Here is a 72,089-nt window from a genome sequence, read left to right on the forward strand (position 1 = left end):
GATAGAGGATTTGGAAGAGATCTGGGAGAGGCCGGGGTTTGGCACACTGTGCTGAAAGTGCCGGGGCACAGACGGCACACTGGCACTGCATTGTGTGGGTCTGCAGATGAGAAGAGGGGCCTGGATTGTTCCAAAGCCTGAGATCCTACAGGTACAGCACAATGATTAAGGACAAGGCTTTGGAGTCAGGTAGCTTGGATTCGAAGCCCAGCTCCACAGCTTACAGTGCAAACTTGGGCAAATTACCTTACCTTCCTGTGTCTGTATCCTTTTTTTAGGTAATAAAGGGAGCATATGTGAGGGTATTTCAAAAAGTTTCTCAAAAGTGGAATTAAAATATAAGTTTTGTTTGGAGGCAAAACATTTTGAAATCCATGCACACGAGGCATCTTCAAAAAGTTCATGGAAATGTGTATTATGAAAACATTATGCTTAAATAAATTTCAAATTGTTTTATCTCCCCCCCAAGAAATTTTTTTTTTAAAAAAAGATTTATTTTATTTATTTGAAAGGCAGAGTTACAAAGGGGTGGGGCAGAGAGAGACAGAGAATCTTCCGTCTGCTTGTTCATACCCCAGATGGCTGCAATGACCAAGACAGGGCCAGACTGAAACCAGCAGACAGGAGTTTCTTCCTGGTCTCTCACACGGGTGCAGGAGCCCAAGCCCTGGAGTCATCTTTCATTGCGTTTCCCAGGCTCATTAGCAGGAAGCTGGGTAGGAAGTGGAGTAAACCCACTGGGACCTGATGACTGCATAGAGGTTCCACCTCTTAGATTTGTTGCATGGCAATTGTGTTTCCAACTCCTGAACTTTGGGGGACACATTCGGTCCACCTAGGGTGAAAATCCAAGGTGTGAGGCAGTGGGAAAATTAAATGAGCAGTCTCAGCCAAACGAGGAACACACACCCAGAAACGCATTACGATTCCAGTTAGATTCAATTTCCATCTTTGCTTACTTGAGCTGATTTCAGCTCTTCAGGGCTGGCCTGGGAAAGTACTGGTGAGGTTCTCCAGGTTTGAGATGTTCTTGGTTGAGTACAGCGAAAGAATAGAGGCACAGGGGCAGGGGTTGGCGCATGCACGGGTTGCTGAAATGATGGTCCATGCACTCCTGAGCTGTGGCCAAGTAGTGAAGGTGGAGGAAGTGTTTTGAGAACAGATAGAGAGAGGATGGGAGTGTATTTACTATTGGACCATGTTGCAGAGGGCACAGTGGAAATATTTGGGAGGAAATGAAGTGTGGGATTTTAAGAAAGAGGAGATCCAGCTCAGGGCAGGGTAGGGAGGAAGGTGGTGGAGAGATCTACATGAGGTTAATACCCTTTGAAGTGTCGCACGCATTTGGCCATGAGATTGTGTTGGTTTATTGGACATGGAAACCAGGATACTTTCAGAGACTGTAGGTGAAGTCAGAGCTGAGTTTGTAGGTAAAGAAGTAGGCACAGAGTAGAGCACAGGATGAGATGGGCTCATGCTCTCAACCCAAAATATTCGGTAGCATGGATGCTTCTCACGTTAGGAAGAAAACTCATCCATTTCCATGAGGACAGGAGGCTGCCCCTGGACCATGAACTAGAACAGGTGCATTACCTGGCTCCTGCAGGTGCTCCGACAGTTAATACAAATACATGCAACAGAGCCCTGTTGTCACCACAGCCCTTACATACTGCTGCCTCCAATTTACTCTCCAGGTTGCACAGCCTTGGGGCTAGACTGGGTTGAGACCCTGAGCGTTGCTGGGTGAGGCTGGGGTGTCTTCTATAGCTCCGCCTATACAAAAGCCCAGGTAACTTTTCTTCCACAAATTATTCTCTGAGGAATGATTCCAAGGTGTCACACAGATAGGACAGAAGAGCAAGAAAACTGCCCATCTCGTCTCCTTAGACACCTGCTGCACTCTTCTCCGGATCCCAGTGCAAACCACTGTCATTCCCAACACACTCTTCTGTTCATGGGCTGTCTCTGCCTTGAACACAGGCACTCATTCACTATTTTTTTTTTTTTGACAGGCAGAGTGGACAGTGAGAGAGACAGAGAGAAAGGTCTTCCTTTTGCTGTTGGTTCACCCTCCAATGGCCACCGCGGCCGGCGCGCTGCAGCCGGCGCACCACGCTGATCCGATGGCAGGAGCCAGGTGCTTCTCCTAGTCTCCCATGGGGTGCAGGGCCCAAGCACTTGGGCCATCCTCCACTGCACTCCCTGGCCACAGCAGAGAGCTGGCCTGGAAGAGGGGCAACCGGGACAGAATCCGGCGCCCCGACCGGGACTAGAACCCGGTGTGCCGGCGCCGCTAGGTGGAGGATTAGCCTAGTGAGCCGCGGCGCCGGCCCTCATTCACTTATTTGCCTGATCCAAGCTGAAGAAGAAACAGGTAAGGCCCATCCAGGTTGTTAGAAGTTTGGTGGAGGTTGCGTCTCCCCCAGTCTCTAAGTACTTTAGAAGATCGGTGTTCCCCTGACACAAAATCAGACGTTCTTGCATTACATGGTTTTTCCGGTGCACAATCCCCTCCGTTGCCAACTACAGCAGCCGTGGCTCTGCCAGGAACCTTCCTAAATGAGGCACAGGGGTATGAGCATACTTCGGAAAGTTCTTGGAAAAGAAATGGAGTTAAAGATAAGTTTATTTTCGTTCCAAAAACTTGGAAATCCATGCATGTGAAGGATCTTCCAAAAGCAAATGAAAAAAATTCATAGTATAAAATTCTTATTCATGGATGTTAAAAAATTTTGCACCACAACAAGCTTATATCTTAATTTCATTTTTCCACACTCTTTTAACATTATTTATTTATTTATTAAGAGGAGAGAGAGAGAGAGAGAGAGCGCGCGCATTCCCATCCCCCACTGGTTGGGTCCTCAAATGGCTACAACAGTTGGGCCAAAGCCAGGAACTGGGAACTCAGTATGGGTCTCTGGAGCCCTGCCCACTGCCTCCCACGGGCTGCATCAGCAGGAAGTTGGAGTCAGGAGCCAGAACTGGAAAGCAAGCACAGGCAGGCCAGTGTGGAATGCAGGAATCATTGTAGCCAGCATTGCAATTGCAACGCTAAATACCCACTTCCCATGGCCTTCCCCTCAAGGTACTAACTATTCACAGAGCCTGAACACTTTCCGAGGTACCACATCAGCACTTTGTAGGCATTGCTTCGTTGACCACAACCCTGGAGAGCTTGAGCACTTGTTCAAGGTCAAGGTCACATACAGAGAAGTTGATCACCTAGGATTCTGAGCCAAGGCGTCTAACTGCAAAGTCCACCCCACCTACTGGAGTGGGCCCCTTGCAGCAGTCACCGTGGTCACCGTACATATAGTTTGCAATCAGATACCTGCTGTGAGGAGATCTTTGGAATAAAAGTCCTTAACACCAAATTCTTCGGAGCTTTAGGAATTGCCCCATGGCTATACTTTATTCTGAACATGATCATACTCCTCCATTTCCTCGTGAGCCTATATTGTACTTCAAAGTATCCCTTGGGGCCAGCGCCCCAGCGCACTAGGTTAATCCTCCGCCTGTGGTACCGACATCCCATATGGGCGCCCGGTTCTGGTCCCGGTTGCTCCTCTTCCACTCCAGCTCTCTGCTGTGGTCCGGGAAGGCAGTGGAAGATGGTACAACTGCTTGGGCCCTGCACCTGCATGGGAGACCAGGAAGACCTGGCTTTGGATCAGCGTAGCTCCTGCCGTTGCAACCATTTAGGGGCTTTAGGAAGAAACCATTGGATGGAAGACCTTTCTCTCTGTCTCTCTTTCTCACTGTCTGTAACTCTACCTGTCAAATAAAAAAAATCCTTTAATTAAAAAAAAGTATCCCTTATTTATGCACATCGTGATGTCTCCTCCCACTTTTCCCTGTTACCGTTTTTTTGCAAAGAACATTCTTGTACATATATTTGTATGACTGTACAAGTCTTCAATAAGACAAACCTCAACAAGCACGGTGGGTGACTCAAAGGATATACGTTTGGTAAGTAGCCAAAGCATCGTCCAAAAATATCTACTCTGGTCATAACGATAAGAACATGCCGGTTTCCTTACATCTTTGATAACTTGCTATCAGCAAGTTCACGCATTTGTGCCTAATAGGAGAAATATGGTACCCCATTGTTTCCTATTACACCTACTCAATGGAGTTCCAGAAACTTTTCATTGGCCATTCTTTTCCCTACGTGCAGGCTGCTAATTATTTTTCTTGCCCATTCTTCCTTTTTCAACTATTCCTTGGCTTATTGACTTACAAGAGTTCTTTGTACGTGAAAGAAATGAGTACCCCATAACATATATTTTGCTGGCTTGCTGTTTGTCTCGAGGAAATCAACCTGCAGAACAGTGTGACATTGGCAACTGTCCTTTTGCAAGGCGGTCACGTGCTTCTATATGCTTGGACAGTTTCTTGAAGCCTAATATGCTAAATTTAATGTTAGTTATTGAGGATCGGGGCGAGCCGGAAATCAACCTTTCACTGCTCTGTATGGTTTTAAAATACGTGAATGGTATTGCTAAAGATCTCGCCCCTTTCTCTCCTCTCTGGTTGCTTTAAATCAATGAACAGAGACTGCACGGTTTCCAAACAGGGCTGGACAGGGGACATCTCTACTTCTTCCCTACTCGTCTCTTCTTGTTTTTTGTTTTTTGTTTTTTTGTTTTTGTTTTTTTTTTCAGCTGGTTATTGGGAGCTCTTTGGAGACCTGAGAACCACAGTGAAACTCTCCTGTGGCCCCCGCTGATGTTCACGGGTAGCATCTGGGGCAGAGGTCTCCGGCGTGTCCACATCTGCAGCTTTGTAGGGGCCTCACCTCCAAAAGGCCTGAAAGTGTGAAGCCAGCCAGGGCTTAATGTGTATTAGCAAGACAAAGCGCCCACGAGGGCTGCAGTGGGGATGAGCTTTAGTTTACTGAAGATTTATTAGACCTCATGAAATCGGCCCAAACCACCCTTTTTTCTTTTTCTTTTTTAATCTCCTCGGCCCACGTTTAAAAAGGAAGGCTTTGTTAGGAGGCGATGGTCATTTGAACAAAACTCACGAGGACAAGTTGCTGGAGAGAATGCACCCTCCGAAAGGGGAACCCCAAATCTGAAAAGGTAAGAATGTTTCTAAGAGTCCTGCCCTTGACTTCTGTGCTTGAGCAAGCTCAATAAGCCTTGAGGGCTGGACAGGCTAGGGTGCTTTCCCACAACTCTCTGGATTCCTCCAGGGCGAGTCCCAGAGAAATGTGTTGAATGTTCTGATTCGGGGGTAAATGCTTTCCAAACCTTCCGACTCAATGAAGCATGTCCAGTAATGCTTAAGCGCTTAACTCATGAGCCCGCGATGTCTGCGGTTGCTCGAATGTTAAAATAGCATCTGCTTCGTTTGAGCGAAAGGTAGAAGTTCCTGAGGCTTGAGTTTTCACTTACCCTTAGGCTCACAGCTCATTAATAGAGTGTTAGAAAATTCTCCCGGATTTTATTGCTAGAAACTTTCCCTTGAGTCACCTTCAATTACAAGTCTCACAAGTCTCCATTTGCCCGTCTATGCAATGGGTAGATGTTGAAAACAAAGTAAGACGTCTGGAAAAAAAAAAGGAAGGCTGACTGATTTCTCCCTGGGGAAAATGATCTCACTCTACCCAAGTCAGCCTCGCAACTTTAAGGAAGGTGAGGGAGTGCTTCGTTTGCCTTTATGAAATATTCATCTGTGCTCACTGCTGACGTAATGTGAAAAAAAAAAAAAACCCACAATTGTTAAGTTTAACGAGAGGAGGGATGAATTCCTCCTTCTGCTGGTCCTAAAAGTAGTAAGCAGTGGGGCTGGCGCTGTGGTGTAGTAGGCTAAGCCTCCTCGGCCTGCAGTGCCGGCATCCCATGTGGGTGCGCGTTCGAGTCCTGGCTGCTCCACTTCTGATCCAGCTCTCTGCTATGGCCTGGGAAAGTAATAGAAGATGGCCCAAGTCTTTGGGTCCCTGCACCTGCATGGGAGACCCAGAGGAAGCTCCTGGCTTCAGATCAACCCAACTCTAGCTTTTGTGGCCATTTGGAGAGTAAACCAGAGGGTGGAAAATCTCTCTCTCTCTCTCTCTCTCTCGCTCTCGCTCTCGCTCTCTCTTTCTCTCTCTGTCTGCAGCTCTTCCTCTTAAATAAAGAAATATATAAATTTTTTTAAAGTAGTAAGCAGGACAGAGGAACATAGTTGAACAGGGGAGAGTGGACGTAACAGAGACATCCGCAGTGGAGTCTTTGACAGCAACACCAGGGCAGTGACTGCAGAACAATGCATGTGCAGACCATAATGCATCCTGCCACAGGCACTACATTCTTGGCCTTTGATAATGAATTTGGAGAGAAAAAAGGAAGATACGCAAAGATTCTGCTTTAAGGCACACTTGGTGATTCGGGTGCACTTTTAGGGCCAAAAGCCAATAGTTTTTTTCAAAAACAACATTTCGGCTATTTTGTGTCTCATCAATTGTAATCATCCTCTGTTTGACTGTGGGTTATAGACTACATCAGTCTTAATCTGTCAGTGCCCAAGTCTCCTTCTACACAATGGGATCGTCCTCAATTAATGCAAATTAAACCACAGTTGTCTTGTGTGTAATTGTCCAAACTAGCAGAGTGCCTTTCTTTGCTGAAAAGAGCTATCCCCAACTCCTTGCTCTGTGTACCCCTAAGGGCTCAGTACTGGTTCCATGCTTTATCTCTTTCTTGTGGCTTTTATCCACACAACATTAAAGGGACTCTCTTTCCTTTATGCAGGCAAATAAAAAGTAGATTTAGCGAGCAAAGATGAAAAGAGTGCATTCCACTGATGGCGCATGTCAGGATCCAGTGGCCTGGTTTCTCAGACGTTGGCAAAGTTGAAAGTTGCGCTGTCTCCTTTTACATCAGAAATTCTGATGGCAAAAAAAAAATCCCGAAATCAAGTGTGTGCCGGTAAGGACTTGCAGTACGCTGAGATGGAGTTGTGTCATTGGCAGCTCTTGACATGGGATTTCCAGGCCTGCCTTGTAGCCCTGGTTCTTGGGAAAGAAGAGCTCAGGGCTTGCAAGTTTGCCATTTGCCCTCTCAATCTGTTTCCATTTAAAGAATGTTTTCTGAACACGGCGAGCAGGTGAGAGAGAGCAAGCCTGAAAGGCATTATTATGTCGCAAAGGCCAAGCTCACCATCAGGTGAGCTGTTCTCACTGGTACATTCCAGGGCCTGTGCAATTTCCCCCAGCAGATACTCACTCAGCAAACACAGCAAGAATTCAAGGGCGGAATTCGATTTACTGAACACACTGCAAGGAGCGGCAGGCTGGCCACTCAGGTAGCGGCTGACAAATGCTTCAATACCCACCTAAACTGAGGGGGTAGAACTGTAGCATCGATCCCTTTTCAGTTAGGGTGACTGTGACCATAGGCTTCAACGGGGGCACCCGGCATGACAGCCACAGGCTGTCTGTAAAAGCATGAATGACAAGCCAAGAAAAAAAAATACCTGCAACTGCAATATTTTCTCAGTTAAAATGAGTTTTCTATGATGCAGGAGGTTATCTGCAATAGGTGATTTGCATCTCAGGGTGGAGCTGGGAAGCTGTTATTACTCTTAGTCTACAGGGCTCTATCAGATTCCACAGGGACACCCTTTGTAGAACAAACCTAAGTTCAGAACAGGGCTGTACTGGAAGAGGGGTTATGGGTCTGGGACAAGATTGTTCCATGCAAGGAGCTAGACTCCTCCAGGCGTAACCACTGTGCACTGTGTTACCCTCTGTGGCATGGGAATTACCCTTTTGTTGTTCCCAGGTGAGTTGATATACTTGACTTCAGGTGATTTCCCTAGCCCAGCCCCACTGGTGTGTTACACACACTTTGATTAATGCTAACTTGCTTATTCCCACCACATACCCTCCTTGACAGGTTGCACTTGCCCAATCTGAAAATGCAAACTCTGAAAGGCTCCCAAATCTGAAACATTTTGATCTCCAATGTGATGCCACAAGGCAAAAAATCTCCACCTGACCTCATGTAATGGGTCACAATCAAAACTTAAGTGAAGAACCATGAATAAAGTGGCCCTCCAGCTACACGTATAAGGTGTGTGTATGTGAAGCATAAATGAATTTTTTTGTTTAGATTTGGGTCCCAGTCTCAAGAAATCTCATTCAGTATATTCAAATATTCTAAAATTCTAAAATGTTATCTGAAACCAGAAATACTTCTGGTCCCAAGAATCTTGTCTATGAGATATTCAACCTGTGCTTCCATAATCACAAGCCCTACAACCTCTTAAAGTGACCACCACCCAAAGTGGGCCACTCTGTTCTCTATTACAACACACTTACTCTTTTCCAACCAATCTGTCCCAATCATTCAAACTGCAGTTCATTCCAGAGCCAGTCTGCTTAGCCAGTGTCTTTTTGCCCTCTCAAGCCACAAATGGAACTTAACTGGTTTTATTGTAACCCTGTAGGGATTCAGACATTCCATAACCATGCAGAACAAAGCTACATGGGGACTACCACTGCCCAAGATGTTCTCCCAATGTTGCACCTGATGTAAAGCCAGCTACCTTGCCTGAAGCTCTCTGTGCAGTGGGCACAGTATGGACTTTGGTGCCAGTTGGTCTGGAGTTTAAATCCTATATCTGTCACTTGCCAGTTTCTGTGCTTTCTTTTTATTTATTTCACCACAAAGCAGGTGAGTGTAGAAAGAAATCACACAGAGGATCTGGTGTATTTGGGTAGTCAGCCTCTCAGGTACCCTCCAGGTATCTTCACCAGCTGATCTTCAGGGTCACATGCTGTATCTTCCTATGCTGAATCAGAGCTGGTCTTATGTGACCAAGGAGCATGGAAGATGTCAAGAGGGTGGGTCACAAAGGTGACCTACCTTTTCTGCCTTGTTCTCTTGGATCAACATTGTGACATGAAGACTTGGAATCAACCATGTACAATAACTTTCCCCCCTACCTGCGACTTTGAGGAGCAGATCTAATCAATGGACAGGTGCACCTGGACACAGGTTACTCACTATGAATGGTCAGCAGAATCCAGATGGCAGTTTGTACAAAGATGAAGGAAGGGAAAAGAGCTCCCCTGGAAGGAAATGGAATGGCATCTCTGAGTTTTAACTCAAGAGTATGCCTATGAAGATGATGTGAAAATATAAGAAGCTTTGGCCCCTATGAAATACGAATTGAGAATCGTGAACAGAGAAAAGGCTGACACACAAAGGGCAACCAGTTACAACATTTAGATGAGAAAAGCATTGATCCCACATGGCAAGGGGCTAATAACTCTTATAAGAATCTAAACAGAGCCATTGCCAAGATGGAAATTGAATCAGTAATAAAGACCCTCCCAACAACAACAAAAAAAGCCCAGGATTGGATGGTTTCACTCCTGAATTTTACTAGACATTTAAAGAAGAAATAACTCCAGTACTTCTCAATTTATTCAAAACCATTGAAAGGGAGGGACTCCTCCCAAATTCTTTCTATGAAGCCAGCATCACCTTAATTCCTAAACCCAGAAAAGATGCAACAGAGAAAGAGAACTACAGACCAATTTCCCTGATGAACATAGACACAAAAATCCTCAATAAAATTCTAACCAATCAAATCCAACAATACATCAGAAAGATCATTCACCTGGACCAAGTGGGATTTATCCCTGGTATGCAGGATGGTTCAACATTCACAGGTCAATCAATGTGATACATCACACTAACAAACTGAAGAACAAAAACCATATGATTAACTCAATAGATGCAGAGAAAGCATTTGATAAAATAAAGCACCCTTTCATGATGAAAACTCTAAGCAAATTGGGTTTAAAAGGATCATTTCTCAACACAATCAAGGCAATTGATGATAAATTCATGGCCAGCATCCTATTAAATGGGGAAAAGTTGGAAGCATTCCCACTGAGATCAGGAAACAGACAAGGATACCCACTCTTACATTGCTATTCAATATAGACCTGAAGTTTTAGCCAGAGCTTTAGGCAAGAAAAAGAAATCAAAGAGATACCAATTGAGAAAGAGGAAATCAAACTGTCCCTATTTGCAGATTATATGATTCTATATATAGGGGATCCAAAAGATTCCACCAAGAGACTATTTGAACTCATAGAAGATTTTGGTAAAGTAGCAGGACATAAAATCAATACACAAAAATCAACAGCCTTTGTATACACAATCAATGCCACAGCTGAGAAAGAACTTCTAAGATCAAGCACATTCACAGTAGCTACAAAAAAAAATCAAATATCTTGGAGTAAATTTAATAAAGGATGTCAAAGATCTCTACAATGAGAATTGTAAAACATTAAATAATGAAAAAGAAGAAGGTACAAAAAATGAAAAAAATCTTCCTTGTTAATGAATTGGAAGAATCAATACCATCAAAATGTCCATTCTTCTGAAAATAATTTACATATTCAATGTGATACCAGTCAAAATATCACAGACATTCTTCTCAGATACAGCAAAAAGATGCTGAAATTCATATGGAAGCATAGGAGACCTCAAATAGCTAAAGCAATCTTTATCAACAGAAACAAAGCCAGAAGCATCACAATACCAGAGTTCAAGACATACTACAAGGCAGTTATAATCAAAACAATCTGGTACTAGTACAAAATCAGATGCATAAATCAATGGAACATAATAGAAAGACTAGGAATCAATCAAAGCATCTACAACCTTTGACAAAAGAACTAAAATAAATCCCTAGAGCAAGGACAGTCTTCAATCAATAAATGGTGCTGGGAAAACTGGATTTCCACATGCAGAAGTATGAAGCTGGACCCTTCCCTTACACCTTACACAAAAATTCATTCAAAGTGGATTAAAGACCTAAATCTGTGACTTGATACCATGAAATTATTAGAGAAGATTGGGGAAACCCTACAAAGCAGTAATAGATAGAATAATAAAAAAGGAGAGAATGTTCCAACATGGGAAGCAGTCCACACAGCAGACTCATAGAATGTTAATCGCTTTAGATAGTAGTCTGATCTCAGAATCAGCCCTTAAGGTATTCTGGTCTGGCTAAAAAGCCATGAGCGCATTTCAGGCATGGGAAGTCAAGACACTGTCACAAAAAAATGTCCTACATGAAGGATCTCTGTGAGTGAGACCCCAGTGGAAAGACGGAACCATCAGAGAAAGATGTACTTTTCTCGGAAGGGAGGAGAGAACTTCCACTTTGCTTATGGCCTTTCTAAATACGGACAGAGATTGTGAATTCAAAAGCTTGCATAGCCTAGGCAACTCATGTCAAGAGCCTCAGATAATCACTGACATCATACATAAGAGTGTTAATTGTTAAATTAATAACAGGAGTCACTGTGCACTTACTTCCCATGCAGGACTTCTGTCCTCAGTGAGTTGTATTATGAGAGTTAACTGTAACAGGAGCCCAGAACTGAATCCACGTCTCCTACATGGGTGGCAGGGACCCAAGTGCTTCAGCCATCATCTGCTGCCTGTCAAGGTGTGTATTATCAGGAAGCTGGATCGGAAGCAGTGGAGCTGAATCTCAAATCAGGCACTCCAATACTAGACGTTGGCATCCCAAGTGACAACTTTGCCACTGCACACACATCTTCCCCTCATGTTAGTGACTCTGGATACTTCATACTTATATCCATTCATTTAGTGGGATTTCAAAATGTTGATACTCTAAAACTATCATCTTTTGTTTATTTCTTAGCTGGGACACTTGTAAACAGGCACTACCCTGACATCTTGAATGACAGCTTGTATAGAAACAAATATATATAAGCACTAGATTCTTTTTTTCTTTGTTCCCAATTTCCAAGTAATTCATTCCATACTCACCTCCACAGATGATTTATTGTGTTATTAAAATATATTATTATTGGGGCTAGCACTGTGGCACAGTGGGTTAACATCCTGGCCTGAAGCGCCAGCATCCTATATCATGCCAATTCGAGTCCCAGCTGCTCCACTTCCGATCCAGCTCTCTGCTGTGGCCTGGGAAAGCAGTAGAAGATGGCCTAAGTCCTTGGGACGCTGCACCCACCCATGAGGGAGACCCGGCGGAAGTTTTTGGCTCCTGGCTTCAGATCAGCGCATCTCCAGCCATTGCGGCCATTTGGGGAGTGAACCAGTGGATGGAAGACTTCTATACCTGCCTCTCTGCTTCTGCTTCTATAACTCTGCCTTTCCAATAAATATATAAATCTTTAAAAAAAAACTACCTACATATAATCTCACCATTCTTCCTTCATTTTAAAAATAATTCATTGAATTTTGAAACAACATATAAATATGTAATACATTAGAAGCTTATAATAAAAACAATTTGTGAACGCTTTACCAGCTTTCCTTTTCCTATTGTAACCCCGTTTGCTCTTGGTTCTATTACTGACTACGTATTCAGTCTTCACCCCCATATTGACGCTGAAGTTTGCCTTGAGCTGCTATGAACGTTTGTTGTCTGGTTACTCGCATACTCCTCAGAAAGAACTCACGGGAACATGGTTTCTTGAGTTCTGGCATTTTGACAACCAATTTTCTATGTTCTTTTCATTTGAAAGGCGGATTTGCTGCATGTAAAATCTTTGCCTCACATTCTTTCCTTTGAGTTCCTTGTGTATATCTTTCTGTTTTATTCTAGCATAAATTGTTGTTCTTTCCTTTATACATCTTAGCTTTTTTTTTTCTTCCTTCTTGTTCTTGTTCTCGGGGCTCCCACAGACAGTAGGGTAATTCTGTGTATAATTTTTTTTTTGAAGAAAAGTGACTATTGTTCAAATTGCAGTCATTTCTCAGAACATGTCTTCATTTTGGTTGTTGTGGGTCAATATTCACAAACAGACAGTGTGTTTATGCAGCTGTATCTTCACTTTTGATTTCCTGAAAGTTTGCTTGATTTACACTTTTTAGTATTTGTTCTGCATTCTGGCTTTGATTCTTTTTTTTTTCCTTTGAGGACTCTATTATCTGCATATCAGATCCTCCTTATCCATCTTCATGATTTTCCCTTCCAGTTAGAAGTCAAGAGCTTGGAACTCCTTCTGGGTCTCCCACATGGGTGATGGGGATCCAAGACCTGAGCTATCATCTGTTGCCTCCCCGGGTGCATTAGCAGGAAGCTGGACTGGAAATGGAATTGCCAGGATTTGAACCAGCACTCCGATATGGGATGTAGGCATCTCATAGCCCATTCTTTGCTTTCTAAACTGGAGTTGCCTCATTCACAAAGGTAGAAATGATAATCCTACAGGTGTACCAACTTACTGAAGTGAGAGCTTACATAGAAATACAGTGCAGTGGAAACCATAGAATTTCTAGAATGCTAGATCATAAATAAAGTTAACCCATTTTTAAGGCCATTGTTTCTTCTCCTTTATAATCTGTGTCTTATTAGCCAGTGATAACTCCCAGGGTGCAGATATGACCTTTATCCCATGGGTATTCTTGTCTGGATTGCTCAATATGCACACTTTTCTGAGGACAATGTAGTCAAAACATCATTTTCTGTTGTCCTGAAGGTGCAGGTAAGGACCAGGAACATGGTCTCCTGAGAAACTAACTTACAAAAAAATAGTTGCCAGCAGGAAGCCCAGGGGGTTCTGATATTAGACACTGAGTGTTGTGGATGTGAGACTCAAGGATGCTCTTCATTTGGTTCACAGACAATTCTGTAGACTACGGCTCATGTCCCTGCCTCAGAGCTATCACTGCCAGGATGTGGAAGACTTCTGGACTAAAACCTAACAGCACCTCTTAACACCTTGCTACCTGCCTCATCTTTTGTTTAAGGCACAACAGACTACAGAGTTGAAGATTATGCAAAGAAAGAAATCCATGGGTCCTACAGCCAGGTAACCCAACCCCAAAGTATCCTATGTGTGTCTCTGAACTGACAAGACTACAAAGAGTCTACTTTCGGCCATTAAACTCTCCAGACCTTTAAAAGATTCAGCCAACTCTTTAACTGCCCTGTTGTAAAATCTGATGTTAAACCACCAAGAAAAAGTTTGGATTATGCAAGTTTCCATAAAAGCATTTTTCTCACCAAACATTCATTTTACTATCCTTTTTATTGGAGGACTGAAATAGTCAGATCTCAGGTCCTGCCTGCCATTTGGCCAGAGGAGCCAGAAGCCTAGGTCAAGGTTTATGCTGACAATGAAACAGACTTTTTTCTCTTCTCTGAGAGTTTACCTTAGGGTGATGTGTTTTTTAAAACTAAATGTTAATATTTGATGTAGGGATGATTGATGAGAATGTATTATTGCACCAAGAATGCATCCAGTGGGTACAATGAGAGGAAGGAATGTACGTAGTAACGTGAATTAAGAGAAAGGTCAGAATATGGTGAGGGATGAAGACATAAATCCTGGGAAGGAATCCAGCTGTAACTCCATGTAGGAGCTGAATGTGCTCCAACTCCCAACCCCAATCACGTAAAGAAGTGAATGAACAAACCCAGGAGCCAACTAGGTGCACCTGCTGTCACATGCAAATACTCCCGTTCTCTCCCAGATGCTCACAATGCTCCCTAGGCCTGGCCAGAACTTGAAGCCTCTGTATCTTCCAGGTGGATGGCAGAAACCCAACTACTTGAGCCATCACCACTGCCTCCCAGGGTCTGCTTTAGCAGGAAGCTGGAGTCAGGAGCCAGAGCCAGGTTCTCCAATGTAGGTCATGGGCATCCCAAGCAGTGCCTTAAACACTGGGCCAAATGTCCACCCCTAGGTTGGCTCAACACATATTTGAGGGCCTACTATGAGTCGGGAATCTTTGTAAGTCTTTGGGACACAGAATCAAATGTCGTCTTTTCCTTCAGTGAAGCTTAAAACCTGTTTGTGGAGATGATGATAGTTAAGCAATCATAAAATAAGAACTTTTGATCCTAATAAGTAACTTGAAAGAGCAAGTGAAATGTTGTAATAGCTGTAAGAAGGGAGTGGACCCTAGACAGGCAGGAGATGGTATGACAGTGTACCACTTTTTCTTTGGCAAAAGATTTATTTTTGTTTATTTATTTGAAAGGCATGGTTAGAGAGAGAGAGACAGAGAGAGAGAGAGAGAGAGGGAGAGACAGAGAAAAAGAGATCTTCCATCTGCTGGTTCACTCCCCAAATGGCTGTAACATCTGGGGCTGGGCCAGACTGAAGCCAGGAACCAGGGGCTTTATCTGGGTCTCCCATGTGGGAGCAAGGATCCAAGCACTTGGGCCATCCTCTGCTGCTTTCCCAGGCACATTTGCAGGGGGCTGGGAAGGAAGTGGAGCAGCCAGGACTTGAACAGGTACCCATATGGGATGCTGGCATCGCAGGCAGCCCCAGAGACGATGCCACTTGAACAAGAGTTCTCATGGAAGATGACTTAGTAAGAGAAAAGCCAGGAGAGAGGGCAACGGAGGTCCTGACAGAGGGACGGGTGAGTACACATCTTGAGCTCAGATAGAACACAGCACGGTGCTAACTAAAAGAAGACCCTGTGGTGAGGCTGCAGAGATAGCCAAGTGTGGGGTCAGATAAGGCAGGAGAGGGGAGTTCAACATGGAGGGCTTTGTGGACAACATTACTTTTTTTTTCTTTTTGCCTTTGTCCAAAGTCTAGGAGATGCTTAAATATGTTTAGAGAGGTTTCATGGAAAAATTTTCCAGTTGTAAAGTTAATTTTAAATTTCCCCAATTCAAAACAGCATAGGCCTTCCTTAACCCTAAAACATTTATTAAATTCACTCTAGGTTTTACGAATTCCAGTTGGTAAGATAGCAAAGGGAAAATTATTTCAAAGTACATTACATAAGCTATGAGTCATTGTTCTCCTAATGGACACATCACCACAATTGCTATTTCACAGATTTCTTATTTGGAATGGTCCCAATCCTTCCTAGTGGTCAGTATTTTGGTCCTGGATTTCAGTACCGGTGGACAAACCTCCATAGAGTTCTGTACGTTTTGTGGAATTGTTAGGTCCCTGATTGTCTAGAGCTGTGACAAAAATCTGTAGAAAAGGAAAGAGGAGGAGAAGGTGAGGAAGATTGAGAAGAAGAAAGGAGGAAGAAGAGGAGGAAGGAGAAGAAGAGAGGAGGGAAGGAGAAAAGGGAAGAAAAGCTGAGAGGGACAGGAAAGAGAGAGAGAAAGCATTCTAGGCAAATCTTCATTGTGTCCTTAGTTCACGGGAAAGGAGACGAGGATCCAGCTTTGTCACTGTACCTGATAGGACTAAGAGGCTGGGTAAGGGGAATAAGGATGGGGAAGGGGAGATGAAGAAGGAAAGGAAAGAATTATGGAAACTCGGGTAATGGTTATGTTGAAAAAGCCTATTGGCAAGTGCTATTGATTTGAATCAAATGGAAAATGTGTGGAGTCTTAAAAACTCATAGAAAAATGGGTATTATGCAAAACTATGAATGGCTTTCAAAATTTTTGCAGCAAAACCAAGCGTATCTTTTTTTAAATTTATTTCTTTTAACTTTCATTTAACAAATATAAATTTCCAAAGTACAGCTTATGGATTACAATGGCCTTTTCCCCCCATAACTTCCCTCCCACCCACAACCTTCCCATCTCCCACTCCCTCTCCCATTCCATTCACATCACAATTCATTTTCAATTATCTCTATATACAGAAGATAAATTTAGTATATATTAAGTAAAGATTTCAACAGTTTGCACCCACACAGAAACACAAAGTGTAAAGTACTGTTTGAGTACTAGTTATAGCATTAATTCACATTGTACAACACATTAAGGACAGAGATCCTACATGAGGAGTAAGTGCACAGTGATTCCTGTTGTTGACTTAACAATTTGACACTCTTGTTTATGGCGTCAGTAATCTCCCTAGGCTCTTGTCATGAGTTGCCAAGGCTATGGAAGCCTTTTGAGTTTGCTGACTCTGATCTTATTCCGACAGGGTCATAGTCAAAGTGGAAGTTCTCTCCTCCCTTCAGAGAAAGGTACCTCATTCTTTAATGGCCCCGTTCTTTCCACTGGGATCTCACTCGCAGAGATCTTTCATTTAGGTCCTCTTTTTTTTTTTTTTTTTCCACCAGAGTGTCTTGGCTTTCCATGCCTGAAATACTCTCATGGGCTCTTCAGCCAGATCCGCATGCCTTAAGGGCTGATTCTGAGGCCAGAGTGCTGTTTAGGACATCTACCATTCTATGAGTCTGCTGTGTATCCTGCTTCCCATGTTGGATCGTTCTCTCCTTTTTTATTCTATAAGTTAGTATTTGCAGACACTAGTCTTGTTTGTGTGATCCCTTTGACTCTTAGACCTATCAGTGTGATCAATTGTGAACTGAAATTGATCACTTGGACTAGTGAGATGGCATTGGTACATGCCACCTTGATGGGATTGAATTGGAATCCCCTTGCCTGTTTCTAGCTCTACTATTAGGGGTAAGTCCTTGTGAGCAAGTGCCAAACTGTACATCTCCTCCCTCTCTTATTCCCACTCTTATATTTAACAGGGATCACTTTTCAGTTAAATTTAAACACCTAAGAATAATTGTGTGTTGATTAAACAGTTCAACTAATAGTATTAAGTAGAACAACAACAAAAAAAAAACTAAAAGGGATAAAGTATTAAGTTGTTCATCAACAGTCAGGACAAGGGCTGATCAAGTCACTGTTTCTCATAGTGTCCATTTCACTTCAACAGGTTTCCTTTTTGGTGCTTGGTTAGTTGTCACCGATCAGGGAGAACATAGGATATTTGTCCCTTTGGGACTGGCTTATTTCACTCAGCATGATGTTTTCCAGATTCCTCCATTTTGTTGCAAATGACTGGATTTCATTGTTTTTTTTTTTTTTTTTTTTTTTTTTTTTTTTTTTTTTTTTTTTTTTTTACTGCTCTATAGTATTCTAAAGAGTACATGTCCCATAATTTCTTTATCCAGTCTACTGTTGATGGGCATTTAGGTTGATTCCAGGTCTTAGCTATTGTGAATTGAGCTGCAATAAACATTAAGGTGCAGACAGCTTTTGTGTTTGCCAATTTAATTTCCTTTGGGTAAACTCCAAGGAGTGGGATGGCTGGGTTGTACGGTAGGGTTATATTCAGGTTTATGAGGAATCTCCAAACTGATTTCCATAGTGGCTTTACCAGTTTGCATTCCCATCGACAGTGGGTTAGTGTCCCTTTTTCCCCACATCCTCAAGCGTATCTTTTTCATGATTTTTTAAATATATTTATTTAAACAGCAGAGCAGCACACACATACAGAGCAAGAGAGGGAGAAAGAGAATCTTCCACCCGCTGGTTAGGTCCCAACATGACTTCAACAGCCAGGTCTCGGCCAGGACAAAACCAGGAGCCAGGAACTCCATTCAGCTCCCCCACAAAGGTGGCGGGGAGTCAAGTACTTGGGCTATCATCTGCTGCTTCCCAGGTGTTTCAGCAGGGAATTGGATCGGATGCAAAGCAGCCAGGACTCGAACTGGCACTGATACAGGATGCAAACATCCCAAGTGGCAACTTAACCATCTGGACAATGACATCTACCCCTAAACTGATCTTTTACTTTCATTTCTCCCACAACATTTTCAAAGTTCTCTTGTATATTGAGTGAGCTTCAAAAGAGAGTGGCATTGCCAAAGAGATTGGCTTTAAATGAGCTTGGGATGCCAACTGTCTGTGGATCAAGACGCGGCCCCCAGGAGAGCACGTGTTCAGACTGGCATCTCGTTCAGTGTTTCCTCTGTAGGATCAGAGAGAGGTGCCAGACGTCCTGAGGACTCCAAGTCAGTGGAAAGTTCAAGACCAAAACCAGATGTCTTCTATAACCCCTGGGGAGGTTCTACACAGTGTCTGTCTGGGGGCTGGGACAGGGTTCAGCATTGCCATAGACTGGTCATTACTTCTCCCGGTTTTAGACTGAGTGCATGTACAGGAACGAATAACTTGTCCTACTATCCAGGGCTCTGGACCAGCAGGTGTCTCCTCCTGTGCAAATAAGGAGGTGGAGGATTCACATAGTGTTGCCAGGCACCAGGCATGAGGCTGTGAGTTCTGTTTCATTGGAGAAGAGGGTGTGTTTCGCTTGTGTAAGACTACTCACCGGAAGAAGCAGAGTGTGGAGGGTATTAGTGCGGTCCACTAAGTATTTCTGAGTTTTCTTCCTTGTGCATGCCCTTCCTGGCCACTTGAAAACAGAGTTTAGCTATGTGACATGCGTTAGCCAGAAAAACAACCAGAGGTGATCTAATCTCTCTTGAGGGTGACTATAGCTACAAGTGGAGTTCTTGGGTCATGTAGAAATTTATGTTGACCCTTTTTAAAAATTTAACATTGGGGCCAGTGCTGTGGTGTAGCAGGTGAGGCCACCACCTGCAGTGTGGACATCCCATGTGAGTGCCAGTTCGAGTCCCTGCTGCTCCTCTTCTTTTTATTTTTTTTTTAATTTTATTCATTTATTTTGACAGGCAGAGTTAGACAGTGAGAGAGAGAGAGACAGAGAGAAAGGTCTTCCTTCTGTTGGTTCACCACCCAAATGGCTGCCATGGCAGGCGCTGATCCGAAGCTAGGAGCCAGGTGCTTCCTCCTGGTCTCCCAAGGGGTGCAGGGCCCAAGGACTTGGGCCATCCTCCACTGCACTCCCTGGCCACAGCAGAGAGCTGGACTGGAAGAGGAGCAACCAGGACAGAATCGGGTGCCCCGATCGGGACTAGAACCCGGTGTGCCGGCGCTGGCTGCTGCTCCTCTTCTGATCTGGCTCTCTGCTATGGCCTGGGAAGGCGGTAGAAGATGGGCCAAGTCTTTGGGCCCCTGCACCCACGTGGAAGACCCAGGGGAAACTCCTAGTTCCTGGGTTCGGATCAACACAGCTCCGGCCACTGCAGCCATCTGGGGAGTAGGCCAGTGGATGGAGGATGGACCTCTCTCTCTCTCTGCCTCTGCCTCTCTGCAAGTCTGCTTTTCAAATAAATAAATAAATCTAAAAAACACCTTCACATTTTGTGTATTTTTTGAGATAGCACAGTTTAATTTACATTATGGTCAAAGGTTTAATGGTGCCACTAACTAAAGAGTTCAACAAATAAATAGTAAGTAGACCCTAGGACAGTAGGCAAGGGTGATAAAAAATAATCAAATGAAAAGACTTTCTCTTTCGCTCATCTACAGTAAATTTTGACATAATCAAAAAATTCATCAAAACTGAACTCTTTTATAAAGCATCTATACCATTTCCCATTCCCCTGAGTGATGTCTGAAGATTCGCATTTCTCCAAATCCTCACCAGCACTTCCTATTGGCCGATTCCATTGTAGCCATCTTAGTGGGTGTGTCACTGTGATTTTCATTCGCATTTCCCTGAAGACTCACGACGGGCTTCTCAACTTGTTGTATACCCTTGTTGGACAAACACCTACTCAGGGCCTCTCCCAGTTTTAAATTAGGTTGTCTTTATTACTCAGTTGTAGGAACTGTTCATACTTTCTAGCTACAAGTCTCTTATCAGTGATACAATTTGCAAAGATTTTTACCCTCTCTGTGGGTGATCTTTTCACTTATTGATGGTGCCTTTTGAAGTAGACAAGTTTCTAATTCTGATGAAGTCCAGTTTACTTTGTTGCTGCTGTTGTTGTTGTTGTCATTGCTTGCACTTTTTGGCTTCTTACCTTAAAAAAAAAATTCCAATCCAGGACAAATCCTATAAATCCTAATCTCAGGATATAATGATCACACCCACTTCTACTTGTTTCAGATCTTTCACATTAGGGATCGTTGATCCATTTTAAGTTAATTTCTGTATATGGAGAGAAGCAAGGGTCCAGATGTATACTTCATCGTTGCGTGGTCCAGCTGTCTCCAAGCACTGGTTATAAAGGCTCTTCTTGACCTGCAGAATTGCCTGGCATGCTTCTCACCATCAATTGACCACAAAATGTGGGCTTTAGTTTCTGGAATCTCAATTCTATTCTATTGATCACAGCTTTATTCCAGTACCACACTGTCGTGAGTACAGTAACTTTCTAGCAAGCAATGGAGTTGGGAAGTCTGAGTGCTTCAGTTTTGTTCCTGTTTAAAGAGAATTTGGCTGTTCTGGGTCTCTGGAATTCCCAAACAAGTTTTAGGATGAGTTTGTCAATTTTTTTTTAAGAAGCTGACTGATATTCTGATAGGAACTGCATTGAATTTGTAGATCAATTATGGAAATATTGCCATTGTAATAATGTTATACCCTTTGGTATATAGTGTGGGATATACTTCTGTTTATTTAGACCAGCTTTAGTTTTTTCCCAAAAATTTATATAGTTTTGAGCATATAATTTCACTTCTGTCGTTGAATTTATTCCCAAGTATTTCATTCTTTTTGACACTATTGCAAATTGAATTTTTATGAATTTCACTTTCAGTTTCTTCAGTTACTGCACAGAAATACAATCGATTTTTTTAAAAAAATTCATTTATTTAAAGGTGAAAGAGAGAGAGAGAGCACACCACCATCCATTCATTCACTGCCCAAATTCATAAAATGGCTGACAGCCAGGAATATAAATAATCCAGGTCTCCCACATGGGTGTCAGAAATCCAATCAGTAGAGCCACCATCTGCTGCTTCCCAGGGTCTACATCAGCAGGAAGCTAGAATCAGGAGCCAGAGTTAGGATTCAAATCTGGGCACTCTAACATTGGACACTGGTGAATGAAACAGTTCTTAACCACTAGTTTAAATCACCTTCCCCTACCATAGCTTTTTTTTTTTAAGATTTATTTATTTATTTATTTGAAAGTCAGAGTTACAGAGAGGACACAGAGAGAGAGAGAGAGAGAGAGAGAGAGAGAAAGAGAGAGAGAGAAAGGGTAGCATCCATCTGTTGGTTCACTCCCTGAAAGATCTCAATGTTTGGGGCTGGGCCAGGCTGAAACCATGGTCCAGGAACTCCATCTGAGTCTCTGATGTGGGTTGTAGGGGCCTAAACACTTGGGCCATCTTTTGCTGCTTTCCCAGGCCATTAGCAGAGAGCTGGATCAGAAGTGGAGCAACCAGGACTTGAACCAGCGCTCATATGGGATGCCGGCACTGCAGACTTCAGCTTAACCTGCTAAACCACAGCGCCGGCCCCAGCACTGCTTTTTCTACGTTGATCTTGTATCATGACGCCTTGCTAAGCTCACTTATTAGTTGTAATAGTTTGTTTAGTGGATTCCTTAGGATTTTCTATATGTGGTATCATTCCATCTACAAATAAAGATAGCTGTATTTCTTCCTTTCCAGTCTGGATGCTGTTTATTACTTTTTTCTTGTCCAATTGTTCTGATATGCAGCCCATTGTTAAGCAGGAATGGTACGAGTGTGTTCTTTTCTTGATCCTACAGAAAAGCACTCAGACTTTTACTATACACCAGGGTATCAGAGGCTGGCATTGTGATGCAACAAGTTAAGCCGCCACTTACAAGTTAAGCCGCCACTTGCGACATGGGCATACCATATCAGAGCGCCTGTTTGAGTCCCAGTTGCTCCGCTTCTGATCCAGCTCCCTGCTAATGTGCCTGGGAAGCAGCAGAGGATGGCTCAAGTGCCTGGACCCCTGCCACCCATGAGACAGAGTTCCTGAATTCTGGCTTCAGCATAGCCCAGACCTGGCTGTTGCAGCCATTGGGGCAGTCAACCAGAAAATCCTCTGTCTTTCTCTTTCAAATAAACAGCCAAATAAATAATTGTTTTAAGGTTTGATGTTAGCTGTGGGCTTTTGATAGATTCTCCTTATCAAGTTGAAGAAGTCTGTTTCCATTCCAAGTTTGGGGCGTATGTTTGTCACTAAGGAGCACTGTGTTCAATGTTTGCACTATGCTGGATGAGATATGAAGGTATCTTGTCACTGGGTTCCTTCAAACTCAGTTCCGAAGATTCACTTAAATGACATGATGATCTCAATCCAGAGTTATGCATGCTGATGGTGGGATGCATATTGGAGGGTGCATAAAACATACAACATTGAAATTTGCATGTGGCACAGCATGAAAGCTATCCACAGAACAGCTGGAACATCAGATACGGTTCTACTTTAGAAGACAAATGGTACGTTGTGACTAGGAAAGCTTGGAGCGCACAACATGAGAAAGTCTACTTTTGTAATCAGTCAAAGAGGAAGTCTGCAGACTTCTGGCCATCTGTTGAGGAAAAGGAGTTCTTTGGTGACATTTCCACTGACAGTAATTAAACACCTTGCAATAAAGCATTACTGGCCATTGCACATGAATATCAGAAACCTCCCCTCCCCCCACCGGAGAGCCAACACCAAAAATATAAGACAAGCTTTTGATGCAGCCTTAGAGTGATCACCATAGAAATTTGGGTGCTCATTGTCTCCCCTATTATAGCCATTATTCATTGTTGTTAAAATCTCAACAAACACAATTACACATGACAGCAAAAAATATGGGAAAAAGAGACAAAATCCTATTTTCAAATGCTTTCCTTGTCTACCCAGGCAATCCAGAGACCAACAGGGAGTGTGGTAGAATAAGACTGTGGTAAGATTGCCTGTGAAAAATAAAATGACAGGTCTGTTACAAATATATCAGCCATACAAGAGTACTTCCAGAAGGCTATGGAACATGGATTGAAATGATGTTTATTTTGGTAGGAGATTTCTGAAATTCACGCCTATGAGGCGTCTTCAGAAAAGGTTATAGAAATATCAACTATGAAAAAAACTATACTGGGCACCGACACCTTGCATAATATTAAGCTTATTTTTTATTCCATTTTTTCCACAAGCCTTTTGAAATACCCTCATACAAACAAAGGAGAAAATAGACAGAAAAACGCACTGACCATGTTAACACAAAATGCAAAATAATGTTCTGGAAAAGATGGGGGCACGAGACCAGGTACTCACACCTGTGTGAAATGGTCCAGCTTAAGTCACCTCACGCAGAGCCTGAATCGGCACTAAAACTAGAGGGGACCTGTCACAGGCATGCCTCTGACATTGAAGGATTTCCCAGAAACCACAGGGCAGATAAGAGCAGATTTAATGAACGCACGAAAGCTGTGCAATAATTCTTCTTCATGAGAAGGAAGTAGAGCACCTAGGGAAATAAGCAGAGCAAACCCTGGCAGGAGGCCACGGACACCTTCTAATTCGAAGGCGCCAGTCCTGGCAGCCGGCGCGAGAGTAGGGCTAACTCCGGCTTGAGGCGCCTTCCTGCCGCAGATCAATATGTTTGGATACAGCTGCACTGCAGAGGTGAGAGCAAAGGCCACAGACACGGTGGGACACTCCCCAAGTGGCCAGCCCCTTCCCTGAGCTTTTGGCACTTTGTACGTAACAAGGTCTCCAGCCTTCAGCCAACAGATCTCCTAAGGAAAAACACTGCTCCTCTGACCACAGTAAAACAATAACAACCAAGTGTGGGCTCCAAGCGATCCAAAATGGCACATGGGAGTCATTTGCAGCACAATCAGATGCAGAAATCCTATCATGAAAGTGCAAGGACCCTTACGAATGAATTAAAAGGTCACTCAGTAAAAATAGGTCAAATATACACGCAGTGAACTCTCGCCACCCATACACAAAGAGCCCCAATCTGTGAAAAGATGCTCCCTTTCTCTCAAAGATCAAAGGCATTTTAACGTCAACATGGAGAATGCCTTTTAGCCAACCGTTTGCCATGTATTTTGTATCCTATCACGCAGCGGAGAGCACAGTTATGGCTGGTGGGGTGCAAATTGGAAGAATTTTTTTTTTCTAGCAGGCAGCTTGACAGATATGTCAAAAGTCTTTAAGATGTCTTTCTCCTATCCTAGTAATTGCACTTCGGGAAATTTAACTGTAAGGATCCAAGCATCGAATTGGTTGTAAGAATGCTGGCTGCAGTGTAGTGTGGTTCGGGCAGTGGAAATTTGGAAAACACTCACATTCCTGATGATATGAAGCTGCTATAAGAGCTCTCCCTAAGAGTTCCCGCAGAAATACCAAGGATTCACGAATACATGGGAGATGCACATCGGGTGTTCAAAGAAGCGTCCTGTGATATATTTATAATCTATCGTAAAACACCCTTCTATACGTACACATGTAGGAGGTTATGTAGTTCATAGGCAAATGGAATTAAAAATACATTTCTTGGATGCCTCCAAAACTTGGAAATTCATCCATAGTTTTTTTTTTTTTTTTCATAAGGCTCATTTCCCATGACACATTTTGAAGATCGCTCATATATGCTCACACATAAGAAAGAGGAGTGTTGCTACATTAATTTTTCTCTTGGTGATGTGGTTTTATTTTCTGACTTGCTTTTAAGAGCCACAGGAATAAAAGTTTGTAAATCAACAAAAGGGAATGAAATGTCATTTTAGGGGGAAAAAAAGAAAACCAGGGATGTTTTCTGAGGATACTTAATTATGTCCTCATCAAAGAAAAAGTACGAGTCTTCAGGCCCTGCTGTGGGAGGAATTTGTTTGGTTAGGGCTTCATTCAGTGTGTCCGGAGTGCCACTTATTCTCTCTCTGAGTGGCCCTTCAAGCTCAATCCCCAACTAGGAAGGCAGGCTGTGGGATAACGTGCCGCTTGCTCAAACTCTTTGTGGCTTGAGTCTGCTGCTGTTGATGGGGGTGCCTGTTTGAACTGCAAACAAATCAACCCTTAACAAGGCATCTCACCAAACAAAAAGCAAAGAGGCGGCAGTGCAGGGTGGGGAGAAGCTTCTTGGATGGTGGGCTGCCTCCTCTGCCTCTTGGAGGTGGTCAGGACGTCTGTAAGACGAGGGGAGGGGGAGGAGGGGATGAAGAATGTAAGGGCTTTTGGGTAGGCAGCCAGGCATAAAATATGAAATGCAGTCATTCCCCCATATCTATGAAGGAGTGGTTCCTAGATTCCACAGATACCAAAATCCCTTCTCTAGAATTGTGTAGTATTTGCGTATAACCTGCACACATCCTCCTGTACAGTTTATGTCACATCCGGGTGACTTGTAGCACCCAATACAATGTAAGAGCCATGCAGATAGGTGTGGTGTTTAAGGAATAAAGACATCAGCTGAAGAACGAACATGTTTAGTACAGATTAAATTTTTAATGAATATTTTCTTTCTCTTTTTCAAAAAAGATTTATTATATTTATTTGAAAGGCAGAGTAACAGAGAAAGAAGAAGAAGAAGAAGAAGAAGAAGAAGAAGAAGAAGAAGAAGAAAGAGAGAGAGGGAGAGCGAATCTTTCATCTGCTGATTCAGTCCCTGCATGTCCACAACAGCCAGGGTTGGCCCTGGCCAAAACCAGGAGCCTGGAATCCATCTGGGTTTCCCAATGGGTGGCAGGGGCCCAAGGGCTTGGGCCATCTTCTGCTGCTTTCCCAGGCACATCAGCAGGGAGCTGGATCGGAAGTGGAGCAACTAGAACTTAAAGTGGCACTATGACATGAGATGCCAGTGTCACAAGTGGTGGCTTAATCCACCAAGCTCTGATGCTGGCCTCTGAATGAATATTTTTTTTTTAATTTGACAGGTAGAGTTATAGACAGTGAGAGAGAGAGAGACAGAGAGAAAGGTCTTCCTTCCATTGGTTTACTCCCCAAATGGTTGCTACAGCTGGTACTGCGCTGATCTGAAGCCAGGAACCAGGTGCTTCCTCCTGGTCTCCCATGCAGATGCAGGGGCCCAAGCACTTGGGCCATCCTCCACTGCCCTCCTGGACCACAGCAGAGAGCTGTACTGGAAGAGGAGCAACCGGGACTGGAACCAGTGCCCACATGGGATGCCAGCGCTGCAGGCGGAGGATTAACCAAGTGATCCATGGCACAGGTCCCTGAATGAATATTTTCAACCTACTCTTGGTCTAGCATGTGGAGTCAAGACTGTATACAACCTTGCAGATTTGGGTGCTGGTGCCAGTCCTGACTTAGTCTCATTCTGAGCCATGGAATTATAGAAAGTCTAGACATATGCACTGGTCTGCCTGGTTATGGAGCTGATGAAGTACAAAGAACGTGGCCAATGACACAAATCCCTACAACCAATGAAAGTCCCCTGGATTTTATAACACAAAGCAGTTCATGTCTATTAACTCCTCAAAATTAATATTCTGAGGAGGCAAAAGTCAGAAATTGCAAAACTGAGGTTCAAAATGTTGAAGGATTTATTTAAGGTCATGTAGGATCTCCACATGTAGTATCTCCCGGTACTGAGCTATTTTGCATTTACTCAATAACAGGGCAATGTAGGCATCTTAAATGTCAGAGGAAAAGGAGTGGAAAGGAGAAGTAGAAGAGCTGAAGGGAAGAGATAAGGGTGGCATCATCTGAGGGTGCCCAGAAAGTACATGGAAGATGACATTCAAACAGTAAGTTTATTGTGGTGCAAAAAGACTTGGGAGATCCACACGGAGCCTAGTCTTTGAACAGTTCCTGGAAATGCATGTTATGAAAAAAAACATGCATAGATTAAAAAAATACATGGAAAGAAACCCATCTTTAATTGCACTTTCCCATACTTTTCCAAGCACCCTTGTATTTGAGGGCAGAGTAAACATGCAGTGTCAGCATGATGTTGCTTAACTCTACCCCTTCATTTGCCAACTGGTAGGCATCAATCATCCATTATGTGCCCAGAACTGGGTGAGAGCTTTCAAGTGCATGCAGGTGAATAGGGCTGGAAGATGGAGTAGCTTTCAAACAGGGTCTCAAAACACTGCATTTCAATAATATGCGAGGATAGCTCTTTCATCTGACCACCAATGAAAACATCCTTCCACGTCTGCAGGCATATTTTAAATACTGAAACGTTTAGTACAAAATACAAATGGAAAACCATTACTGACTAGAGACATTTCTATTGAAAGGGATTTTCCACCTTGTTTCGTAAGTTATAAAAGACCTCAGACGTAAAGTCCAATAATGCATCTAGCATGATTTATTGATGAATGAAGGCTCATAAATGGTTATATGACAGTTTTTCTCTAAGGCCAAATATGCTTTGCACAGACAAAGTTCCCAGCAATCTCTCCTAGATGTTACTGCTGCACAAAATGACCCTCACTCCAACGCTTGCACTTGGTTTTCAGTAGCAATTGTCATCATCATTGCTTCACATTTTGACTAACGACACCATTTTTCGTAGCGTATACTTTATCCAGCATAAAAGGAAATTTTCACTTAGATGGACATGCAGTGTGAAAAAAGATAACTGTAGGCAAAGGAAAACTAAATATTTAACTTTTTTACATTGCAAAAGCAATAAATATTGATCATGGTAAAAATATTGGTATGGGCTTGAAAGGAAAAAAAAAAACTTACCTGTATTCCTGTTACTGAGAAACTCCAGCGTTAGCATTTTTTTTTAAGATTTTTTATTTATTTATTTGACAGGTAGAGTTACAGACATTGAGAGAGAGAGACAGAGAGAAACGTCTTCCTTCCGTTGGTTGACCCCACAAATGCCCGCAACGGCCGGAGCTTCGCCGATCCAAGCCAGGAGCCAGGTGCCTCCTCCTGGTCTGCCATGTGGGTGCAGGGGCCCAAGCACTTGGGCCATCCTCCACTGCCTTCCTGGGCCACAGCAGAGAGCTGGACTGGAAGAGGAGCAACTGGGACTAGAAACCGGCACCCATATGGGTTGCCGGTGCTGCAGGCGGCGGATTAACCTAGTGCGCCATGGCGCCGGACTGCTAGCATTTTCATATATATTTTTTTTAATTTTTTTCAAAGATTTATTTATTTATTTGAAATTCAGAGTTTCACAGAGAGGAGAAGTAGAGAGGGGTCTTCCATCCGTTGATTGACTCCCCAATTGGCCACAACAGCTGTAACTGTGCCGATCCGAAGACAGGAGCCAGGAGCTTCTTCCAGGTCTCCCATGTGGGTGCAGGGGCCCAAGGGCTTGGGTCATCTTCCACTGCTTTCCCAGGCCATAGCAGAGAGCTGGATCGGAAGTGGAGCAGCCGGGTCTCAAACCAGTGCCCTTATGGGATGCCGGCGCTTCAGGCCAGGGCGTTAACCTGCTGAGCCACAGCGTCAGCCCCCATATATATTTTTATATACCTTATTTAGGCACACACACATTGATGCAGTAACATATACTGTGTGTATATAGTGCATTGCCAGCATCCCATATGGGCACCGGTTCGAGTCCCAGCTGCTCCTCTTCCAATCCAGCTCTCTGCTGTGGCCTGGGAAAGCAGTAGAAGATGGTCCAAGTCCTTGGTCCCCTGCACCCACATGGGAGACCTGGAAGAAGCTCCTGGCTCCTGGCTTCAAATCGGCACAGCTCCGGTGGTTGCAGCCATCTGGGGGGTGAACCAGCAGATGGAAGACCTCTCTCTCTGTCTCTACCTCTCTCTGTAACTCTGTCTTTCAAATAAATAAAATAAATCTTCAAAAAAAAAAAAAGATTGAACTATGAGAAGACTTCAGCAAGTTGTGGAAATATGTATTATGAAAACAGCTATGCATATATTTCATTTTTTGTGCAAGAGTATCTTCAGATTCCTTCTGCCCACAAACTTTTTGGGGAACCCTCACATTTTGTCTAGGGGTGAGCAATGGGTGGCAAAACTACAAAATTACACAGGAAGGAACTAATAGAAACAGGTATTGGATTTTTGTCTTTTGAGGATTTTGCCCTGTTTTTCAATATGCATGTGCTTTTATTTTTTGTTGCATCTTTCTCAGGTTTCTAGAACCATCTAAGCAAGGTGAGGCTCTTCAAATCTTTTCACATTAAATGAACAATTGTATAGCATGGGTCTTAACTTATGATGTAGAAGTTTACTCATAAATTGTTTGGAGATAAGGTAAATACGCTGTCACATACATTAATCTAATGTGGTTTTTCATTTCTGAGTCAGTTTTGCTCATCTACCTGAAAAATTTATTTCAAAGAAAATGCTTATCTTATGAATATAGATTGGTATCCTTCCTTCTGGATTTCTCAAAATTTTGACACTACAATATTTATTTTCCTTATCATGTATGTATTTACTATCATATTCTTATCACATGCATTATGTGATATAATAATATTTAATATATATTTAATAATTTAATATATAGTTAATATATAATATTTAATATATCACATAATATATGTGATAAGAATATTATATATATATATATGTATATATTTCCTTGAGTGGGAATGACTCAGATTTGTCCCTGGTAGCATGGAAGATAAGGTTGCTTCTGGTCACTAAAAAAAAAAATTATTTATTTATTTGAAAGGCAGAATGATACAGAGAGAGCGAGTTCTTCCATCTGCTGGCTCACTCCCCAAATTGTATCAGTGGCCAAGATTGGGCTACACCAAAGCCAGGAGCCTTGACTCCATGGGTTGCAGGGGCCCAAGCACTTTAGGCCATCTTCTGCTGCTCTCCGAGGTGCATTAGCAGGGAACTGCAATCAGAAGCAGAGCACCTGGGACTCAACCTTCACTCATACGGGAAGACAGGATGCGGGCATCGCATATGTTGGCTTAGCCTGCCGCACCACATTGCTGGCCCCTGTGACCACAGCGGGAGCGCTTATCTGAGACACAAAGCCAAGGGGTGGCAGAACAAAGAAGGTACACATACCTGACCTCCGCCTCTATTGGCGGCTGCATCTCTGTGTTTCCTTCCTAGCAACCCATTTCATTCCCTGTTGACTGACACACGCTCGATCCAGACTTTTCTCTGCAGCTCAGACCATTCTGATTGATGAATGGAGACGTGAATTCCCTCCCTCTACAAGAATGCCCTCCCCTCCATGAAGCTTGGTCCTCTGATTGACATGTTGAAGAGACATACGGGAAAGAATGAAGTTCACCACCGGAGTGTTTTCTCTGCTACTGTGTTGCCTGTAGAGAGAAAAACCATGCTGCTTTGGCTAACATTGCACGGGGCGGTATCTGAAGATGCACCTTCCACACGGCACCCACTACACCACGGACCCAGTCCCCTGCAAAATCGGGGGTGCCGAGTTATCATGGTCTCAACATCACTGGACCTCGGGAAGCTTCACAGAAGGCCTCTGAGCTTTCTGAGCAAAACCATCAATGATTCATGCAGTAATGCAGGATTAATTCACATGTTCAAAGGCCCTGGCCCTGACAGGCCTTCGGAGAATGAGTTGCTGTTTGAAGTTCACCCTCCAACAAGGCTTTCTGCGATCAATAAACGCTCCGAACCACTGAGGACCCACTCATCCCTTTTATGTTTTCCTTTGCATAATGACAAAAACAAGTTGAGGGGCATTTGGAGCAATTGTCTCTACAAAGAAACAGCCTCTTGGGATCCCAGGGCTAAATGTCTAAAATAGGTGAGCTTTGGCTGCAACAGACACTTCCCATCCAGACGTGACGATAACCTTTATTTTCATGATTGGATGTAAAGGGAACCAGAGAAAGAAAAATCCATTGAACCTTAAAAGAAAATTTTGAGAGATGGAAAAAAAATTTTTTTAAATCCCTCAGATTATGGAAACACAAATACTTCTAAAAACACAGCCTGAGTATGTCTTATTTTTCTCAGAATAATTCATTTAAGAGCTTTCCTTTTTCAGTTGAAATTAGAGGCCGGCGCCACGGCTCACTTGGCTAATCCTCCACCTGCAGCGCTGGTACCCCAGGTTCTAGTCCCGGTTGCTCCTCTTCCAATCCAGCTCTCTGCTGTGGCAGAGAGTGCAGTGGAGGATGGCCCAAGTGCTTGGGCCCTGCACCTGGCTCCTGGCTTCGGATTGGCGCAGCGCGCCAGCCGTAGCAGCCATTTGTGGGGTGAACCAACCTTTCTCTCTGTCTCTCTCTCACTGTCTAACTCTGCCTGTAAGAAAAAAAAAGGTTGAAATTAGAAATCAGTCAAGTTACTGTTTGAAAGGACTTGGGAGCTAACTCAACTGAGCATTTAATTCTGCTGGATGTATATTGTGTGTGTGCATTTGTGCCCTTGCGTGCGTGCTATTTGTAGATCAACATTCTAAAGAAAGCTTGCAAAACCGTGGAGAGTTCACAGAAGCCCTTTGAAACACCCACGAAATCTTCAGTTGTCACTTTCTTCACAACAAATCATCGCTTTAGCTAATGTCCCTTGATCATTTTTCCAATCAAAGAAATAAAACATATATATATGTATATACATATATATATTTGGAAATTCCGATCTTCTTTGAGAATGGTAGTCATGAGGACCAGGAATAGAAACGTGAACTCTCGGATACAAGTCAGTGTGTAAGGTGTTAGAGAGCTGTTTTCTCTTTACCTGGGCCCTATTCTGTCAACTTAACTATGTAAAGGTGTAACATTTTAATGGAAAGCCACCAAAACAACCAGCAGCCTAGATGGCGAGGAAAGTGGTGGATTCGGGCAACATGCAGTGCTGGACATGAACTTGTCACTGCATCTACTCTTCGGAGGGTTTTCCTGTTTCAGCCTCCTGACACACTGAGTCAGCCTCTATGTGTTTCCAGGATGGTCTGTCTTGCGCAAACTCTGGTATGCCTTCCCTTTTGTTACAGGGCAAGGCAAATCTGAATTTTCATGGAAGGCATATTAAATTCTATATGAGGAACACCAGACAGTAAACACGACTTTCCCTAAACTGAGATAAAACAGGATAAAAGAGAGAGTGTTTTATGTTTGGCGGGTTGGTTTTTTTTGTTTGTTTGTTTCTGTTTCTGTTTGTTTGCTTGGGGTTATTTATTTGTTTATTTGCAAGGTGGTATTGTTGGTGAGGTGCCTGGGTTTACTGAAACTCCGACCCCTTAGGGTGACCCGTGGCTGGCAGTGTCCCTCAGAGTCTTCCTCATTGCCCTTCCTAAGAGCAATGTCATTGCAATCAGCGTCCATCAGTTGGAGACCCTGCGCAGACCTAAGGGCTGGTGAATTCCATTTGAGGATGCACACGGCCCTGGGAGGGACTGTTTCCTGAATTCCAGATTCTTTCGCCTGTTAAAAATCTCACTTTCAATGTCTTGCATGTAACTTCTTTCCAAGTTATTGTTTGGCTTTTCTTTCTTTAGAGAAAAGCCCTATTGTAGGGGAAAAGAAGCTTACATAATCACATTACGAAAGAAATTTAGTTCTAAAAAGTAGCCAAAGAAAATGGGGGAATCTTTTTTTTTATTTTACTTTTTTTTAAAAATTTACCATTGGTTTCAAGGGGAGGGAAAAAAAAAGATTTCATCAAATGTCCTAGTCTGAAAGTTTTTAAAGTGAAAAAATTTCTTTGAATACAGTCCTACTAACTAAACTAATATTTTAAAAGGATGTGACCTCCAACTATTTGGGAAAACAGCTCACTGTTAGCCTGACAGATGTATGAGGGAAATGGGAGCTCACAACACAGGGAGAATGATATCAGGTGGTATTTTTTCTCTTCACGTCACATAACACAAGGAAAAGACTTTCTTTTCTGCTTTATCAAATTCCCTTGGTGCTATTGATTTTTGAAAAGAAATCTGATGGTTTTTCCTTGGGAAAAAGTGTATAGCACAAAATGCATTCCTGGCTGTGTTATGTTTCTGACACTCAGGATCATCTTGGTGCCGTCTCCCAGGACGGGCACAGCCTAGGGCACGGTTTGGTGCAAGCAGCCTTGGGCAGCAAGCAATTTATATCATTCCAACATACTCACCAGGTTCTCAAGTCCTTCTCTCTGGCTGGCTGGTTTCCTTTTCCCCCACCCTCTCTCGCTTGTCTGTCTCTCTGTTTCTCTCTCACTCTCTCTCCCTTTCTCCTTTTCTTTCATATTTCTAACGTGACTAAAGACAGTTTGTAGGGGGCTTCTCATCCCACTCCCTCATTGCCCTGTCATTATTATCATACAAGGGTACTTCCAAAAGTTTATGAAAAAATGTGATTTAGAAAGTAAGTTTATTTTGGTACAAAAAAGTCCACACGGGCGGCGCCACGGCTAACTAGGCTAATCCTCCGCCTTGCGGCACCAGCACACCGGGTTCTAGTCCCGGTCAGGGCGCCGGATTCTGTCCCGGTTGCCCCTCTTCCGGGCCAGCTCTCTGTTGTGGCCAGGGAGTGCAGTGGAGGATGGCCAAGTGCTTGGGCCCTGCACCCCATGGGAGACCAGGAGAAGCACCTGGCTCCTGCCATCGGATCAGCGCTGTGTGCCAGCCGCACCCGCCATTGGAGGGTGAACCAACAGCAAAGGAAGACCTTTCTCTCTGTCTCTCTCTCTCACTGTCCACTCTGCCTGTCAAAAAAAAAATCTTATTTAAAAAAAAGTCCACGCATATGAAGGATACTCAAAACGTCCACGTAGGGGCAAGTGTTCGGCGCAGTCACTTGAAATGTTCACAACTCCGATTAGAGTGCTTGGTTCCTGTCCCAGCTCCTTTGCTTCCATTCCAGCGCTTGGCTCGTGCACCTGGGAGGCAGCAGATAACAGCCCAAGTTCTGGGCTTCCTGTCACCAACATTGGAGACCCAGACGGAGTTCCAGGTTCCTGGCGCCAGCCTGGCCCAGCTCTGGCTATTGAAGGCATTTGGGGTGTGAATCAGCAGATGAAAGATTTCTTTCTGTCTCTCTGTATCTCTGTCACTCTCTCTTTCGAATACAAAAGAAAAGAAGAAAAAAAGGAGAGAGAGAAGAGAAGGAAAGAATAGAATATAGGAGCTTGGTTCCAAAGATATCAGCCAGAGCTCTCTAAACAAATAAATTCATGGGGCCAGCTCTGTGGTGCAGTGCGTTAAAGCCCCAGCCTGCAGTGCCAGCATCCCACATAAGCGTTGGTTCGAGTCCCAGCTGATCCACTTCTGATCCAGCTCTCTGCTATGGCCTGGGAAAATAGTAGAAGATGGCCCAAGTCCTTGGGCCCCTGCACCCATGTGGGAGACCCAGAAGAAGCTCCTGGCTCCCAGCTTCAGATCAGCTCAGCTCTGGCATTGCAACCATTTGGGGAGTGAATCAGTGGATGGAAGACCTCTCTGTCTCTCTCTGGCTCTACCTCTCTCTGTAATTCTGTTTTTAGAATAAATAAAAAAAATTTAAAAATAAAAGTTAATTCATGTGAAATAAAGATGATGATAAAATTGTGAATGGATACTTTGTACCAAAGTAAACTCATCTTTTAATTCCATTTTCCTTGAACTTTTTGAAGTACCCTCATATGTCCAGACAGTTCATGGTTACTAGATTTTCCCTCACTGGCCTCACTTTCTCCTTGGCTCAACCAGCTTTTCACACCAGTTTCAAGTACATCTTCTCTGTCATAAAATAGACGACCTTAAACCTGAAAAACCTGCCACAGGCATTCTGGCTGCACGAGCAGGAGCTCCCTCCACTTTTGCAGAATTTGTTACACCCCAGTTAAAGCAATTCGTTTTCTCTTCTACCTGGAGAAAGCAGAGGTTGGTCTGGGTTTGGGGCATCTGAGGTTTTTTGTTTGTTTGTTTTTGGTTTTTTGTTGTTGTTGTTTTGTTTTTGTTTTTCCTAATATACAAATGTGCTGTCGGCCCCAAGATGCTCCTGTCTCTTGCATGACATGTGACCACAACACTCGACATCTGCCAGGGCCAGGTGCCTGTTTTCATATCTGTTTAAGACATAGTCCAGCGGGCAGAGGACTGGTGCTGCCCACTCTGTCTTAACAGGAAAATTGCTTCCAGTGCTAGAAACTCATCCAATTCCAGGCTCTCTGTCATATGGACTTTTTTCATAGTCTGCTTAGGAATGACCAGGACCACACCCACCCCGCCTATCAGCAGCTGGAGTATTGATAGCCCCAACCTGTGAAGTCATTGGATGCCAGACACATTCGGCATCACCAGGTGGGGGCAGGCTGTGCACATAGCATCTGCCTCCAGCCACCCTCACCAGCCACATGCCACAGGAAGGGGTGTGTCTTTCTTTTGCACCCAGGGTTAATCAGTGTGAACCCAAGTTATCTCTGTATTTTTACTTTCTCTTTTAACGGATTTAACTATTTACATTTTTCCTTGGGCTGCTTACATTATTCCGGAAAGCAGATCTTACCTTTCCAAATATTAGATAATCATAATCGTGAGATTGAATGTGTAAACTTCTCTCTCCATAAGCGTCTCTTGACTTACACTAAAGGGAGATACCGGGTCTGACATACTCTTTTACAGGGTTTCCGTCCCAGGCAGTGTGCTTTATATGGAGCAGACAGTGACACCATTTGATGGATTCTGAATCCAATGCACCAGTTTTCCCTCGTTGCTGATTTTTTTCAGCTGCAGAAAAAATAGTCACTGCCATTTGCTGAATGCTGGATCAAAACTCGTCTGTAGACAGAGATGGGAGCTGCCACTTGCATAATGTGTAGAGAGGGGACCCTGAGGGATTTCTCCTCCCTTTTATTTTATTTCTGTTATCCTTCTTCTTTTTTTAAGATTTATATATTTATTTATTTGAGAGGTAGAATTAGAGCCAGAGAGAGGGAGAGGGAAAGAGGTCTTCCATCCACTAGGTCACTCCCCAAATGGCCGCAACAGCCAGAGCTGGGACAGACCAAAGCCAGGAGCTTTTTCCAGGTCTCCCACATGGGGGCAGGGGCCCAAGCACTTGGGCCAGCCTCCACTGCTTTCCCAGGTGCATTAGCAGGGAGCAGCCAGTCATTGAAATAGCACCCATATGGGATGCCAACACCATAGACTATGGCTTAATTCTTTACTCCACAACACCAGCCCCTAGCTATCACCTTTATCATTTACATACCAACCATCACTAAGATCCACATGGCTGAGTGACATTGTAGTCAATAGAAGAAAGTTATGATGTTTGAAGCACATATTTGCATTGGGTCATCCCATAGATGGAAAAGAAAGATGCCAAATAATAATGGATAGTCTGGACTGGATCCAGGACAAAATGGATATAGGGATATTAAAGAAGGAAGATACAAGAGCAGTGCCAATGAAGTGGGAAAAGTGGAACCCAAAGAAATAATGCTTTATAAATCTGAGCCAGAAAAGAAGAAGCCAGAGAGAGGCGATGAGCTCAGGACAAGGATCCATCTGGTTTGTGTAGTAGAGCGCAGTAGGTCAAGAATCTCACAATTGGGGGCTAGCACTGTGGCATAGCAGGAAAAGCCCCTGCCTGAACTGCAGGCATCCCATATGGGCACTGGTTCAAGTCCTGGCTGTTCCACTTCCGATCCAGCTCTCTGCTATGGCCTGGGAAAGCAGTGGAAGATGACCCAAGTCCCTGGGCCCCTGCACACATGTGGGAGACCCAGAAGAAGCTCCTGGCTCCTGGCTTCAGATTGGCGCAGCTCTGGTCATTGCAGCCACCTGGGGAGTGAACCAGCGAAGACCTCCCTCTCTCTGTGTAACTCTGACATTCAAATAAAATAATTAAATCTTAAAAAAAAAAGAATCTCACTAAACAAAGATCCAAGGTGAGAAAATCTAGAACCATAGAGTGTCAGATGGTTTCAAATCACTCATTTTTAAATGCAATCTAATCCACCGAATTCCAGTGATAAAATGTCGGGCTTCCCTCACCCGCTGCCCATCACACTATTAACAGCAGAGCTAATGGGATAAAGACCAGACTAGCCAGGGTTGAAGATGTGGAGCGATTTCTGATCAAGAAGCAACTTTAAGTATTGAGATGAGCAAAAATAAGGACTCGGTCACTAGGCATAGTATCTGTGGGTTTTTTTTTTTTTTTTTTTTTTTTTTTTTTTTTTTTTTTTTTACAGGCAGAGTGGACAGTGAGAGAGAGAGAAACAGACAGAAGACAGAAAGGTCTTCCTTTGCCGTTGGTTCACCCTCCAATGGCCGCCACGGCCGGCATGCTGCGGCCAGCGCACCGTGCTGATCCGAAACCAGGAGCCAGGTGCTTCTCCTGGTCTCCCATGGGGTGCAGGGACCCAAGCACTTGGGCCATCCTCCACTGCACTCCCTGGCCACAGCAGAGAACTGGCCTGGAAGAGGGGCAACTGGGACAGAATCTGGCACCCTGACCGGGACTAGAACCTGGTGTGCTGGCGCTGCTAGGCGGAGGATTAGCCTATTGAGCCGCGGCGCTGGCCAATGGGTTTTCAAGAGTGTGAAATCTAGATCATTATTTAGCAGTCTTAAAAATTCTCAGGGCTGGCATTTTGGTGTGGCAGATAAAGCCGCTGCCTGAGACACTGGTGTCCCATGTAGGCACCAGTTTGTGTCCAGATTGTTCTACTTCCAATCCAGTTCCCTGCTAGTGGCTTGGGAAGGGTGGTGGAGGATGACCCAGGTTTTTGGGCCCTTGCTGCCCACATGGGAGACCTGGGTAAAACTCCTGGCTCCTGGTTTTGGCCTGGCCCAGTATGGGTCTTTGCAGCAATCTGGGGAGTGAGCCAGTGCATGAAAAATCTCTCTCTCTCTTTTCTCTCTCTCTGTCTGTCTCTGTTGTTCCCTCTCTCTCTGTAACTCCACCTTTCAAATAAATAAATAACCCTTTTTAAAAAATTCTCCTTTTTTATGTTTTGGATTTTGCAACAAAAGCAGATTGAGCGATTTTGTGAACCATTTTCACCTGTGAATTGATAATATACAAACTACCTTGACGTTTGTTAGGGATGAGCATGAAATAGTTGGACACATAAACAAAGTGAAGAAGGCAGGCCTAGGTGGGTCTCCATTGAGCAGCAGGCTGAGCATTTGGGGGTAACCCAAGCACACTGAGTTTTTGTGCCCAGAGAGTTGCCTAAAGTCACTGTCACAGGAACTAGGCTGATTACAATGCACAGACTCTATCACTGATTTCACTTTGTGTAAACAAATGTTCTTTATCTAGGGCACATTTTTGAGAAGACAAACTCTGGTTGTTGTCACACCCAGGGCCAAAGGAAAGTAAAAGCAGAATCATCCAAAGCACTTCCTCAACAAACAGCAAGTCTATTGTATGTGGGTTCTTTAATTGGCTCTGTGAACCAAATTTCACCTTTGACATTAAATAAAAGTGTTTATTTTCACCTTCCCCACTGCCCTGATGTTTCATGAGATGTAAATACCAAGAGGACATCCATGAAACAAGCAAAACATCCATGTGGGTTGATCCAGAGAGAAGTCAAGCCCAGGATAGTGCAGGGGGTGCTGTGTGTTTGAGAAGCTCACCAGACACCTTTCTGAAGCTTATGGATCTTAAAATGGATGGGGACTGGGTGAAGGGCAGCTCCCCGGGGAGGCTGGTACCATCCTGTCGTCCTAGCATCTTCAGTACAATCTTTCTACTTTTGTGCTTGCTGCTGTAGGTTCGATCGCTTTTGTTCTGTTGACAGCAATAGAAAAGCATGGCATGAAAAGCTGTATTTATGTGCACCATGTCCAGACAGAATTTCCTGTACTAGTAGATACTGGAAGGAAAGCTATTTGGGGGAGATGTGAGGACTAATTACTGAAAGCAGGAGGGTTCCATGCCCCTCATGAGAACAGGATAGTAACAAATGACATAAACCACCCATGGGAATTTGGGTTCTATCAATGCCTGTAGGTTAAAAGGAAAGCTTACTGGCAACTGGAGTCATGGGACAGATGGCTGGCAAAGATAGCAATTGCAAATATGTTTTTAATTCCTCCCTTAAATCCTTAAAAGTAATGATAATAATAATAATAATTCCCCCAACATACATACTTGTTGAACTATTGACAAGGAAGAGTATACTGCCTAGAAAAGTATGTAAAAAGTATCTAGTGGCCGGCACCACGGCTCACTAGGCTGCACCGCGGCTCACTAGGCTAATCCTCCACCTAGCAGCGCCGGCACACCAGGTTCTATTCTAGTCCCGGTCGGGGCGCCGGATTCTGTCCCGGTTGCCCCTCTTCCAGGCCAGCTCTCTGTGATGGCCCGGGAGTGCAGTGGAGGATGGCCCAAGTGCTTGGGCCCTGCACCCCATGGGAGACCAGGAGAAGCACCTGGCTCCTGCCTTCAGATCAGCGCATGGCGGCCATTGGAGGGTGAACCAACAGCAAAGGAAAAATTTTCTCTTTGTCTTTCTCTCTCTCACTGCCCACTTTGTCAAAAAAAAAAAAAGTATCTAGTGACATAGGAAATAGGTGATATTTATTAATGAGAGAAAGTAACTTATAGAGTAATATTTAATTTCTGTGCTATAAATAAAAATATGAGAATAAAAATATTTATGCTAATAAGTGCCTCAATGTCTGTATATAATTAATAAATCAGTTAATTCATACTAGTAAATATATAAGGATGGGTTGAGTGTCCCTTATTTGAAGTGCTTGCATTATCTGAAGTGTCTTGGATTTTGCTGTTTTTTGGATTTTGGAATATTTGGAGATCAAAGGAAGAACAAAACAAGGGAAGATTTGGCCACTGACAACTCATTGTATATCAGGAAAAAAGTCTCCTGGGAAGGAAGGGGAAAGGAGCAAGCCTTCCTTAACCTGTTTTAAGCCCCGGAAGTGGCTGGTGGTGAGGCCCCTGTCACAGGCAGCATGCGTGGTGAGCAGTGGTTTGGAAATAGACCTCCTGCTGGAATCCATCCATCCCACTGGAGGCCTTTCTGCTGCTGTCTCTCTTAGATGTCAGAAAGAAGGGGCCATGCGTCCAATAATGAGGTAGGAAGATACTGCTATGTGTTTGTTTGTTGGGTACAGGCATTACTTTTGTGAATTTCCTGGAGGGAAGTAAATCCCCCTACTGTAGTTAGCTTGGACATTGACTTCTTGCCTATTTTGCTTCTACTTCCTCTCCTAGAAAACTGTCAGCTCTCTGAGCTAGTTGAGAAGAAAACAAAAATGAAACTAAATTCTCCCCTTCTCTCTTCATCCAACAAGTCATCTTGATATGGGAATAACCTCATGAGGTGTCCATCAATTAGTCCTTGTGCTTTCCAAGTTGGGACTCACAACAGCTGAGCAGGGAAGATGTGTTCAAGGCCTAAAGAGTTAGGGAAAGCTCCCCAGAGTCTCACTTATCCCACAACAACTTCCCAGAAAGTCACCTGTCAGGATGAGAGGATCACAAAGTTGAAGGTACCTGGAATGTCTGACTCGTCTCCCAAACACACCAGACTTCACCTGAACAAGCTGTAAAACTTAAGCCGCTGAAATAAACTTGCATCACTACTATAGTTCAGCTATGAGAATAGACAAGAGCCAAGAAAACATTTATGTATCTTGTAATGCATGTAATGATCAAAATAGAGAATGCAATGGAAAGAATAATCAGAGAAAGAATTAAACTTTTTTTGAAGTTCACTAGTTCCCAGGCAAAAGTAACAGATCTCCACTCACTCGTAATTCTATTCTTTTTTTTTTTTTCTGATTTCAAAGAAAAAAAATAGGAGAGAAAACAACAATGATAAAATCCAAACAAAAGCCAGATTGCCTAAAAAAGAAAAAAATTGGTGTGGCACGAAATCTGTCTTCCACCATAGTAAGTGGAATAATGTCCAAGTTTTGAGAAGAAACTGACTCGGAACTTTATGAATAGACAAACCACAATTTGCATGTGAACAACAGAAATATAGTTGTGGATATATAACACATATGAAAGATAAACTTCAGACAAAGTAAACGTAAACAGCTTTCACCTGGACAAGAAGCAATTCATGACTCAGGCAGCACTCAAAAGCGGAAGAGGCTCAGAGAGCTCCATCACAACACGAAACTCAAAAGGAAGACTAAGAAAATACATTTGATTGACTAGGTAGGGAAAGCCCTAGTTAGGGGTTACGTGGTGGTTTCTGATCAGTAAAATCTCAGGTTGCATTCTACTTTTTATATTTAACTTTGGTTTGCTTCTTTAGCAAGTTAAAGTACTAGAACTGGCTCGGTCTAGTGGCGTCCAAATTAAAAATAATTTTCAATATGACACAGAGATCTTATCTTTCCTGAAGATTTTGTTGGACACAGAGGCATCCTCAGGTTCAAGTGTATTACCCATTCACTCACTATATAACAATCACTGTGTATGGACTGCATCCTTGCCACTACCTTATCCCCAGAGCCCACAGCAATACTTGGTTCATATTAAATACTCAATAGATATTTGCTTAATTAAATATTAAGGTGCTGAGGCTCACGTTGGGACTCAGTGGGTTAAGCCACTGCTTGCAATGCCAGCACACAATATTGGAGTGTTGGTTAGAGTCCTGGCTGCTCTGCTTCTGATTCAGCTCCCTGCTAATGCTTCTGGGGAAGCAGTGGGAAAGGCCCGAGCACTTGGGCACCTGCCACTCAAAGGGGAGACCGAGCTGGAGTTCCTGGTCATTGGCTTTGGGCTGGCCCACCCCCAGCTATTTGTGACCATTTGGAAAATGAACCAGCAGATGGAAAATTTCTTTCTCTCTCTTTTTCTCCCTCTCCCTCTTTCTCTGACCCATATCTCATTTGTCATTTTCTCTTTCAAAATGAATAAATGTTTGCAAAAATAAATATCAAGGTATTTAAAGTTACTGTGAAATATTTTGAAACTAAAAAAATCAACTTATAAAATATGGTTTACAGGAGTGGAGGTGAACATCAAAATCTTGCAAAAGATGGTTAAATGGTTACAAGATTACACATACATTGCATCTGGGAGTCATATGATATTGATATTCAAAAATGTCTTTGACTTGGAAATTTCAGAATTATTCATTGAGAGCAGGAAGTGGAGGGGATGGTGAATGAGGGATAATAAGTGAGGTACTTTATGCCCCACTGTTTACAAAGTGAAGTAGTTAACTCTGTCTTTCTATTGCCATCTAGAGAGAAACAGATGTTGTTCTGAATACCCATCAAATAAAATCACAATGTAAAGTTCTAAGATCATTGATTTAAAAATTTCAAATAAGTGGCAGACAGTGTGGCATAGCAGATAAAGCCACTGCCTGCATTGCCAGCATCCCATATGGATACCGGTTCCAGTCCCAGTTGCTCCATTCCTAATCCAGCTCCCTGCTAATGTGCCTCGGAAAGCAGCAGAAGATAGCTCAAGTCCTTGGGCCCCTGCACCCTTGTGGGAGACCTGGATGAAGCTCCTGGCTCCTGGCTTCAGCCTGGCTGAGCCCTGTGGTTGCAGCCATTTGGGGGAGTGAACCAGTGGATGAAAGTGCTCTCTCTCTCTCTCTCTCTGTCTTTCCCCCTCTCTTTTTAACTCTGATTTTTAAATAAACAAATGAAGATTTAAAAAACAATTAAAAATAAAATTTTCAAATAAGTTTGATCAGTCTAGCACAGGCAGGGGACTTAAAAAACATTCATGAAAAATCAAAACAAAAGGTAAGTTTGGGTGCTGATGCTGTGGTACAGTGGGTTAAACCACTGTCTGCAGTGTCAGCATCCCATATGGGCGCCAGTGTGAGTCTCAGCTGTTCCGCTTTGGATCCAGCTCCATGCTAGTGGCCTGAGAGGACATCAGGAGATATGCAAGTCCTTGGGCTCCTGCATCCACAAAGAAGACCTAGATGAAGCTCCCAGCTCCTGGCTTTGGCCTGGCCCACCCCTGGCCATTGCAGCCATTTGGGGGAGTAAACCAGTGGATGGACCATTTCTTTCTCTCTCTCTCTCTCACTCTCTCTCTCTCTCTCTCTCTCTCTCTTTCTGTAATTCTGACTTGCAAGTAAACAAATCTTCCAAAAAGAGATGTTTGTTTTGATGCAAAAAGAAAGGGATCTTGGGGCCGGTACTGTGGTATAGTGGGTAAAGCCACCACTTTTTGTGCCAGCACACCACTTGGGTGCCAGTTCGAGTCCTAGCTGCTCCACTTCCAATCTGACTCTCTGCTATGACCTGGGAAAGCAGTGGAAGATGGTCCAAGTGCTTGAGTCCCTGAACCAGTGTGGGAGACCTGGAAAAAGCTCCTGGCTCCTGGCTTCCATCAGCTCAGCTCCCGCCACTGCAGCCATCTGGGGAGTAAATTAGTGGATGAAAGACCTCTCTCTCTCTCTCTCTCTCTCTCTCTGCCTCTCTGTAACTCTGCCTTTCAAATAAATAAATAAATATTTTTTAAAAACTAAAATAAAATGACTGTGGTTAGAAATTGAACTAACCGGGGCCGGCCCCATGGCTCACTTGGTTAATCCTCTGCTTGCAGCGCCAGCATCCCATATGGGCGCCGGTTCTGGTCCTGGCTGCTCCTCTTCCAGTCCAGCTCTCTGCTGTGGCCTGGGAAGGCAGTGGAGGATGGCCCAAGTACTTGGGCCCCTGCACCCATGTGGGAGACCAGGAAGAAGCATCTGGCTCCTGGCTTCGGATCAGTGTAACTCCAGACGTAGTGGCCATTTGGGGAATGAACCAACAAAAGGAAGACCTTTCTCTCTCTCTCCTTCACTGTCTAACTCTGTCAAATAAAAAAAAAATTTTTTTAAAGAAATTGAATAACCTCGTACTAGGAAAATGTAAACTAAAAATAAAATCAGATGTAGAAATATGAATATCAAACAAAATAGAATTCAAGAACATTGGGTGGATCAGGTGTGAAACATGACCCAGTTCTCACTTGAAGTAAAAATTCTTGGAGACCAAAGACATTTTTCTTTACTGATGAGAAGACATAGGGAAAACTGGGGTTTCTCATTTCCATTAGTCCTCTGGCATGCCATATCCACATGCGACCCTTAGAAGGGTGACATCACCCGAAGAACAGGAGAGAAACTAAGCCAGTGCAGAAGACAGAATGGAACAATGGAAATGCTCTGAATCTGTGGCTCATTGTTGAATCACTGAATTCATTCTTGAGCCAAGATAATCATTTTATAAGTACATTTTCAATATTATTTCATCCATTGACCTCAAGATTTCATGTTCCATGCAATTAAAATAATCCCAACTGAAGCATGAACTTAGAGCAAAGTACTCCTTCCCTTTATTTGCTTGACTTCTGAGTATTGCTTTTTTCTCCCGTTTTCCCTGAGCTGACCAATTTTCTTTCTTGTGGCCGTGTCCTGTCTGTGAATATGTCAGGCACATTTTTCCTACTGGAGTCCCGTGAAACGCACGAGTTCCAAGAGTGAGTTATAGGCATGCCACAAAGTGAATGCCTTCAGCTCTCAGGGTGTCCAAGGGGGCCTGGGGCAGCCAGAAGCCCTCGCTTTCTGGTCTTCAGGAATCTGGATCAAGCTCCAGGGGAGAGGCCCACAGGGAGAGCATCTGGCACGTGTCCGCAGTTGGCACGTTACCAGTGCTCTGGAAGTTTCCTGTGTTTTTTTTGCAAGCCACCAACTCTTCCAAGAATAACCATACCTGATGTCCAGCACCCTTGAATAGTCTTGCCTACTTCTGAGATGCATTTAAGTTGAATACATCTGTGATTGGCATCTATTTTAGTGCATTCTTTGGGGACTATCACAGAATACTACAAGCAGGGTAAGTTTTACAAAAAAAGAAACTCATTACCCACAGTCCAAGAGTATGGTGCCAGCATCTGGCAGGGTCTTCAGGCTACATGATGACAAAGCAGAAGGGAGTCACACGGAGAGAGAGTGTATGTGTGAGGCAGAGGAAGAGTGTGGGAGGAAAGAAAGGCTGAGGGAGACCCTGCTTGGATAACAACCCACTCTAGCAGTTACAGACCTACATCCAGTAGAACAGTCTTAATCTCTCTTAAAGACGCCTCCTCCCAATGCTGTGCCATTGATAGTTTAACTTCAATGTGGGTTGTGGAGGAGACCTTTGAATCATGGCTGGTTCTTTCTCCCCGCGTTAGCTTTGGGAAATTGATCCACACTGCCGTGTGCAGTAGGGCTGCCTTTGTGTTTGAGGAAACTCAAACATCATCTGAGAGTTCTGAGAGCAAGCTGTCCCATTACAATTGTATAATGCATATGCTTCCCTGCCAAATGGCTTTTCCCACTGTGCTGCTCCTAACTACTTGGGGCTTTAGGAGACACGGAGGTTAGAAATCAGCTTATAGCTTCTCTAAGGAAGATAACATGAACTGGGACTCTTCTTCCATAGCCTTACCCATCTACCAGACCTCTCTTGGCAGTTTGTTTCCATGTGTTATGGAAAAGTCCAATAGGTCTACCAAGTCCTGGAAGGGCAAATGAAATAAAATAAGGATGCAAAGCACATTGGGGGGTGGTGTCTTGGGAGATGGCAAAGCAGGAAACTCAAAGAATAGATCCACCACCCAAAGAGCTGTTACCTTGGCAAAAATGCACAGAATCTGCTTATTTTAGAATTCTGAAGTCTAGAGGCTGCCATTGTGACACAGCAGGTTAAGTCACTGCTCGCTCTGCTGGCATTGCATATCATGGAGCATCAATTAGAGTCCTGGTTGCTCTACTTGGGATCCAGCTCCCTGCTAATGTCCTGGGAAGGCAGTGGAAGATGGACCAAGTGCTTGAGCCCCTGCCATCCATGTGGGAGACCCAGGTAGAGTTTTTGGCATCTGGCTTCAGACTGGCCCAGCCCCATCCAGCTGTTACAGCTATTTGGGGAATGAACCAGCAGATGGAAATCTCTCTCTCTCTCTCTCTCTCTCTCTCTCTCCCTTTTGAATAAATAAGCATTTTTTAAAAGGATTCAAAATTTAGTAGAATAACTGTAGCAACCAAGAAAGTTCTGGTGCAGACAAAAGCAGCTGAATTTCAATGAGAAGTAGCGTGATACTGCTGGTTTCCTGCCTTTTGTCTGAATTCCTCACCACTGTAGCAGCCTAGATCCTAGTGTGTTTCCCTGGTACCAAGACAGGACAATAAGAACCTTGCTTTTAAAGTTCAGTAGGTGGGAGCAGGTCTTTAGTCTAGCAGTTAAGATGCCTGTGTCCCATATCTGAGTGTTTGGGTTTAATTCTTAGCTCTGGCTCCTAATTCCTGGTTCCTGCCACACAGACCCTGGGAGGCAAGGAAGATTTCCAAAGTGATTGGGTTCCTGCCACCCACATGGGAGACCTGGACTGTGTTCCCAGCTTCTAGCTGTACCCTAGCCAGATCCCAGCTTTTGCAGGCACTCAGCAAGTGAACCAGCAGATGAGAGTGTGCTCTCTCTCTCTCTCTCTCCCTCTTTCTCTTTTTGTGTATCTTTTACCATCAAGTAAATGAATAAATAATTTACCATTTAAATAAATTAAAACTGATTTAAAATAAAAGTTAATAAACTGAAATTCAGTGGTTGTGTATTTTTACCTGTGCATAAGTCTCTTATGGACCATGGCAGAGGCTGACAGAAGTTGTAAGAATGAATGTGAAATTGAAAAGTATAATAACTAAAATTAAGCATACACCAGAGTAATTCAATAGCAGATCTGAACAAGCATGAGAAATAATCCACAAGCTTGAAGATAAAACAGTTGAATGTATCCATGCTGAGGGACAGAAAAAAAATAATGTAGAAAAATAAATAAAGCCTATGGAACACTATAAGCACATTAAACTTATGTACTAGAAATCCCCAGAGGGAAAAAGAAATAGGAAGATGAAAAAAGGATAATTTTAAGAAATAATTATTTAATAAAAATTAAATTTTTTGGATGAATCCACACATCCAAAAAGCTCAAGAATTACAAGAGACTTATATCAAGGCACATTATAACTAAATGGCCAAAACCAGAAACAAAAACAGAATCAGTAAGAGAGAGGTGAATTTTCACATATAAGATGAATAGACAATTTCAAATCTTCATGTATGCAAGAAATTAGAGAGTAGTCTACCCAAAGTACTGAAAGAAATAAGCTACTTACAGAAATTCTGTATCTAGCAAAAGTATATTTCTAAAACTAAAAGAGAGGGGCCGGTGCTGTGGTCTGGTGGGTAAAGCTGCCACTTGCAGTGCTGGCATCCCATATGTGCACTGATTCGAGTCCTGGCTTCTCCATTTCTGATCCAGCTCTCTGCTGTGGCCTGGGAAAGCAGTGGAAGATGGCCCAAGGACTTGGGCCCCTGCACCCATGTAGGAGACCGGAAGAAGCTCCTGGCTCCTGGCTTTGGATCAGCACAGCTCCCAGCCATTGTGGCCTCTTGGGGAGTGAACCAGCAGATGGAAGACCTCTCTCTCTCTCTCTCTCTCTCTCTCTGTAAATCTGACTTTCAAATAAATAAATAAATCTTTTAAAAAGAAAACTGAAAGAGAAGTTAAGACAATCACAAAAGCTGAGAGAGTTCATCACTAGTAGACCTGCCTTACTAGAAATACTAAAAAGAATTCCTCAGGTTGAAATTAGAATATACTAGACAGTAATGCAGTCATATGAAGAAATAAAGAACTCTGGTAAAGATAACTACATAGGCAAACATAAAAAATCAGTATTATTAAAGTATTAGTTTATAGCTCTCTTTTCACTCCCTATATATGACAAATGCAATCAACAGACTATCAAGATGACATCCATCAAAAGATATTTACACCAGAAATTAAAGGACGGTTAATAAAAATCAAACAGGGGCTGATGCCATGGCTCACTTGGTTAATCCTCCCCCCATGGCGCCGGCATCCTATATGGTGCCAGTTCTAGTCCCAGTTGCTCCTCTTCCAGTCCAGCTCTCTGCTGTGGCCCGGGAAGGCAGTGGAGGATGGTCCAAGTGCTTGGGCCCCTGCACCCACATGGGAGACCAGGAGGAAACACTTGGCTCCTGGCTTCAGATCTACACAGCGCACTGGCCGTAGCAGCCATTTGGTGGGTGAACCAAAGGAAGGAAGACCTCTCTCTGTCTCTCTCTCTCTCACTGTCTAACTCTGTCAAATAAATTTTTAAAAAAATCAAACAAGCAAGAGAAAAAGAAAAAAGTGATTGTCTCAATTGATATGGCAAGAAAATTGAACAAAATCCAATGCCTTTAATGAAAAAAAAATTCAGAAATGTAAGCATGGAAGATAACTTCCTCAACATAAAAGAGCATTTATTAAAACCTCATAGTTATGATGTAAATCTGAAATATTTCCCCTTACGATCAAGAACAAGAATTCTCACCACTGCTATTCAAAATTGTACTAAAGATTCCAACAAGAGCACTCAAACATGAGAAAGAACGAAAAGATAGTAAGAGTTACCTAAATTAGAAAATGAGAAATGAAACTGTCTTAGATGACATGATCTCATGTATAGAAAATCCAAATGAATTCTCCCTCCCCGCCTTCTCTCTCTCCCTCCCTCTCTCTCCCTCTCTCTCTCTCTCTCACACACACACATACACACACACACATTAAAAGAGACAATATACAAATGCAACAGTTTCAGGCTACTGAATCACACACAAAAAATTCAACTTTATCTCTATAAACCATCAAATAACAATATGAAAAGAAAATCTAGAAAAAATTCTAAACACAATAGCATCCAAAAGAATAAAATTCCTTGAGTAAATTTAACCTGAGATAAAATACTTATACACCAAAAACTAGTTAAATATTGCCAAAGAGAAGAAAAAGGGCTCAATAAATTGAAAGATACTACATGTCTGTAATTAATAAACATTATTAAGATAACAATATTACCCAAAGCAATGTACAGATTTAACAGAATAGCTATCAAATGTCTCGTAATTTTTTTTCAGAAGTGTAAAGACCAATCCTTAAATTCACATGTATTTGCAAAGGGCCCCCAAAAGCCAAAATGATCTGGAAAATGAAGAAACTTAGAGGATTTACACTTCCTGATTTCAAAACTTACAATAAAGTTCTAAGAATCAAACAATGGATTACCAGACAGCCTTTGAAGAAAGAAGGGAGCTTCTGTAATTCATAACACTGCGGATAGAATGGGAAGCTATGCTAAGTTAAATAATCCAAGCATAGAAACACAAATATTGTATGATCTCATTTATAGGTAGAATCTAAAGAAGTCAACCACATAGAAACAGAATAATAAGGCAACCGACTGGCGTGGAGGAGGAAGAAGAGGAAAGATCGATGTTGATCAAAAGGAACAGTACCAGTTAGACTAGAAGAATAAATTTTAGTGATCATTACACTGTATGTGACTAAGGCTAATAGTGATGTATTGTAAGCTTCAAAGTCACTAAAAATAAATTTTTAATATCCTCACTTTTAAAAAGTGATAAATTGGTGAGGTGGTGATGAATATGTGAATTAACTTGACTGATACCTTCGACAATGTGTATGTAGATGAAAATATATCAATTTTACCCCATAAAGAGACACAATGACTATTTGTTAACTAAAGTAGTTTTTAAATTTTTAATTAAAGTTGTTGAAGGGTGACACTGGCATAGGATGGACATATAGATGAAGGAACATAATTCAGAGTACAGATAGTGACTTTTACTTAGATGGCCAGCGATTTTTCTCAAGCATACCAAGGCTATTCCATGGGAAAAGAACAGCCTCTTCAGCAAGTGGTACTGGGACACCTGGATATCCCCAGACAAAAGGATGCAGTTCGGAATCTATTCTTGGTTTGTCTCATACTATATACAAAAACTCACTCAAAATGGAACAACACCCTACACAGGAAGACTAAAACCATCAAATTCTTAGAAGAAAATAGAGTTAAGTCTTCATAACTTTGGATTTGGCAATAGATTCTTAAATATCACAGGAAAAACCAAGCAACTAAAGAAAAAAGAGATTAATTGAACTTTATCAAAGCTAAAAATTTTGTGCATCAGAGGACATTACCAGAAAAGGTGAAAACCTACAGAATGAGAGACATATTTTCTTATCGCGTATCTGACAAGTATCTAGCATTCAAATCTCCTAAGGGAATTATTACAACCCAACAACAAAAAGAAAACCCAATTTGAAAATGGGAAATGATATAAATGGTCATTTCTCCAAAGAACAAGTACAGATAGCCAAAAATCTCATGGAAAGATGCTCAACACCATTAGCAACTAAGGCAATGAGAATCAAAACTATAAAAATGAGGCACTGCTAGGGTGGGTGGGACACTGAGGCACCACGCCCACTGGAATGGCTGTAACAAAACAAAAGCCAAAGTGAAAATAACATGGATTGGTTCAATCACCATGGAGAGCAATTTGGAAGTCCCATCAAAATGTTAGACACATTGGACGGTGCCGCAGCTCACTAGGCTAATCCTCCACCTTGCAGCGCCAGCACACCGGGTTCTAGTCCCGGTCGGGGCGCCGGATTCTGTCCCGGTTGCCCCTCTTCCAGGCCAGCTCTCTGCTGTGGTCAAGGAGTGCAGTGGAGGATGGCCCAAGTACTTGGGCCCTGCACCCCATGGGAGACCAGGAGAAGCACCTGGCTCCTGCCTTCAGATCAGCGCGCGGCGGCCATTGGAGGGTGAACCAACGGCAAAAAGGGAGACCTTTCTCTCTGTCTCTCTCTCTCTCACTGTCCACTCTGCCTGTCCAAAAAGAAAAAGAAAATGTTAGACACAGCCACCATGTGTAGCGTAGCAGTAAAGATGCCACTTGCAATTCACACAACTCATATCAGTGGCTGAGTTCAAGTCCTGGCTCCCTTTCTGATCTCAGTTTTAAGCGAGTGTGCACCCCAGGAGGCAGCAGATGATGGCTCAAGCAGTTGGGTCCCCTACCACTCACGAGGGAGACCCAGGTGGAGCTCCAGGCTTTTTGGCTTTGGCCTGGCCCAGCTCCAGCATTCACAAGCATTCACAAGCATTTGAGAGTGAATGAGGGGATGGAAGATCTTTCTGTGTCTGTGTCTGTCTCTGTCTTTCTCTACCTTTCGAATAAATCAATCAAAAACATTTTGAAGTGGAACATAGAATTACCTTACACTCAGCAGTTGCACTCCTATATACATAACCAAAAGAACTGAAAATGAGTATATAAAAAAACACTTATACAGAAATTTTCTTATCATCACAGCTCACAATGGTGGAAAACTGTAGCCAATATGCATATATATATTTGACAGGCAGAGTGGACAGAGAGAGAGACAGAGAGAAAGGTCTTCCTTGGCTGTTGGTTCACCCTCCAATGGCCGGCGCGGCCGGCGCGCTGCAGCCAGCGCATCGCGCTGATCCGGAGCCAGGAGCCATGTGCTTCTCCTGGTCTCCCATGCGGGTGCAGGGCCCAAGGACTTGGGCCATCCTCCACTGCACTCCCGGGCCACAGCAGAGAGCTGGCCTGGAAGAGGAGCAACCAGGACAGAATCCGGCGCCCTGACCGGGACTAGAACCCGCAAGGCGGAGGATTAGCCTAGTGAGCTGCAGTGCCAGCCCGTAGCCAAAATATAGAAGCAACACAAATATCCATCAATAGAGAAATGAATACACACATTATGGTATGTACATACAATGAACTATTATTTGACCATAGAAAGGAATGGAATACTGATACATTCTACAAACATAGATGAACTTCATAAACATTATGCCATGTGAAAGAAGCCAGATAAAATAGGTCATAGATTACACAATTCCATTTATGTGGAAGAGCCAGAAATCAGATTGATGATTGCTAGGCTCTTGGGCTGGAAAGGGAGCAGTGAGACTTACTTGTTTAAAGGATATTGGATTTTATTTGGGGGTGATGAAAAGATTTGGTAGGTGATGGTTTGCACGATTGTGTGTGTCCTAATTGTCTCTGACTTGTTCCCTTTATAGTGGTTGCCTTTATGTTGTACGAATTTCCCCTCGATTAAACAATCACAACAAAAACACCTCTGCCAATCAGGATGGCGGCCATCTGCAGTTCACATCTCCCATAAATTCTGCAAATACCACAGAGGTCCTCCTCATCGCTCTCATTTGTCTTCAGAGGTGACTCCTAGGTCCAAGGGCCATAGGGTCCCATGCATGATGGGAGAGCAAAGTGAATCCATGTCGCGTCTAGGATGAACGCTGATGAGATAAAGCATTTACTGAGCCATATCTTTTTCCCTCCTTGAGATATATAGAAAAGCATCAGCTGCCATGGGAGTGCCTTATCTTATCTTATCTACCCTTCTCATACGCAGGGGAGCAGCCTCAGTGCGATGCGCCTGAACAGAGAAAGTTGATACTGAAATAAAAATAACAAGATGCTGCTAAGCACAGACATTTCTCAAGTAAGTGGAGACAGCCCAAACTCTTAGGCAGTGTCCCTTCCTGGTGGGTGAGTGGCGGAGAAGAATTTGATAATTAAAAGGTAAGGAAAAGCATAGAATGAAGTATTTTTTTTCACAGCCAGTGTTGTCATTTTTGCCTTGCAATGCTACCTCCTCTGTAGATCAAAGATAGACAAACACCATGCGGGGAGAGGATGGGAAGGCAAACCCACCCGTGGAAGCCAAGAGCACCCTTTGACACTTCCCTCCAAGAGCCAGAGTGTCCCCATTTGGAATATCAATGTTTCTGAAAACTTTGGATAATGACCAATGTAAAGAGGAGAAAAGTGCTTTCTTCCCAGTGGGGTTTCTTATCTGCAGTGACCTACAGCGCCTTCAGATGGGGCTGTGGGCTCTAGTTCTCAGGATCTGAGAAAAGAATGCGGCTGCCGTGGGGTGGGGGGGTGGGGGGGTGGGAGTGGGTGGGAGGAAGGCAGGATGTGTGTGTGTGTCTGAGTGAGTGTGTGTGTGTGCTCTTGCGCGAGCCCAATGGTTTAATATGCAAATGGCCTCACGATTTTGCGTGGAGGATCAGGTTTGCTGTTTTCAGTATCCGTCTACTCTTGTGCCCTTCCCATCTGAGTTTATTTTCAACAGGACTGTCGATGTGACAAGGGCTTTGTGTGGGGAATTCAGGCGAATGAAAGGGCCAGGGAGACCCAGTGGAGGGAACGAACTTTGGGGGGGTCAGTGGGGTGAGCTTACAATAAATGTGTGGCATTGTCCGTATTAAGGACATGCTCTCAGCGGGGTGTCCTGAGCTGGGCCCATAGCGCTCAGGCCCGTTTTATTCAACACTGAAATACCTATAGGGAGAGATCTTAGGGAGCAAAGAGAAACTTCGGGAAGGCAAAGGCCTGCACCTTCCAACACCAGACCATTCCCCACAGAAGCACAAAGACCTGTTTCTTTGCTAATTACAGAGAAGAAAGTGCCTGTGCATAACCCAAAATTAATTGATTAATTAACCAATGCATTAAAAGAAGAGATTCCCCTAGCGGTTGTTGGTTTTTTTTTTTTTTTCTTCTTCTTTTCTCTCACTTTTTTTTTTTCCCCACTCTCAGAGGCACAATCCAGGTCATTGAAAGCTGCAGAGAGAAACAGTTTCTTCACAGTGTTTGAAAACAGCCTTTGTCTCCATGGAAGTGGCACAGGCCCTCTGCGGTTTCTTTCCAGAAAACATTTACCTACCTCCAAGGGGGTTGTGTGTGTGCGTGTGTGTGTGTGTGTGTGTGTGGATTAAATGAAGGAAAGCGCTTTCTGAGCTCAGAGTTAGGGCTAAATAAATAAGAGTGGTTGTTTGTGCGTGTGGTTCGTCTGTGCCTCAGTCATTAGGAGGTCAGGGAGAAGGAGGGGCGGGTGCAAGGAGAGGCTGTCCCAGCTGAGGTGCAAATCAGATTAGAGGGGAAAGGGAGGCGGGAGGGGACTGACATCATGGGGTGGGGGGGAGGACACAATGTCACCCTTCAGGGCAATTAGACGGCGGAGAGGGGGCATTTGTAAAACCACAGTCAGGGTGGCTCCAAAAGACCAAAATCAGACTACAGTCACCCCTGCATGCTCTCATTCTGAATTTTTTAAAAGCCACATGAGTTTGCCTAGATGCAGCTTGAAGCAAGGAGACTGAAATCCATGAAATATTAAAAAATCTCAGCACTGAGTTATGTGCTGCAGACTGTCAGGATCTTTGGACACTGGAGGAGAAGCCGGACGCCATTCACACACGGAAACCATTTAAAAACAAGTCCGAGCAAAATGAAGACATGGTGGCAACAGGGGCTCAGCGGAAGAAGAAATTAGCACTGCAGGCCAGGCCAGGTGTGTCCTCTGGGAGAAGACACAGGAGATAGTGGTGACCTTGAGTTTGAGAAAAAAGGTTTCAGGAAGTTGAATTCTGGGGCGGAATGCATAGGGGTTTGGATGTACAGAGTGTGTGACAGGGAGATCAGCTAGAAATCTAAGGCTATGATGTATAAGGTGATGGTGATGGTGATGTGTGTCTTTATCCATCAGAGGTGCTGCAATCGCATTGGAAACAGGTTTTTTTTGTTGTTGTTTGGTTGGTTTTGACAGGCAGAGTGGACAGTGAGAGAGAGAGACAGAGAGAAAGGTCTTCCTTTGCCGTTGGTTCACCCTCCAATGGCCACCGCAGCCGGCGCACCGTGCTGATCCGATGGCAGGAGCCAGGTACTTCTCCTGGTCTCCCATGGGGTGCAGGGCCCAAGCACTTGGGCCATCCTCCACTGCACTCCTGGGCCACAGCAGAGAGCTGGCCTGGAAGAGGGGCAACCGGGACAGAATCCGGCGCCCCAACTGGGACTAGAACCTGGTGTGCCGGCACCGCAAGGCAGAGGATTAGCCTAGTGAGCCGCAGCGCCGGCCTGGAAACAGGTTTAATCCGGAGTTGGGTGTTGTGGTGCAGCGGATTAAGCTGGAGCTTGCAACACCTATATTCCATATCAGAGTGCCAGGTTAAGCGCCAGCCTTTCTGCCTCCATTCCAGCTTCCTGCTAATGCACCTGCGAAGGCGACTGATCGTGGCCTGAATAATTGGGATCTTGCCACCCACTTGGGAGATCTGCATGGTGTCCTAAGCTCCTGGTTTTAGCCTGGCCCAGCCCCAGCTGTTGTGGGTACTTGGGGGAGTGAAACAACAAATGAAAGATCTCTCTCTCTCTGTGTGTGTGTCTTTTAAATGAATAATAAAATCCTTCTTAATCAAAAAATAAGGTTTAATCCAATGTCAATTCTAGAAAATTTATGAGAGAACTTCAAAATGTTTATGGAAAAATGGAATCAAAAGATAAGTTTACTTTGGCAGAAAACATTTGAAATCCATGTGTAGTTTTTTTTTTCATAATATGTATTTCCCATGAACTTTTTGAAAATCACTCATACAACAGAGGTGACCAACTGGAACTGGAGTTTAGAGAAACAAGAAGAAGTCTGCAGAACTCTAGGATTTTGTCATGGGAAACTGCAGAGTAGTGACAGCATGAGAAGAAATGTGGAACTGGAAGAAAAGCTCCTATATTGAAGGGGAAGAGAGTTTTAATTTAACTCATGTGGAGTCAGAGGCAAGGCACAGGGGCTGGGCCGTATTGTACAGAAGAGGAATCCATTGCATTGGAGAAGAGGAAAATATCAAGAGGTGAGCAGCGGTAATCAAATGAACTGTGGGCACATTTTGGGAAGACAGTAAGAGTTATTAATTACACCTCTAGGGAAAACAAGGAGGAGGAAGCTACACAATGTTTCCGGTATTGTGGTCTTGGGGAGGAGTTAACTCAAGAACAGAGTCGGGATATGCATACTTGGCCCTGAGTGTTCTGCCATGAGCCTACCACCCAGGAATTATTGGGGTTATTCTCTCTCCATGGCCCTCTCTTTATGAAACAGGGAAGACCCACATGTAAATGACGTCAAGGGAAATGTGAGGAATTGGAGTGTAGCTCATTCCACTGTGAGAGGAGGCTATGGGAGGATTGTTGAAGGGATTTGTACCACATATTAAAGATGAGATTTATGAGGAGGAGAATTTAGGCTACATGTGTAGAGGGGAATAAATAGGTCCTCACGGATTCTGCTGAGTTTTCCCATTTCCTGTTGACTGTAGTTATGATCATTGCAAATGATAAACCCACTTACATTTTTGGTATCCATATTACCTCATCTGATGCTATGAAAAAGCCCTAGAAAGGAGGATGAGAGAATGAAACCAATGGGACTTACTATCAAAAGTACTGCAAGGGAGCCTGCGTGAGAGACCAGATTTAGTACTTGCTGTGGGCAGAAGCCAAGTCTGAGCCATCATTATAGTGCACAGCACATAAGAGATACTGAAAAATGAGTCAGCATAAATTTAAAATTTGGTCCCTCCAATGAGCAGTCAGCGAAGGCAGCATGCTACCAGGCTGCCTCTTCCTGGGCAAATGGTGCAGTTACACTATGTGATGGTTTTAGAATATCCGCTTAGCTGAATAAGAACCCAAAGTTGAACACATGCTGCTACCAGTGCATAGCAAGGCCATGGAGAGTGGACTTCACTTATCCTCTTGGTTGTTGTGGTTGAGTTAGCATAGAGAGTAGGGAGGCACAAGATAGAGGCTAGCTAGGACCTGATGTGGAGTGTGCCCACTGTCCAGGATGTTGGGTCAAACAAATGGATTACTAATGTCAATGCATAAAATCCAAATCACCTATATTGGTTACTCTCAACTCTACCTGCTGTAATGTCCTTGACTTGATATTAGTTAGCTCACTCTTTAACAAACATTAATTGTAATCCTACATGAGGTCTTCAAAAAGCTCATGGAAACCTGTATTACCCTCCAAAAAACTATGCATGTGCTTTCAAAAAATAATGGGAGCTTTAAAACAATAAATGCCTTTTAATTCAATTTTTCTATGGTTTTTAAAGTACTCTCCTGGGAGTACATATGTTCCAGGAATGTAATGTTAATGATACCATACAAATAGGATGCTAAACTCTGTTGGGAAGTGCAGTCATGTAGATAGGCAGTGCAGTGAGCTCTCTCTGATCTAAAGAATCATGGGATACAGCAGAAGCCCATACAATTAGCGGTTGTGCCAATCACCAAGACGTCCATGCCGTCCCCTCATCATTTTTCTCTGTATCATAGAAGCCTGTTGCTGCTGAAATGGTGGTGATGTCTGTTACACTGTCAGTGAGATGACAGGGAACAACACCCTGGGAGCAACAGATCTGACAGGTGTCACCATCCAAGGAAAGGGGAAGGCAAAGAACTGTTGAGCTAAATAAGCCCTTCTCAATGGCCTCCCTAAAATCTTGCCAGCAAGTGGAGCCTTCACTGCAGACCTAGGAAGAAAAGCAGCATTGCAATTTGCAGGGGAACCTTCTGCTAACAATGCAGCTGCTGGGGCTCAGCCAACTTCCAGGGTGGCTGCCCAGCCAAGTCTGTGATTAATGATGGCATTGCAAGCAAGATGAGAACTCCATTGAAAGGGCCTTGGCTTTCAACAGAAGCCTTGACTAAGCAGAAAACAGAGAGATGACCAACTGTGGTGTCCCAAATATCACTGATATAGAATGTCAACAGGGAATCCACTAAGAAGACCCATCTGAAGTTGTAGGCAGGAGCAGAAATTGATTGGGAGAGAAATGGCATCATCATTTGGGATATTTAAAACTGCTACCTTCATTGTATATGAAAAGCACACTAGCTGGAGGGTTCTCATTTTTAGATGAAGATGACTAAGAACCAGATCCTAAGGAACTTATTCATGAACACAGGTAGGTTCATGGTAGATCCAAAACTACATTCTGGTCTCTCTCCTCTCTGCTGCACAGTTTTCATAAAACTCGGCAAGATCTTATATCCAGGCAACAGTTCTCACTTTATAAGCCTGGAAACTCTTCAGAGACATAGGTTACTTTCAATGTTTCCAGTCATCATTAGTTGCTGAATATCATCAGATAATTTTTCTTTTTTGCAAGAGCTGTCATATCCCCTAAGTTTTTTCATGTTTGAGAATGGCTGCTGGCTCCCTTTATTTGTGGACAACTTGGCTGGGTATAATATTGTTGACTCATACGTCCTTCTTGAGACTTGAAGATATTAACCAATTTTCTTAGAGCATTGCATACTATTTGTGGAGAAGCCTGAGACATACGTGATATTTTTCTGCTTTATAGAATATATGATATTATTTCCTAGGTAGTTTTTTCTTTCAGATTGAGTTTCTGTAACATAACTTGCATATGTCCAGTACTGATTGCATATGTTAACTTCTTCTTGAGAGTGGTTTCTAAAATCTGCAGATTCAGTTCTTTATTTTAGTGAAATTTCCATTTTCACATATATTTTCTATTCTATTACTTGGCTTCTTTACTTGAAGAATAGCAATGATCCCTCCGAGCTCTGAGACCAAATGGAGAATAAATCAAGTAGGGGCATTATTATTACTGTCTTTGGTAAAGGGTAGAATGTAGGGTGGAGTAAGAGTTCCATCTTCCTTTCTTCCTGGAAACTCTGGCTCAAAGAGGAATCTTCATGCAGTGACTGATTCCAGGAACAAGTAGAAAAACAGAAGAGCCAGGACGATGTGGCAACAGAAGCCCTTTCCTAGTTACTTCTGCCTGGATGAGCTCGTTTTCTGGCAAGATAAAAGACATCTAGACAACAAAGTTATGAGATATCTTCCACTTTCCTCCAATTCTAAACTGTAAGTTATCTGATAGAACAAAGCAATGCTGACCCTGTCCACTGCCTATTTACTACTATCCAGCATTGGCCTGGACATCTAGTCTAAACACCCAACATTTGTCAACCACCCCCCCCCCAAAAAAAAAAAAAACCCTACGAGTCATAAACTTGATCTAGTGATTTTTCAAGCTTTAAAATAAAAAAAAATGCCAAATATCCTATCATCATAAAATTTATGTGGCCAGTATTTAACAGCAAGTGGGCTTTAGTTTGGATGACTCAGCATTTTGTTTACAGAGCTATTGGAATGCTAGTAACACCAAGGCTAAGATTCTCTGGCTCCAGTAGGTCCCTGTGGAGAGGGTCATTCTGGTGGCTTGGAGCAATGCAGGAGGGTGGACAGGCATGGAGGATGAACACACACTAGGTGCACCTTGGAGCCATGGCATTACCATGTCAGTGACCTTAGATTTGTCCTTGCACTCCTTGGAAGCTTGGTGTTCTCACCAGCAAGATGGTCAACCAACACCACATGGTGGTGTTGTGAGAATTAGGTACAAGAAGTTACAGCAAACATTTAGGATGGCACTTAACAGGCATTCACACAGTGGTGTCTATTATTATTTGTCAACTTGAGATGCCTGGTTCTGTCATCTTCTCCTTACCTAGAGTCTCCAGTTCTATCTCTGCCCTTTGGTGTGGGACAGAGGGAGGAAGGACAGTAATGTAGGTGACCAAACAGTTACACAGTAGAATTTCTTCCCAATAGACCTTCCTAAATTGCCCTGCTACCTAAGTTACATACCCCAATTGTCCCACAAGCATATGATGTGATACAGAATGAAGGAACCTGTTCCTTCCTCCAAATGACACAGGATTAGATGTTATTTTCAAAGAGATGAAGGAGGTTTATTATATTTGTCCTCCAAGAGGCACTACCTTGTCGCACACTTTGTCCCAAGATGTTCCACAATGCTGTGAGACTGATTCTGTAACCTTTGCTTGCCCATCCCCTGTTTTGTTTTTGTTTTTATATAAAAAGTGGTTTATGGCACTCACAGTTTCTGAAGCCACGAATCTAAATAGCATGGTGCTGGCTCTGATGGGGTCCAGCCTGGCTGAGTCACATCACGGCAGATGTGTCATGGTGGCAGCACCTGTGAGAACAATCACACATCAAGATAAGAAACCAGAGAGCATGGAGGGGCCAGGCTTGCTCTTTTGTAACAATACACTCTCTGGAGACATAACTCATTCTGAGAGAATTACAGTAATTCCTTCAGAGAGTGATGCTTCCAATGACTAAATCATCTCCCACTAGGCTCCTTCTCTTTAAAGTTCCACCACCCACCAACGTCACCACACTGGACACCAAGCTTTCAACACATGAACCTTCCGGGGATGCATTCAAACCATATAGAAGGCATAGCCATCTCCTATTGGATGTCCTGGGAGACTGTGGATTTGTTCATTCTTTGAAAGCCAATTTCCAGATCCCAGCATCTCTGAAATCATCCCAACTCATCACCTACAATTTGTCTAGGTCCATGATCTGACTCAACCCCATAAAGGGTTTTATGACACAATCAACCTTAGCAAAGGAATCATTTCATTGAGTCCCCTTGGCACGGGTCAGCCACAGCAGGTGAGCCTTGCTCACTACGCAACCAGACTGGACTGTCCCCATGTGGAAGAGGAGGTTCTTTCAAAACCACCGACAGCCATCCAGATGATAAGGTTGGCACCAATTACAAACTGAATCTTGCTTAGAAAAAAAAAAACAAACCTCCAAAGGCTGTGGACGCTGAATTCCCTCTGAAGACAAGGCAGCTCTTAGATTCTGCATGACTGCTCAGGCTGGCCTTTTCCTGTAGTTTTCCTTGGATGACTGTAATGAGTGACAGGCTCAACAAAGGGTTGGGGATAGGGTGGTGAACAGAGAAGGCAGGGTCTCTGCTTCCATGAAATAGACATTCCAGGGATGGGGGTGGATGGGAGATAACAATAAATACACAATCAAGAAAACTACCTGTTGATGATGAAAGCTATATAAAGATTTAATGCAAGGGGATGAGGCAAAGGGTAACTGGGTGACCACTTGGATCCGGTGGTCAGGAATGGGCTCCTGAAGGAAGCACTAAGATTTGGAGGAGAACAACCCAGCCACATGAATGAGAATCAGAGGAAAGGGTTTTGTAGGCAAGGGGGCAGCGGGTATAAAGACCCAGTGCTGGGATATACTTGAAGTGCTAATGGAGCCTTAGAGGGTAAAACAACAGGGAAGTGGGTAACAGCAGATCAGCCAGTGTCTATGGGCCTGGTCGTTCACGACTGTCAATCATGGTAAGGGGTGGGAATTTCCATTTTAAAAATCGTGAGCCGGCGCCGTGGCTCAATAGGCTAATCCTCCACCTAGCGGCGCCGGCACACCGGGTTCTAGTCCCGGTTGGGGCGCCGGATTCTGTCCCGGTTGCCCCTCTTCCAGGCCAGCTCTCTGCTATGGCCAGGGAGTGCAGTGGAGGATGGCCCAGGTGCTTGGGCCCTGCACCCCATGGGAGACCAGGAAAAGCACCTGGCTCCTGGCTCCTGCCAGGATCAGCGCGGTGCGCCGGCTGCAGCGGCGGCCATTGGAGGGTGAACCAACGGCAAAGGAAGACCTTTCTCTCTCTGTCTCTCTCTCTCACTGTCCACTCTGCCTGTCAAAAAAAAAAAAAAAAAAAAAAAAAAAAAAAAAAAAAAAAAAAATCGTGCCAGAGCAGGCATTTGGTCTAATGGCTAAGCCATCATTTGGGACACTTGCATCTCATTTTGGAATGACTAGGTTCAAGTCTTGGCTCCACTTCTGATCCCAGCTTCCTACTAACATGTACCTCGGGAGGCAGCAGGTGATGGCTCGAGTAGTTGAGCCCTTGCTACCCATGTGGGAGACAAGAATTTAAGTTCCTGACTTCTGCCTTGTCCAGTCCTGATCATTGTAGACATTTGGTGAGTGAACAACTGGATGGGAGCTCACTCTATCTATCATGTGGCTGTCTATCTATCCATGTCAAATAAATAAACAATAAATGGATGTAAAAAGTAGAGAAAAGAGGGACATGTTAGCTGAGAGAAAGATTTGATGTTTTGGATGTGGCTTATCCCCAGGGTTCATGTGCTGGAGGCTTGGTCCTACAATGTGGTGAAGTTGGGAGGCAGGAACCTGAAGGGGAGGAACCAAGTGGGAAGTCCTTAGGTAACCAGATAGGCATCCTTAGAAGGGATGAGAGAGGCCGGTGCCGTGGCATAGTACATGGAGCTGCCACCTGCAGTACTGGCATCCCACATGTGTCCCAGCTGCTCCGCTTCCAACCCAGCTCTCTGCTATGGTCTAGGGAAGCAGTAGAAGATGGCCCAAGTCCTTGGGCCCCTGCACCTGCGTGGGAGACCTGGAAGAAGCTCCTGGCTCCTGGCTTCAGATCAGCCCAGCTCTGGCTGTTTTTGGCCATTTGCAGAGTGAACCAGCAGATAGAAGACTTCTCTCTCTGCCTCTGCTTCTCTGTAACTCTGCCTTTCAAATAAATAAATAAATCCTTTTTTAAAATAAATTTTAAAAAAGAAAGGATGTGGGACCCAGCGATTGGTTTTGCTGTGCGATCTCTCTTCCCACAGGCTCTCCTGCCATCACCATCCCTATGATGAGATGCAGCCCAGGAGAAACATGGCCTGAGCCTACATCCCTCTACTGGGATGTATATCTTCAGCCTCCAAAACTGTGAGCTTAGTAGCCCCAAACCCTTTCCTTGATAGTTAGCATGCTTCGGCTGTTTCATCACGGTGGAGGAAAATGGGTTACTACAGAGGATCAAGAGGGTAAAGGTGCTCGTGGAGCTGGAACCAAGTTGGACCCATGCAATGCAGATGTCTGTATTGTAGTGGTACTAACCCCCCTGAAGAACCTTCACAGATCAGTCCGGATACCCCAGTGGCTCGTATGGCACTGGCTATAGAGGATCTCCTGATCAGAAGTGTTAAGTGGGTGGCTTCCAGGAACTGATCAGGGAATATTGACCAAGGCCACACCTCCTTGGACATCAATCTTTCCTGTATACTGAACAGAGAACCCTTAACGTCCTCCATACTCCCTGTGAACAGTCTGGGGGTATATGTTTCGTTGACATCTGCAGTGAGTTCGTAGAGATGTGTTAAAGACAACTAACCACATTGGATAGCTTCACAAACATGGCCTTATCGGTAGCTGAGAAAGCCACAAGCCAGTCACTGCATTGTGCTGGAAGAACCAGGTAAACACCATGCCAGGATTAAGCACATTCCAGTCCTCCGGGTGCAAGAAAAGCCTGCTTACCTCTCTCACGCAGGTGCTTCCAGTTCCCACCACCTCCACATCCTGCAAGTAGGGGCAGTCTTGTCTCCCTTAAGGGAGATCATTGTAAAATGAAGAGAAACTGGGACTACAGGCAGCTTGCAAAGGTGCCTGAGCCCACTAGGCAAGTATCTGTCTATCGCTGATGGTTAGGCGCCCTCTGCTGGTCAGATCAAGAGTGACACACCGAAAGGTGAGATGTTTTTCTGCCGGGATGCTTGCTTCCTGAAGGAAACTGGCAGGCAGGTGTTTGTCTCCAGGGATCTCCAAATGGAAAACAAGTTCAAACCAGGCAGGCTGCATTCGAGAGAAATCTTGTTGCGCCTTTACACATGCGGGAGGGTGTCTCAGAAAACTTGGAGCAGAAGGAAGCACAGAGCACCCTGGCTTCAGACTTAAGAAGACACCATTTGTAGAAGCTTTCCTGTTGGACTCCTCACATACATAGAGAATAAAATTCTATTATAATTTAAGAGTATTCATATTCATCTTCTTTTTAAGGGTGGATTGATTGTTGTTTGAAAGGTGGAGTTGCAGAAAGAGAGGGAGAGGGAGAGGGAGAGAGAGATCTTAAATCCACTGGTTCACTTCCAAAATGTTTGCAAAAGCTGGGGCTTGGCCAGGCCAAAGCCAGGAGTCAGGAACTCCATCCAGAAGCAGGGGCCCAAGTACCTGGGCCACCTGCCACTGCTTTCCCCGGGTGCGTTAGCAGAGAGCTGTATCCCAAGTGGAGCAACTCAGGGCCAATGCTCTGGTGTAGTGGGTAAAGCCACCTCCTGCAGTCCTAGCATCCCATATGGGTGCCGGTTCGAGTCCCGGCTGCTCCTCTTCCAATCCAGCTCTCTGCTGTGGCCTGGGAAAGCAGTGGAAGATGGCCCAAGTCCTTGTGCCCCTGCACCCACATGGGAGATCCGGAAGAAGCTCCTGGCTCCTGGCTTCGGATCAATGCAGCTCTGGCCCTTTTGACCAATTGGAGAGTGAACCAGCAGATGGAAGATCTCTCTCTCTCTCTCTCTCTTTCTCTGGCTCTCTTTCTCTCTCTGTTAACTCTAGCTTTCAAGTAAATAAATAGATCTTTGAAAAAAAAAAGAAGTGGAGCACTTCGGATTGGAGCCAGTGCTTCCCTGGCATTGCAGGCAGGGGCTTAACCTGCCATCTCCAAGAAAACTCATCTTTTAAAAATTATGGACTTCAGGGTTACATGGGAGGAAAGAAGTTTGGTGGACCACAAGAAAAATGGAAAATGCCTTAGTGATCCAAGGAAGATGCATGTGGTTAAAGCATTGCCTCCTGTTTTTGGCTTTGAGCTGAGCCTCAGACATTACGTTCAGTGACAGATAAAGGCACAGGATTTAACGTCCGAGCTGGCTTTCAATTCCAGTTCTGCTACTTATGGGAGAAGTTATTAAAGTCTCTGACTTTCCTTTATATGACTCTTTGTTAAGTGTTTCCACCCCGGAGCCGGCAGGTTAAGCTTCTATCTGCATTGCCAGCATCCTGTATGGGCGCCCATCAAAGTACTGGCTGCTCCGCTTCCAATCCAGCTCTATGCTGTGGCCTGGGAAAGCAGTGGAGGATGGCCCACATACTTGGGCCCCTGCACCCACATGGGAGACCTGGAAGAAGCTCCTGGCTCCTGGCTTCGAATCAGTGCAGCTCCAGCTATTGCGGCCATCTGAGGAGTGAACCAGCGGATGGAAGACCTCTCTCTCTCTCTCTCTCTCTCTCTCTCTCTCTGTAACTCTGTCTTTCAAATAAATAAAATACATTTTTTTAAAAAAAGTATGAATATGGGGCCAGTGTTGTGGTGCAGTGAGTTAAACCACTTTCTGTGGTGCTGGCATCCCAGATGGGTGCTGGTTTGTGTCCCTGCTGCTCCACTTCCAATACAGCTCTCGGCTAAAGCGCCCAAGGAAACAGCAGAAGATGACTCAAATCCTTGAGCCCCTGCCACCCACATGAGAGACCCAGATGAAGCTCCTAGCTTCTGGCTTCAGCCTGGCCCAGCAAGCCCGGCCATTGTGGCCATTTGGGGAGTGAACTAGCTGATGGAATCTCTCTTTCTCTCTATCTCTGTCTCTACTTTCCCCCTGTAACTTTGCCTTTCAAATAAAGAAATAAGTCCTTTAAAATATGAAAATATATTCATAGCACACTGCTGGGCTCAGTTATAAATCACACTACATGATTATCACATGAGCACACATAATGAAATTAACCAAAAGGTGTGCTTTAACCATCCTGGCAGTAGAGAAAAACAATAAGTATTTGTGACTGTATAAGAGAATTCAATGCTCATTTTCAACAACAAAAAGTTAGCAGGTAGAGGCAGGATTTGACCTAGTGGTTAACATACCAGTTCGGATGCCCATATCTTGTATCAGTGCCTGAGTTTCAAGTCTGGCTCCGCTCCAGATTCCAACTTCCTGTTAAGGTGTGTCCTTTGGGGCCACAGGTGATGGACCCAAAGCAACTGAGTTCCTGCCATCTGTTTGGATTGGGCTCCCAGCTCCCAGCTTCAGCCTGGCCCAATCCCAGCCATTTCAGGCCCCTGGAGAATTATCCAGCAGATGGGAGATCTCTTTATGTGTGTCTCTTTTTGTCTCTTTCTGCCTTTCAAATAAGTGAATAATTTTAAAAAGTGAACATATACTATGTACAATCATGGCATTAAGAAACACAACAATATAATATTTAAAAATATGAGGCTTTAGACTAAAAGACTCAGCTGGAAGCTGAAAGCAGTTGTTTTGGGGGTCAGGGTTCAGGGAAGGGGTAGGATAAGGGAACGTTGATTTTCATTGTGATCACCATGATATAGCTTAACCTTTGAAAGGATGTACATATATTCTACTAAATGAGTTTTAATGGAAAAGGAGAGAGTATAATGTAATGGATACATGTTTGTTCATTCATTTGTTTAATTGTTGGCTGGTCAGCTGTTGACTGGCTGATTGGTGGTTGCTGGTTGTTTGTTAGCCTATTGGTTGTTGATTGGTTGTTGGTTCATTGCCTGTTGGTTGGCTGATTGTTGATTAGATGGTTGGTTGAATTTTGTCTATCTTTTCCCCATGGTTATTCTGGGATTGCAACCTTTTTCCCCCCTCTCAAAAGTTTTTAGTCCTCTACTTTAAACACATAATTCCTAAGAATGGTCATATTTCCTCAGATAATCTTACTCCCTGTTCTCAATGGATTGGTCCAGATTGAGAAGGAGAGGAGAGAGTGAAACCAAGGTAAGAAGAGGGACAGGGAAGAGGAAGAGAGGAGGGGGAAGGGCTGGAGAGAGCAAAGAGAGAGGAACTGCAAAGAGAAGGAATAAGAGCTTTAGCACAAGGCCGGCGCCACGGCTCACTAGACTAATGCTCCGCCTTGCTGCGCCAGCACACCGGGTTCTAGTCCCGGTCAGGGCGCCAGATTCTGTCCCTGTTGCCCCTCTTCCAGGCCAGCTCTCTGCTGTGGCCAGGGAGTACAGTGGAGGATGGCCCAAGTCCTTGGGCCCTGCACCCCATGGGAAACCAGGAGAAGCACCTGGCTCCTGCCATCGAATCAGTGCGGTGCGCCGGCCACAGTGCGCCGGCCACGGCAGCCATTGGAGGGTGAACCAACGGCAAAAGGAAGACCTTTCTCTCTGTCTCTCTCTCTCTTTCTCACTGTCCACTCTGCCTGTCCAAGAAAAAAAAAAAAAAGAGCTTTAGCACAGGCCAGCATTTGCCTAGCAGGTCAGATGCCTGTGTCTCATCTAAGAGCACTTGGGTACAGTTCCCAGCCTCACCTCCTAATTCCAGCTTCTTGCAAGGGTGAGTAGACTCTGAGACAATGAGGATGGCTCAAGTAGTGGGATTCTTGCCACTCATACAAAGACTTGGATCCAATGGGGGGATGGGTCCCCTCTCTCTCATTCTTTGTCTCTGTCTCTCCCTATCTCATCTCTCTCTCATACATTCATTAAAAAGGGTGCTAGCAATGTTGAAGTCCCTGATGCTATTTACTTATTTAAAAAAAAAAAAGGATTAATATAAAGAGGCCCAGCTCACGTTTGCCTTTCCAGCAACTTGATTGTTTAATGTTATTTAATGCTGGAATACCTCCTACATGCTTTACGGATTTTATTTATTTTTGGGGGGAAGCTAGCTTCAAGTTGTCTGTTTTCTTTGCACAAAGGATGATGACTGTACTCCTAGAGTGAAATGGCACTTGAGAAGCAGCCTCTGATGTGGTCTCCCAAAAATTCTCAGAAATTCACATAGCACCATGGGTCATTTTAATATGTGGTCTCTCCTATAGACAGCAGTCAACCTCATGCTTGAGCTTGGACGAATTCTTCCAGGTCGACGTGAGTTGAGGACAAGGACTGTAAAGATAGGGGGACTTGTGAGCGACCTAGGACCTGCACAAGTGAAGCCCTGAGCATCCACCAGCTAGGACCTGGGAGACCCTTAGCGAGGGGGCAAGAGGGCAAGGTCCTTTTTCATCTTTCCAAAACTTATGTGGAAGTTAGATCTCTGCTGACGTTGGGCAGCAAGTGGCGGAGATGGCTGATCATGGCACGGGACGTTTGTTCTAAGACGAAGAAGCTCCCTGAGGCTCAAAGTCGTGGTGGAGGGAAGGGATGTCACATGGGTCCCCCAGGTCTGTGCTCTGTGAAAATCTGCTGGAAATTACACTTTGAGGAGTAAAAACAAAGGAAGGCAACGACGTAATCGATGATGCAAAATAAAAGAGATCCATTGTTGAGGACTCAGAGGGGGCGCCCGAAGGGAAATGAGGAAGAAAGAAACAACACCCATGGAAACACATGATCAAGGAGCGAGAAGCCTCGGATAAATGAGGCAGAAGCAATTATCAAAGAAAAAAGGCAGCTCCATCCCTAAGTCTTTAAAGTCTCTTTGTTGTTGTTTTTATTTTGTTTTGGTTTTTTCTTTTCTTTTTTTTTTTTTTTAAAGACTTCCATGACTTCCATATAGAAATTGTTAAGTTCCCATGCCGTTCTGGGCCAAACAATCTGAATTCATCCATTTATTTCTGGAATAATGTTTAGATTAAAAGGATCAATTCACTTGAAAAGCACTTCTGCAGAAAGAAAAGGTTATGAATGAAAGAGAAAAAGAATCCAGCCTGACCTCTAGCTTCTCATCTGGGCATTAATGCAACAAGACAATAGGGCAACATTTGCAGAGTTTTGAGCAAAAACTATTGAGATACTAGTATAAGTTTCTTTTAGAAACGGAGCGAAGGAAAGGTATTTTTATTAAATAAGGACTCAAAAAATCAATGGAAAACAAATATTTAAAGACGGTCTCCAACTAACTGGGGGATACTAAAATATTACAAGCACAAAAATGGGGAACTCATTGCATTAAATTTGATAGGGTTCAGCACTAAACCTAGTTAAACACGATCCGTATTTATCCAGTTCTGGTCAGGATAAATGTAAATTTAGTTTAAAAATGAATCTAAAATCCAAACATCTGTTCCTTTAAAAATAATGTAAAATTCATGATTTCATGAAAAAATAATCTGAGCCTAAAACACGAGCTAACGTTCACAAAGACCGGGGAATGTGAGGAGAGGGGACAGAGCAGGACTGGGTACTCAGAGATGGTTTCTTTCTTGACTCAGAATTCGCCGACGTGAAGTGAGAGAATGCTTCTGAGACATGAAAAGATGAACATCAAAGGAAGTATAAGCAAAGAAAACACAGCCCACAGAGCAAACAAGAGTCACCAATGAAACCGCATAAAACAATATTTAAAAAGGAGAAAACTCTGTGTTGGAACATGAAATAGGCCTTTTGTGCTAACAGACACGGATGTTAAGTACCTCTCTTAGAAGGCAGAGACTCCTAAGTTGTTTTCCCTGCATCCAGCCAATGACTGTCTTCAAGACAACACCTTAGACAAAGGTGATCAGAAAGCTGAACGTAAAATATTAGACAAACACATCATGCAAAAGTCAAACAAAAGAACCAAAGGCTGCAACAATAAGTATCAAGTACCAACTTCAGGACAAAACAGCAAAAGGAACAAAAATTCAATTCTTTGGATGAACAGGACAAAATTTATGAGATGAATAAAATAACAAGATGATTTGAGCAAAATCCTTTTACAAAAGGGCACATGGAACAGTTGGAGATATTAAGATAGTTTGCTACTTGTGACAGATCAAAGCAAAAATTAAGTACATGTATAGAAAAACTAAGACTCATTGACTATGATGACACTAATAACCAACAAATGAGCAACAGGCCTTAACATGCAACCTCCATGGAATATGTTTTATTAATTTTTATTGTTTTAATTGTACATATTTATGGGGCATAAATATGCCCCACAACATGTTATCACGTGCAATGCATAAAGATCAAATCAAGTTAGGTAGTATTGCCAAGTCCTTAAACATTTTTTTAAAAATTTTTTATTAACAGTGATTGTATATATTTATGGGGTATGGTATGTGTTTCAAGAATGTATATGATATATGACCAAATCAGGGTAATGTTCAATGAAAAAGGTACCCCATAGAACAATATATTTTTTTTAAAGTTGAACATTATAGGTTTCACACACAAGTAGTACAAGCTTCTCTTGTATTCCCCTTTTTGGATCAGAATAAAATAAAACTAAAAATGAGAGATCGAAGTATCAAGTTATAGAAGTAGAAAATTTAAAAGTAGTCTTCTAAATAACTTATGGAAAAGAAATCCATAATGTAATGACAAAGTATAAATAGTGTGAAGGGACTATATATTTCCTTTCTTCTCTTAGACTTTTAACATGCACCCATGAGGATGTGTCTGAGTTCCATTGAAAAATGATCTGAGGAGGCCAGTGTTGAGGCTTAGCAGGCAAAGTCACCACCTGTGACAGCAGCATCCCATATGGGCACTGGTTTGAGTCCCTACTGCTCCACTTCTGATCCAGCTCCCTGCCAATGCACTTGGGAAAGCAGTGGAAGATGGCCCAGGTACGTGGGCCTCTGCAATCACATGGGAGACCCGGAAGGAGCTCCTGCCTCCTGGCTTCAGATCAGCCCAGTTCCAGCCATTGTGACCATTTGGGGAGTAAACCAGCAGATGGAAGATCTCTCCTCTCTCTCTGTCTCTCTAACTCTGCCTTTCAAAACAAATAAATAAAAATCTTTTTAAAAATGCTCTGTGGGAACTACATCAATGTGTAAGAATAATGCACTCCAGTTAGTTCTTGCTTGGTGTATGTGAATTTGTGTATATGAGGCACTGCTTTTCCACATGGACAGGTACTTGGCAGAAGCCATACCTTCACATTTTTGAATTTGAAAAATTGCTTTTGGTGGAGAATTGCAATATTCCCCATCACTTTTTATAATGATGTATTTATTTGTGTATTCATTTATTTATTTGAAAGATATAGCACTAGAAAGAGCAATGGAGAGACAGGAAGAGACTGCAAACTTTCAGCTGCTAGTTCAATCCCCCAAATGGCCGCAACAGCCAGGGCTTTAGATGGTTGGAGTCAGGCACCAAGAACTCCACTGGGGTCTCCCACATGGGTATCAGGAGCTCAAGCACTTGGATCAATTCCTTGGTACAAAATGAGGCAGTATTTCTGTATAATTGGCACTCTTTCTCCTGTGTATCTCTTATCATCTCTAGACTACTTATATTACTTAAGGCGATAGAGACGGCTGCTATACTACATTGTGTAGGGAATAACAGCAAGTGAGAAACAGACCCCACATGTCAGCATGGGTGCAGTTTTCCCCTCAATATTTTCAGAACACAGATGATTGAATTCATGCAAACAGAACCCATGAATGCAGCAGACCGAAGGTGTGTTCTTGGTCAGACTTTTGCTGGAAAGGGAGCCTGTGGCTGGGAGGCCAGGCTTCTTTTACCACAGTGGGGTTCCCCAACTCTGGGTTGAGATCCAGGCAGAAGGAAATGTCACTACTTGTGCGCTGCCTTAGCTAGGTGGGAGACTCCGGGGAAATGGTGATTGTAAGGACTGTGAAACGAGATGGCTAGGGCTGAGTACCACTGATTCGTGCTAGGGCTGAACACCACTGATGCTTGCTTCAAAGAGAGAAGATGGGAGGGGTGATCTTCAACAAATCCAAAGGGGAAAATCAGAAGATGCTTTTGGAATGACCTAGAGATTCCCAACTTTTGTATTTGCAGGGCAGGTCGTCCAGAGGACTGGGCTCAGGACCTGCCTGGAAGAGCAGTAGAACCTCAGAAGTTGAATTCTCAGCCCCAGCAAGTCTCCTACGCCAGCCTCATGGTCTTCAGAGGCAAGCAGTGGGCCACTAAAACTTTGGGTGGGAGCTATTTGGTCGGATGCCCTGGAGAGCCTTGGGTCCTCTGGATCTGTACAGATGAGTGCTGCCCCTTGTTAAAGGGTTCACTCCCCAGGTGGCTGCAATGGCCGCAGCTGCACCCATCCAAAGCCAGGAGCCAGGAGCTTCCTCCAAATTTCCCACATGGGTGCAGGGGCCCCAGGACCAAGGCCATCTTCCACTGCCTTCCCGGGCCATGGGCTGGATCGAAAGTGGAGCAGCCAGAACTTGACCCGGTGCCCATATGGGATTCTAGCACTGCAGGCAGCAGCTTTACCCGCTATACCACACTGCTGGCCCCCAAAATGTAGCAGTTTTGTGACAGACAGCAGCAGCAGAAGCAGGTGCATGGTGGCAAGAGAAGGCAGATGTGCATGGTCACAGGTGTAAACCTCCAGCCACAGTCCTTGCAGGAGCTGTGGGATGGCCTCTCTGGGCTGGGTGGGGACTCTGAGCTAAGTA

The sequence above is a fragment of the Oryctolagus cuniculus genome, chromosome 17, assembly GCF_964237555.1.
Source record: "Oryctolagus cuniculus chromosome 17, mOryCun1.1, whole genome shotgun sequence".
In the NCBI taxonomy this organism is placed as follows: Eukaryota; Metazoa; Chordata; class Mammalia; order Lagomorpha; family Leporidae; genus Oryctolagus; species Oryctolagus cuniculus.